Source organism: Primulina eburnea, chromosome 18, assembly GCF_022965805.1.
Source record: "Primulina eburnea isolate SZY01 chromosome 18, ASM2296580v1, whole genome shotgun sequence".
Taxonomy (NCBI): Eukaryota; Viridiplantae; Streptophyta; class Magnoliopsida; order Lamiales; family Gesneriaceae; genus Primulina; species Primulina eburnea.
In genome coordinates, this window is record NC_133118.1 from 28139212 (window position 1) to 28211300 (window position 72089).

General features: G+C 35.4%; 6 protein-coding genes and 1 pseudogene across 6 annotated transcripts; 3 read left to right on the forward strand and 4 right to left on the reverse strand.

The window, feature by feature from the left end:
* The first annotated feature begins 2030 nt into the window (after positions 1–2030).
* On the forward strand, positions 2031–3365 carry LOC140820197 (uncharacterized). Its single transcript, XM_073180526.1, has 2 exons — positions 2031–2437; positions 3068–3365. The coding sequence occupies exon 1, from the start codon at positions 2069–2071 to the stop codon at positions 2411–2413; it is 345 nt and encodes a 114-aa protein (XP_073036627.1). The 5' UTR covers positions 2031–2068; the 3' UTR covers positions 2414–2437; positions 3068–3365.
* An 11277-nt stretch (positions 3366–14642) lies between these two features.
* On the reverse strand, positions 14643–18368 carry LOC140819932 (homeobox-leucine zipper protein HDG11-like). Its single transcript, XM_073180209.1, has 10 exons — positions 17674–18368; positions 17364–17481; positions 17070–17258; positions 16506–16976; positions 16306–16407; positions 16012–16224; positions 15742–15922; positions 15381–15649; positions 15219–15308; positions 14643–15116 (listed from the first exon to the last, which is right to left on the reverse strand). The coding sequence occupies exons 1-10, from the start codon at positions 17784–17786 to the stop codon at positions 14709–14711; spliced, it is 2154 nt and encodes a 717-aa protein (XP_073036310.1). The 5' UTR covers positions 17787–18368; the 3' UTR covers positions 14643–14708.
* Positions 18369–36618: 18250 nt separating this feature from the next.
* Positions 36619–42394, reverse strand: LOC140819233 (probable cyclic nucleotide-gated ion channel 20, chloroplastic; annotated as a pseudogene).
* A 2687-nt stretch (positions 42395–45081) lies between these two features.
* LOC140820114 (glutamate decarboxylase-like) lies at positions 45082–47839 on the forward strand. The gene is made up of 6 exons (XM_073180434.1): positions 45082–45314; positions 45411–45615; positions 46102–46302; positions 46388–46856; positions 47058–47110; positions 47247–47839. The coding sequence occupies exons 1-6, from the start codon at positions 45094–45096 to the stop codon at positions 47718–47720; spliced, it is 1623 nt and encodes a 540-aa protein (XP_073036535.1). The 5' UTR covers positions 45082–45093; the 3' UTR covers positions 47721–47839.
* A 777-nt stretch (positions 47840–48616) lies between these two features.
* Positions 48617–52814, forward strand: LOC140819817 (DNA polymerase epsilon subunit B). The gene is made up of 13 exons (XM_073180049.1): positions 48617–48850; positions 48948–49128; positions 49500–49653; positions 49772–49903; positions 50258–50335; positions 51042–51146; positions 51239–51319; positions 51427–51557; positions 51637–51731; positions 51824–51923; positions 52129–52243; positions 52342–52452; positions 52543–52814. The coding sequence occupies exons 1-13, from the start codon at positions 48688–48690 to the stop codon at positions 52681–52683; spliced, it is 1587 nt and encodes a 528-aa protein (XP_073036150.1). The 5' UTR covers positions 48617–48687; the 3' UTR covers positions 52684–52814.
* Positions 52815–53877: 1063 nt separating this feature from the next.
* On the reverse strand, positions 53878–61852 carry LOC140819816 (uncharacterized). Its single transcript, XM_073180048.1, is given in 8 exon segments — positions 53878–54612; positions 54805–54948; positions 55446–55724; positions 55799–55906; positions 57447–57726; positions 58532–59876; positions 60569–61694; positions 61696–61852. Coding segments are annotated over 8 exon segments (3567 nt in total). The 5' UTR covers positions 61792–61852; the 3' UTR covers positions 53878–54423.
* A 5801-nt stretch (positions 61853–67653) lies between these two features.
* On the reverse strand, positions 67654–68100 carry LOC140819234 (uncharacterized). The gene has a single exon (XM_073179245.1). The coding sequence runs from the start codon at positions 68098–68100 to the stop codon at positions 67654–67656; it is 447 nt and encodes a 148-aa protein (XP_073035346.1).
* Between the last annotated feature and the right edge of the window lie 3989 nt (positions 68101–72089).

A 72089-nucleotide genomic window follows, 5' to 3' on the forward strand; every position in this document is an offset into this window, starting at 1 on the left:
TTGAGAAATTGTTTTTTTTTTTTACAAAAAAAATATTAAACGAGATGAATATTCCATCCAAATTCATCTTCTAAGGAAAGATAAACACTTGGTGAGCTTACGTTGCATATTCGAATATCCAGTATTCTATTACATATTATGAGTATCTCATGTACCAAATAAAATATTTGCAATCTCAAATTACGTACTTATCAAATAAAAACAAATACTTTAAAATTTTTATGCTTAGTTAAGAATCTGTTTTTTCTTTTACAGAAAAAATATTAAATGATATGAATATGTCATCCGAAGCTTATTCCATGGAAATATCAATACTTGGTGAACTTACGTTGCCTATTCGAATACCTAGTATTTTAATACATATTGTGAGCATCTCATTTATGAAATCAAGTCTTTGCAAACTCAAATTAGGTAATTCTCAAGTAAAACTAAGTACTTTAAAATTTTCATGCTTAGTTGAGAATTTGTTTTTTTTTTTTATTTTTAAATGAGATAAATATGTCATCCAAATGTATCTTCCATAAAAATACCAACATTTGGTGAACTTACGTTGCTTACTCGAATATCCAGTATTTTAATACATATTGTGAGTATCTCATTTACGAAATCAAGTATTTACAAACTCAAATTAAAATACTTCTCATTTAGGGAGTAAAATAAAGTATTGGTAGACTCGAATTAGATATTTTTGCACTAATTAAGGTATCAAATTTTAACTTCCCAAATGACCCATCAAAAGTCACTCAATATTACTTGAAACTATATTTTTTATATCCCAAAATAATCAAAATTGAGTCTTAAAAGGGTAAATCAAGTATATGTGAAATCAAATTAGGTACTAATTGTACCAATTTAGGTAGCACGTTTTTTATTCATAAATCTCATCATCAAAAAATATTCAATATTATCTTCAAATTATATATTTTGACATACTCAATCGAATTTGAGTATTTAAAAGGTAAAATCAAGTGTTTATGAACTCGAATTATGTATTATTTGTATTAATTTAGGTATCACATTTTTGCTTCACGAAAATCATCATTGGTGTCACTTAATATTAACTTCAAATTATATTTTGGCATCCTCAAATAATTGGATATGAGTATTTACGCGTTAAAATCGTGTATTTATATACTCTAATTAGATACTATGTGTACCAATTTAAGTATCACACTTTAACTTCACAAATGACACAATCAAAATTCATGTAATATTACTTGAAACTTAAGTACTTTCACATTTGAATTATTCAAATAGCCAAATCAAATATTTGGAACACGAAAATAGGTATTTTATCGATCAAAATAAGTAATTTTTCTAATTCAACAATGAGTGAGAAACTGTGTTTTTTCAAAAATTAGATGACATGAATAAGTCATCTTAATGTAATTTCAATGAAAATACCAACAACTATTGAATTTATTATGTAGCTTGAATATCCAGTATTTTCTTACATATTGGAGTATTCAAAGAGTAAAATCAAACATTTGGAACTCCAAAATAGGTATTTTGTTGGTCAAAATAAATACTTAATCTTATTTCATGATGAATGATGACCTATGTTTTTTTTAAAAAAAATAAAATGACATGAATAAATCATCCTAATGCATTTTTCATGAAAAGATCAACAATGCTGAATTTATGGTGCATGCTCGAAAATATAGTATTTTCTTATATATTCGGAGTATTTAAAGAGCGAAATCAAGTATCTGAAACCCCATAATAGGTACTTTGTATGTCAAAATAAGTATTGACTTTTATTCCATGATAATTGAGAAACATATTTTGTTAAAATTATATTTTAAATGGAGAAAAATGATATAATTTTTGTGGATAAAATAATATATTTATTTAAATAATAAAGGGTAAAAATGTAAAGTTTGTTTTATGGGTAGTTAAAACTAAATGTATAGATGTGTCAGGTATTGTTTTTTAAAAAAATTTAGTTAGATACTGAATTTTAATTGAAACATTGATAGATGCATTTTTTTGAAATTCACCGAAAAAACATTATCAAATATTATCTAAATTAAGATTTTTTTATGCAAATCCCAATCAATCTGCAAGAATGTCGGAGGCATACGAGAGGGTTCGGGCCGGGAGGCTGGCCTTCAAAGGCGGCGAACTTGCCACCCGAGACAAAGCCATAGACAAGAAGAAAAAGAAGAAGAACAACAAGAAGAGCCTGCTCGACGATTTAGTACCGGAAGAGGACCCGAGTTTGAGTGTCGTGGATCCAAGTCCGGGTACGGGGGAGGTGTACACCATCGACGCGGCGAAGAAGATGAAGTACGATGAATTGTTCCCTGTCGAATGTAAGAAATTTGGGTACGACCCTAATGCCAAATCCAAGTCCGTTGAGGAAGCCCTCGATGATCGCGTGAAGAAGAAGGCCGACCGCTATTGTAAATAAGTGGAAATATTCTCCCTGTGATAGGTGATGTGAAATTACTTTAGGGCTTTCTGATTTTCATGAATTTAATAGTTGTTGCCCGTTTTTCATGGTTTCTTCTGGTAAAGATTGCTCTTTTTTGTTAGGGTTACAGTTGGGCTGATTGATAGTGAACATTTTCCCCGTGAATATGTAAATTTGAGTTACTCGTGTTTGATTTCAGTTTCTTGCTGTTGAAATATTTTCCTTTGTGGTTTACGTTTGCTTTAGTTTTGGGACATCACTGATAATTGAGTTGCATTTCTTGTTTGATTGACGTCTTGCGACAAAAAAGAGGTGTGTTTTTGTTTTTTGCTTGGCAATCGTAGTCTGATCTTGTGTCTAGAGGATGGAAAATAAGTTGATCAAATTATATAAAATAATTATGTGAAATGGAATTTATGGGGATTGAAAATGTCATGGATCCTTTTGTTATTTGTTTGAGATGTTGAGGTTTACAATGTGTTCAAGCGGACGACTGTTTATCATTTTATCTTGATACAGATTTCAGTTATGTACTTTCGATTTTTTCTTTAGCAAGCCATTCAAGACTTTTGAGAATCGATGATTAGATTTTGTGTGCTGATTTGTAACTCTGGCTTCTGGGGCTGAAATTCTCCTTATTGCTTCTTACAGGGGCGAATAAATGAGCAAAGAGTGTTTTGAGGGTGCTCAGACTGATGATCTCAAAGGCTGCGAACTCAAAGCTTGTATTTCCTTGTATGTCCTAGGGGTTATAACCTTTAGTTTTACTTCTGAATTATTTCTTGGAGGTTTGGTTAGTTTTATGAGGTACATCTGGTGCTGTTAGATCGAAAACTGCAGGGTTTACTTGAAGTGATTCATTTTACTGCATTGCAACTTGCAAGACACTTGTATGAAATTGGGGTCAATTGGCTACAGATTTTTATAAAGTAGAACTTATAACGCTTAATCCCTGTGGAATTTTTCAAGACTTCTTTCAATAGGGCTAACACATTTTAAAGTTTCAGGAAGTGTCTTCCAACAAAATATACTATAACTTATTGTTGCACTTTTGTTGGATTTAAATTTGATCAAACTCCCACATATACTCTTACTCTTCACATCTCTGTTCTCGTGCGCAACTGTTGCCTGTACTTATGCACGGGAAAGGCCCATTTTCATGTATCATGGAAGTTGATTCAGGGTTTCTATTTGGAAATTGATATTATTTTCAATTGAAGGTTGACAACCATCTTTTCCTCGTCCTGCTCTCCCTCAATCGACTATCATAGTGTGGGATGAACTTAAAAATTACAGCACAAGTGACTGACTCAGTTATACCAATTTTATGACATTAATGTTTTTTAAAAACCTTGAGATCTGAATCCGACTCTATATTTCTATCCTTGCCCGTGATCCCATCAGAACAAGTTATTGTGTGTACAATGAGTCTGAGTCTGAGTTTGTATACCTCAAGGATATAAACCAGACTATGCGTTACAGGATTTTTTACCTGACTTTTATCCTTCTTGTTATGGCTTATTTCCTATTTACGAGGAAATGAATTTTTGACTAATTAAAATATCAGTGATAATATAATTTTCAAATCTCAGAGATGAGCCATGGCTGCTACAAATGATTGATTAGCTTTTTTATGCATGATAGTTGTGAGTAGTATTAAAGAAAAAAGAAAATGAGGGTGCTGAGTATTGACTTCAAAAACATGTCTCAGAGATGAAAATTTTCACAGATTCGATCATCTTCATTGTTAGTGCATGAACAATGTAGGAACTGGCTACACAAAGACCTTGCCTCTACGCTTGAAAACAGAAAGACCATGAAGAGACATATATTAACCATCAGTCCATCACTAAAAGTGTCAATAATCGTTGACAGTTCTCGATGCACTTGATCCATATTCATCCTGTCCTTCGGAAATTCAGCTGAACATGTTACCCAATTGAAGCATATGGATCAAGCATGTCTGATTGTTAGATCGATTACTCATTCCTCCATCTCGTGTTTGTCATTCATATTGCTTCTACATGCAAAGCTGTGTTGTCCAAAATCTCCATAAGCTCTTTTTGTAAGTGTAGACTCAAATTCTCTTGAAATGAACTGTCTGCGGGCCTTTTCCAGTGAAATATCCTGCGAGATGACCCCAAAACTGTAAATATCTCCCAGAAACGGCACCAGCTCCGCCATGTCATACTCTGCAATGCATTTGATTTGAATATTTCAACTCAGCAGAGATAGTAATTCACTAATTTGTGCTCTCTTTGTCGCCTTTTACTTCCCCTCTCTTGGTTTTTTTAAATAAAGCAGACTCGACGTTGCCTCTCATTTACATGTTCTGTTCGATATCTGTTTCACCCAGTTCTTGAGATGCAGAACGACAAAATTATCCAACATTAGCCTCAGTTACGGCCTTATCTCAGGCTCTCTCTACTTTCCTCACCAGTAGAATGCCATCAGTACAAAATGTTACATGTAATTGAATCTAACTCAAAAGTCTGATAAATATTCTTTGCAGCTATTCGAAGCCAGTTCAGTCGTTTAAACATTGAAAAATTCCAAATATGGAAGGTTTCAGCTAACTCTATCTCTATGTATTCCCTCATTTTGTTTGATATTAACAGAATCTTGGTCAAGCCATCTGGCTAAACAGAATGGGACAAGTGTTCCAAATTTCATCAACTATTCTATCTGCTACACCTGATTTTTGCTGTACAGTCATAAAATCTAGCTAGTCCAAATACATGGTGTCTTATATATGTTGTTTCAAGAATTATTATTTGTTCCAGTAATGTGCATCATTGTACATCAAACGGGATCCTAGATATTGAGGAATCTTCTGGTAAAAAAAACACCGAAACGATGTTTATACGTCGCTAACAAACATCAAAGCTGAGGCATAGAAATTTTTTCTTGGAAAGGGGGATGTTGGTTAGCTTGTGGATCAGGAAGTACATGAACCATCTTGAGCAAAATACAAAAAATGACAAGTGAAATTTTATTCATGCAAAGTTTGGACCCCTACCCCCAAGCTATGTATTGACCAAATAGACTAATGGGTTGTATTCATAAATGTTGTTTTCACGAGAGACATGTTTCAATTCATGTTTGGTCTACAAAGTATGAACACTGAAAACTCTTTGTACGTGAATACGTGATGTCCTTGTTTGTGGTCATTAGTTCCCTTTATTCCTATTTAAGGCCCCACTCAAGACTAGTCAGTGTCTCTAACTATATATAAGCTATATACAATACAAAATTTGTAATGGTAAATTACTTAAAAAATTAAGTATTTGGATGTATAGACGGTTTCTTGTGAGACAGTCTCGCGGATATTTATCTGTGAAATGAGTCAAGCCCTACCTATATTCACAATAAAAAGTAATACTCTTAGCATAAAAAATAATATTTTTTCATGGATGATCCAAATAAGAGATCTGTTGCACGAAATACGACCTGTGAGACCGTCTCACACAAGTTTTTGCCTTGGATGTAAGAAGAGATTTGATCTCAGAAATGGTTTGATGTATGTATTTAAAATGACCTATATTTGAAATATATCACAATTACTATTAAAAATTGCTTTAACTTGATATAAATTGAATTTGAAATCTACGTAAATCGCGTTTGGATTGGACGATTTGAATTTGAGAAAGGATTTAAAATTACTCCATATCGGAACTTATTTGAAAATCCCAAGGATTTTGGTTCAAGGAAGAACTTGAAATCACTCTATATTAAGATATTTTTGAAAATCGTCAATATTTACAAAAATAAATAATTGAAATTTAAAATTCATTTTCAAGTGGATTTATCAAAAAAAACCAATTACAGATATCTGTTTCACAAAATTGACTCGTGCGACGATTTCATATGAGCTTTTGTGTTAAGGTTTTATTAATGATTTGAAATCTTTTAACTTCGCGCTCAACCTTGAATTAATCCATCCGAACAAGTCAAGGAATCCATCAATGCAAACACAACTATGTTCGATAATTACATGCATGCAGTGTGTGTGTGTGTGATTATCAGCCAATATTAGGCGCACACTTATTACTTATATTTAAACTTTCAAATGTGTATTTTTTAAATCAATTTCAACAAAACAAGAAACCTAATTCGGAGAGCCATAGCCTCACCTGGCTTGTGTAATTACTTAATAATGGGATCTGTTTTAGTGTAATTATTCAGAATGAAACTTGAAACTAATTACTATAATATTTTGTTCAAATGAATTAAATAGCAATGTTGGAAGAAGTTAATTAGTGATCTTTAATACAAATATTTATAATAAATAAAAACAAAAAGTAAAAAAAATTTAAAAAATAAATTAGAGCTCTGCGCCAAATTCGGCGCAGAAGAAACGGTGCGACTTTATTTCGCCAAAAAGTAGTAGACAAAAACTTGTGTGAGACGGTTTTATGGGTCGTATTTTGTGAGACAGATATCTTATTTGGGTCATCCATGAAAAATTATTACTTTTTATGCTAAGGGTGTGTTTGGTTGAGTGGATTAAATAAGGATAGATTAATAGTCAAATATTTATCGTTAAAAAAATTTTAAGTTGTTTTAATAATCATTTTGACCCGGTTTAAGATCCAATTTTATAGATAACTATTTGATTAATAAAATTGGATCTTAAATCGGGTCAAAATGATTATTAAAATATCTTAAAATTTTAACGATAAATATTTGACTATTAATCTATCCTTATCTAATCCATTCAACCAAACACACCCTAAGAGTATTACTTTTTAGGTAAAAACTTGTGTGAGACGGTCTTACGGGTTGTATTTGTGAGACGGATCTCTTATTTGGGTCATCCATGAAAAAGTATTATTTTTTAAGCTCAGAGTATTACTTTTTATTATGAATATTGGTAGAGTTGACCCGTCTCACAGATTAAGATCCGTGAGACGGTCTCACATGAGACTCACTCTACTTTTTATTGTAAATATCGGTAGGGTTGACTCATCTCACAGATAAAGATTCGTGAGATCGTCTCACAAGACCTGCTCAAAATAGCAAAATAAAATACTGATTTATTTCTATTGGTACAGGGTTGGAGATGCTCTAAACATCATCCCAAAAAAAAAAAAAAAACTAATTTGTCTCTTCTAATATCTGCCACTTCTCTCGGTTCGCCCCAAATTGAATACATTAATAAATCAAATTATTGTTGCACACTTGCATGTTGATTAATATGCTACTAATTAAGATAAATAAAATTCAACCACCATAAATTTTATTCCATCGTTAATCAATAAATTCTTGGAATTATGATAATTCAATTTCTTTTCAAAAAGGCAAAAACTTGTGTGAGACGGTCTCAGAGTCGTATTTTGTTAAACGAATATCTTATTTGGGTCATCCATGAAAAAATATTATTTTTATACTGAGAATATTATTTTTTATTGTGAATATCGCTAGAATTGACCCGTCTCACATATAAAAATTCGTGAGACCGTCTCACAAAACTCTTAAAAAAATGAATTTGGGCATAGAAATTTCCATTACTTGTTTAATATATACATCCAATAAATTAATGCTAACAAAATATGAGCTGTGGGTTCTTGTTGGTTAGGGTGCATCCACTTATTCCACAAGTGTATCCCCCAACTCAAAGAAAGAAGAAATAAAATAATAAACATAAAAAAAATTATTTTTCTTTAATTGTGTTGATTTTAATAAGATATAATGTGCTCCTAAGGTTTAATAATTATATTCAAGCTATTATGTTAAAAATAATTACAAGACAAGTATTGTTTAAGTGATTATACAAAATATTTCACCCGTATATTATTTCACTATATTCAACTATTTGGATCTCGCGTGGTAGGCGATTCACATGTGAAAATAAAACGATCGATCGACTATGATCTTTTTTTCGAGCAAGCTAACCAGATCAAATTATAATTAATTTAACACAAAAGAAACTGATAATTTGCCAAAAAAGTTAAAATTAAAGAAAAAATTTGTGTGAGACAGTCTCACGAGTCGTATTTTGTGATATGAATATCTTATTTGGGTCATCCACGAAAAATTATTACCTTTTATACTAAGATTATTACTTTTTATCGTGGATATCGGTAGAGTTTACCCGTCTCACAGATAAAGATTCGTGAGATCGCCTCACAATAGACTTACTCTAAAATTAATAGAGTAAAAAGTGGGAAAATATAGATTGATTGATTGATTTAGCATCGACTAACAAATGAGTCATGACCATTATCTTCAAAATCACAATCAAAAGCTGATTGAAAATGACAAATTGGACTAATCTGAAAAGGGTACTTTCCATTAATTTCAATCCAACTTGATTTTGTCACTAATCACATTTAATTGAGTTCATTAAACTAATTTGAGGATACCATGCCTTGGTGTACTTACTTGTAGATAAAGCAATGAAAATAAACCACAAATATTTTGTCCTCATTGTTGAAAAAATAGCTAAATGTTTTCTTAGAATTTGTAGAAATTATCTCTAAAGTTGAAGTTTTGGGATTCAAGCTAGATATTATTGTCTAGGGATGGAAAAAGGAAAAAATACTGAATTTTTGATATACCGAGATTATTGTACAGAAAAATAACGAATTTACGGTATATATCGAATATTTTGGTACGGTACGGTATTGATACTGAATTTTTGGGTACTGTAACGGTGTGAAAAAAATATGAAAATTTCTGTATATATTGGAATATCGAAATACCAGAACAATGTATAAAAATTTAAAATATGTAATATTTTTAAACAATAAATTTAAAATTTTTAAAAATGATTTTTTAAATATAAAATAATATATATCGATATTGTATTGAAATCTCGATACACCGTACTCGTAATGTTCATCGAGCAGAGCTATATTGATATCTTAGATCGTGAATATCAATGGTGCACAAATGTTACTACCCCCACAAACTCTTATCAGAATTATCAACCGAACTTGTCATCTTCTGAATCTCTTAGAGTCAAAAATTAGAATAGATCGATCATCGAAACCTGATGATTATCGATAAAAGAGAAAATTGTAGTTTTAGCTTTGTAAATTAATTTGTTTTGAGTTTTAGTTTTTTAATTTATAAAAATTTGGTTTTCATTCAATAAATTTTTTTTTTTGACTATTTTTCATCGACCAAACTCATCAAATATTGTTTATTTGATACATATGCTCTTTTACGTGATGAAAAATATTAAATCTACCTGAGGAAAAACAAAAGTGAACGGCAAGTTTTTCGTTCTCGTTTTGAAATATTGGATGTTGTTCTTCTTTATTTTTCCTTTATTTTAACTTGTAATGATTTTATTTTGTATAACATATGCTTTATTTCTGTCATGCGAATCATATAAGAGATTATTTGTGTCAAATTAGTAAATCTGATAAGTTAAACAATCGTCGGTTAAAAAAAATTCAAGTTATCGGATGAAAATCAAACTTTGATAAGTTACATAACTAAAGCTCGAAACATACCAACTTACAGAATCAAATTTACAATTTTCTCTCCGCAAAGATTATATCATTAAAATCAAAATGTTGCAAGCACAACAGTTGACACATGAAACATAAAGAGTTATGTCGAAAATGACGAGTTTGACTAAAACGGCAAAGTGGGCGTTTCTTACGGACAAACGTTAATTTCAATCCATTTGGATTTGGTCACACTTCACATTTTGTTAATTTCTATCCATTTGGACTTGGTTTCACATCTTTGTTTTCGTAACTGAAATTAGCCAAAATTCTCGTACGATTCGTACAACTATTGTTCAAAGGATCCGATCTAAATTTCAAAATTTATATTAATTTCGGCTTGAATATTGACAATTTTGAAAATTACCCGACAATTTGATCCATTTACGACCTTAGTTTATGTCTTTTATCGAATTCATGTCTGATACCCCATGGATGAGCCCATCAAGATCTGGCTCAAACTCTCGGCCCATATCTAAGGCCCACAGGTAGCCAACAGGTGAAGGGCTCATGACAAGCCCGTGTATTCTCCTATAAATACCAGGTTTGAGCGTATGATATTTCATTCATTATATTGTTTTCAGCAGCACACTTAGCTGATCCCCCCATATATCCTCAGTCTCTGACTTGAGTATCGGAGAGACTACGCCAGGACAACCCTCCTGGCCCCCTCTAACGATCTTATTTGTGATTTCAGGCTCAGGGTAATTTCAGAACCTGCGTGTGGACTAATGACACTTGCTGGAATCGGACCCTAAATTTCCCGTGAGTATCAATGTCGATTTCAACTTTCGAATCTCTAGCTTAGCAGCTAACTAGATCATCCGGGAAATAAAATATAGATTAACTCGTTCGATTCGATTAAATTGCTACATGTTCAAGCAAGAACGCGTTTAGCTAGTGCATGAAGTGATATCAACAATTCCATTTATTATTTTATCGTTGTCACTAAAATATTTTTTAATATTGATTCCGAGTTAATCATACTTCTTTTCTTTGATTCTTTTCTTTTTAGCTATAAAAATAATGTTTAAATTTCATGGATTATTGATTATATATAATAAATAAATAATTATATGACATCGAAATTTGGAATATATTTTTAAATTAACCAAATTGTCAACAGAAGACTGACATATTTATAAATTGTGTCTTAAAAAAATATACGAGACTTTGTATTTTCTTCAAGTGGTTATCGATTGTTTTGTCAAATTAAACAGACTTTGTATTTTCCTGAAGTGGTCAGCGATTTTTTGGTCAAATATAACCAAAAATTAGAAATAATTTTTTAAAAAATAATTATCATTTATTTTTTTGGACATAATTTTTTTTTAAAAAAAATAAACATAAATAAAATTCTCAAACAAAAAATTCATTTAGGAATTCTCAATTATTTTTATAAATTATAATGTCAAAGTTCAATAATTTCAGTATAAAACATTAGTTAGTGTAAAATCATACCGAGTGAAATGATGGACATAATTTTATTCATATATCTAAATGTCAATGGTTAAGAAGAGAAATTTCTAGCTTGAAATTGTTGCTCTCATGAGTAGAATGATAAAAAAATATTGGGATGCTTGAGTCGACGGACTCATGAGAGTCACCTCGAGTACCATATATTTGTCTTGTTTATAAGTATTTATGAATCTAAATATATCAAATAGTATAGATAAAATACATCATAACTATAAATTATATATATAGTCACTTATTCATATGTAGTTTTCAATCTGTATGATTATAATATAACGACAGTTCTTTCAATTAACAAATATATTTTTTATTCAAATATAATTTGAAGGGATTGTTGATCATAAACGTACATGAAATTAATATATTGTGTGTATCAGAAGTTAGTATCGTGTTCTGGTATTGTCAACTCGACCACACAATATGCAGCGGAAATTAATTATTGACACACAAGTATAACTAGAATAAATAGAGACCAGATTTAAATTATGCATAAGTATCCGCCGAATCATGGCAAAAATTCACTAAAAAAATATGTAATCGTTTACACCAAAATAATACTCGTGAGAATAACAAAACCAAATTCATTGACACTTCAAGGAATTAAAATGTATCGAACTAAACCAATATTAAAGACTAGATGCATAACCGAAGTTGCTTAAAATTAAATAAAATAACACTCTTCGATCAATACTCCGTGTCATTGTTGTTCTTCAATTTTCTTCAACACCAATTAGCAACACGCTGATTATGTGAATCAATAACAAACTCTTCAACACAGAAATTATCTTCAACTTTGAACGTCGTGTACGTTCAAAGAAAAACTCCAGCAACTGCGTAAAAATCCAAATCCTCTCAAAGTCATATCGTTCTTCTCTTAATCTTCCATACATATAGATTTTCTTATCTTGACATAATTATCTTTCCATAAGAACAAAATCCTATAACCATGGAAACAAGAGTTTATTAGTAATAAGACTCTATTCAAATCTAAGATATTATATTTTAGAGATAAATACCAAAAACAAATCGTAGTGGATAAAATACTAAGATTAGATTAGGTAAACCAAGTTTAGGAATAAATCTTATTATTAGATCAAGTCAAATTAATCTAGAAATGCAAAACTCTTATTTTTCAAGTTAAATAAAAGATAAAAATTAATTAGGAATAAAATATTCCATTCATAATTTTTAGTGGAAAAATAATAAAGCAGCGAATTTTACCAAAACCAAAACAAAAAACACAATGTATTTAAATGAAGTACATATAAACAAACGATTGTTAATTAAATTCTCTTAATTAACCCAATTATCATAATAATGTTAAAATAAAACTAATAATCTTGTTATTAAGTTAAATATCAATTGTGATTTTGCTAAATTTTTTAATCTTTGTGGATTTTGTTTAGCTTTCTCAATTTCGTTTTGGCAAAAACTCGTGTGAGACGGTCTCACGGGTCGTATTTGTGAGACGGATCTCTTATTTGGGTCACCCATGAAAAAGTATTACTTTTTATGCTAAGAGTATTATCTTTTATTGTAAATATGGTTAGGTTGACACCGTCTCACAGATCACATGAGAGTCACTCTTTGGTTTTAGAATACTTATTATGCATAGTTAATTTTATATCAGCATAGATCATTTGTAAATTAATACAGATTATTAATAATTTCATGTGAAATAAAATTTGGAAATAATATTACTCAAATATATTTGTGTAGGATAAAATAACATAAAAAATTTTATGAGACAATCAGTTTTGTAAGACATGTGTCCTATTTAGATTACTCACGAAATTTTTTCAATTTTTATACCAGAAGAATTATTTCTTATTGCAAATATGACAAGGTTAATCTGTCTTGCGGATAAATATTCGTGTGACAATATCAAAAAAGATCTATTAATAAAATAATACGTGATACTCAGCTAAAATATCATATGTAAAATTTTTAATATCTAACAAAATACTAATAAATTATCACTATAATTCATATTTATTATAAGAATTATCTCATAAATTTAATTTAAAAATATAAAGTAATTTTCATTAATTATAATTTTTCATTAATTTCTCTTTCTATGTATAAAGTTGAAATAAATCATGCTAATCAAATTATATTACAAATAAAATATTAGAAAAATTTGCAAAAATGCATATAGAATCTATATACTCTCAATGTCTATTTTTATTGGAAAAAAATCATAAAAATTGACATTTATGAAGCTAAATAAATATAGAAATTTACAATTTGACGTGATATATTTATATGTAAGTAGATATACACACTATCACTTTCAAGCACCCAACCTAAGATGTGACCTGAATCTTTCACTTGAAATATGGCCTCAAGGCAAGGGTCGAGAAAACTCGACCTCCTATATTTTGCAAAATATTTAAAAGTTTATCTTCCGAACAAAATATATATTACTTTTACTTGAATTTGATTTTAAATCCGAGAAACTAGAAATCCGAAAAGATTTTTAAAAATCGAGGCTTGAGTTCGACTCATTTATAGTACTTAATTTATTGTTATAAAAATAACAATATTTTAAATCCAAGAAACTATAATCCGAAAAGATTTTGAAAAGTCGAGTCTCTAGTTCGACTCATTTATAGTACTTAATTTATTGTTACAAAAATAACAAAATATTTAAAAGTTTTATCTTCCTAACAAAATATATAATACTTTTACTTGAATTCGATTTTAAATCCGGAGAAACTATAAATCTGAAAAGATTCCAAAAAGTCGAGGCTCGAGTTCGACTAATTCATAGTACTTAATTTATTGTTATAAAAATAACAATGAAGACATCCAAGTTTCTCTTTTATTAATTACCCCACTGCCATGACTTCAAACTCATGAAACTTCACTCAGAATCAAAATAAGATAGTAGATAAAAAGAAAACTCTTGGCTAATTCATTCCACATGAACTTCAATTCAGTTGACGAACAAAAGTCAATACCCGAACCATACGACGTTCTTGCTGTGTATAGCAGGGACGTCGCGAATGGTGCGTTCTTGACTACTCGTTCGAGTAAAATAATAAAGGGTTGCTAACAGAATTAAAGTACAAATCCCTCCCAAAACAAAAGAAGAAAAAAAATCGACAGTAAAATGTTGTGAACTGTAATGAGTCTTTTGGCAAGAGCATCAGCAACAGCAGCAGCTGATAAGTCAGCTTCAGATATTGAAGATAGGACTGAGGTGCATTCAAATTCTCCAAATAACCAAAAGATAGTAGTTCCCTCCTCCATTCAATATCATCACGATGGTCTGGGGGCTGTAAATGTTTTCTTTTTCCTGTTCCGTAACGGTATTTATAGATGGTATACAAAGACTAGAAGGACATGTAGTATCAAGAAGTTGTGCAATTCAAGGCGGCTTTAATTTGGTGGACAGTGTTGCTGATAAGGTTATTAACGGTGGTCACTGACTCGGGGCTCATTCGGGCTGATGGGAAGCTGCTCACGAGTATCTGAAACACAACGGTAATGAGTGAACCTGAGGACCTGCCACCAGTGCCAGGATTCGAGCTGGTTGAAGCACCATCACCGCCAACTCCTCTGGTTTGGAGGTGGTCAGGCTGGCCATCGGGTGAAATAGTGAAACCAGAAGGCAGTAAAGGGATATATGAAGGGTCTTCGCCGCTCATTGCTATGTTGATGGCTGGAAGGTCGACAGGACAGTACACAACAAGTGCACCTGATGAGTCTATGCAGCTTTCTTGGAGTATCAGCATGTTGTTTTGGCTCGTGTTGAAGGCCTAATTTTCAAGAATTCAGGATTGTTCAATACAACAACTTAGAGTGGTTTGAGCTCAAACTAACTACGAATCAAACAAAGTCGATGGTGGAAAAGAATTTACCCGGAGAACCGATATGCAATTCCCAGGATGACAGCCATTTGCAATGTGAGCAACTTCTTGAACTGGATTTTGATTTGATAGGACATCCCACTGAAACATTAACAAAATGTAAGAAGTGAAATTTGAACATTAAACTCTGATCTATAAAGATCAGAAAACTACCTGCGGTCGATTTCTTTCATCCCTGAAAAAATTGAACACATTCTGTGGAGGTATAGGGAGCCAAATAGTGGCGGCTGCACTAAGTACCAGGCCATTTGGCTGGCCAGGATCGGTGCTCTTATGAAGTGTCGCTCGGACCTCAAACTCATTCAACCCCGTATTTGTGGTCCATTGTTGGCCATTAGCAGGGTTTATACTTGAACAAAAATTGTTTACCATTCTCTGGGCAAGTTTCATCATGCTTCTTTTGCCTTCAGCCAATGGAATCACTATCACAGAGGACATTTGTAAAGATCAGAATTGGTTACTATAACATATATCACTTCAAATACAAGAACGGAGGAACTTTAGAAGGATTTACCCCCTCCAAGATCACGAGTCGAATTTTCAGTAACCATCACGCAAGCAAATCTTTCGCATATCCTTTGAAGATTCGAAAGCCATCTTTCAGCTCCAAAGGCTAGTCCACTGTGAATGAGTTCCCTATATAGCCTATGAATGGGAGCTTTATCTTCAATTTCCCAATGTTCCACCCAAGTCACCTGTTATTGAAAGCACACAAATTTCTTATAAACAAAATTCGCACCACATTATGACATACCAAAAACACGTATTAAGTACACTCAACGACCTTTGAATAACCATTAGGCAAGTCTTGTATGAGGCATCCAGAAGGAAGCTTGTGAACTTTACATAAAGAAGAAAATTGGCTGCCTTGATTAGTAATATCAGAGGAAACATCGACAATTGCCCACGAGCCTTGTTCAATCTGCTGACAGAATCGGAGTAAATAGATTTGCCTAGTCGGCACCAAGGCCGAAAGAACCTGCAATTCTGCATACATCTAGCACAAGCAGAAGAAATTTGAGAAGAAAAATGAATTAAGTTTACAAGTTAATCCAGTTGGGATTAAATTTTTTTGTACCAATTGCAATGTGCCGCTTCGGCCTCCAAGCATTCCAGATGATATTACTTCAATGGTTCTTGCCCTTGAGACAATTGTAGGGAACAATTCCACCCACTTATTCTGGCATTTTAGAGCAAAATGGTCACAAGATTACTCAAAAAGATTTTATCTTGTTGAATAATATTATGGGGAAAACGAAAAAAATGTAATAAACTAACCGCATCCATGAACATGTCGGCCAATGCCAAACCGTTCATTATCACGACACCTGAATCTCGCGATGCTTCGATCCGAATGTTGGGATTTTTCAAGTGACTATTAGATCTCGGGAAAATACTATCATATGTTTCCACGTTAAGAATTTCCCTGCCATCAGCGGTGGGCTTCATCCAGATTGGCTCATTGGCTTGCAAGAGCTTAATTAATTCATCCATTGCATTGACCGCAATATCAGCCATGAGGGATTTATCCATATCCGAGATGCTCATCGGAGGGAAAGCAAGATTAGGAATCACGCTTGAAGAACTTCCGGGAAGAAGATCAAGATCAAGAGAAGGGCCAGGAATCCCATGACTTCCGAAACTCGCCATCGATAAATCCAACGAAGATACATGAATAGGCTGCACCGGTGGCAGTTGTGAAATAGGCCTCCCTATGTATTTTGCTGCAATGCTAGAAACTCTGTCGAGCTACGAAAATCAAGTAAGGCATCAAAATTTCAAAAACTCGGCCGAAACATAATCAATCCAATCAATAATCAAAGAATGGTGAATCAGAAGAACCTCTTCTTTCAGATGAGCATTTTCAATTCGCAGTTTTTGGTCGTCGAAGTATGAGTCCTCGGAAACAGGAGGACCTCCACAAGAGGGGCAGATTACATTTCTCAGGGCCTCTCTGATTGCTATATTTTCACATCTAATCTTATCGTTTTCTGCTCTAAGTGCACAGTTATCTGCTCTTTCATGTTGTGCCTAAAGCAAAAGTACAAAGTACATTTCAAGAAAACATTACATCATAGAATAAAAAGAAAAAACTCAGCCTTTATCCACTGTAAAAAGAATGAATGGAAGTGAAACCTTCATCTGAGTTCTCCTGTTCTGGAACCAAAATTTGATCTGCCGAGGATGCAAATTCAACTCTCTGCTCAAGTGATTTCTTGTCTTCTCATCTGGGTGGGGACACTCCTTGAACATTCTGAACGCACACAATCACGCAAAAAAACCGCAATAAAATCAAACCCAGTTCCAAAAAACTTTTATGTGCAAGGAGGAGAGAAAAGAAACAATTCTTTTGGGCCCCAGATAAGAAATTTTTATCAATTTTATAGTTATCATAGTCTTTGTGCATGGAGTTCTGTTGCGGATGTATAATGAAAAAACGGCGTACGATTCAAGCCTCTGAATTTGGTGTGCTGTGTGGCGATGGTAGCGCTTCTTCCTCCTGTGAGGATCGGAGCCATCGCCGCCGCTGGAGCCTTCGCCGCCGCCGCTGAACTCCATGAAAAAATTCGTCTCTTACCACACGCAAAGCCTCAAAAGCAGCAAAAGCTTCGATGTATATCAGCACAAGTACATACACCGATTTCAAGAATCTCCACCAGATTACAAGCAATTCCCATATTACACCGTAATAACTACGCTGCGGATAACAACATTAACTCCAATACCAACAAGATTCCTGCCACCCAAGAAATCAATCCACAACAATAAAAGAAGAAGAAAAATATCTGGGATTTGATTTTGGAAACGACACCAAGTCTATGGGAGTGGATTTTTCCCATCAGCATTGGTCAAGGCACGAGCAAAGCTCCCATTTTTGGAAGTTTGGCCTGTGTAACGGTCCAGAAACAGAATCAATCACACCCACAGAACACACAAATACACACACGCTTATATACATATATGTGGAAGAAGATTAAAGATAACACAGTCAGGGTGGCATTTTCAGTTTGGTGCAGATGAGAAGGACGATGTATACTGTTACTAATATGTAAACGAAGAGCGAGTTTAGGAGAAGGAGAAGGAGAAGATTGGTAAAAGAGCCATGGAAGAAAATCAAGCAGGAGAGATGAATTCAGACTTCATAGCCAACGCCCCATAATAATAATAATACGAACCGTATTAATTGTAACAGTAGGCTACCTACGCTATACTGCTACGTCCACACACTTTTACTACAACATATACATACATATATATATATATATATACTGTTCATACACTCTGTGTGTGAGAGAGTCGAGATTTTGTATGACAGAGAAAAGTAAAGAGTGTATCGGGAACATACATTATGTGGAATCTTTCTACAATTTTCTACGTAAAAAATATATTTTCTCCAGTTTTTGATTTTTGCGATTATTTATAATTTAAATTTTTTTGGGTTTTAGAATATTAGATAGTTCTTTTTTATGGTTTTATGTCTGACTGAGTTTGATGGAAGATATGTCTCATAAAATTTATATGTGAGACAATCTTATCAGGATTTTTGTGTCGTGTTTGAACGAAACGTATGATATTGTGCACAACATCACCGTCTGATCAAATAGATAGCCCTGTGGCGCACACACATTATCCAACGCATATATATTGTAGATGATCCAAATCTTAAAAAAATTAAGTTATGTTTAGACTGAAGTATTTGATTTGATAAAATCGATATCCATCACATACGATAGTCATAATTAAAATGTATTAACTAACTTAATATATAATAAATTTTAAATTTACTTCAACTTTCTCAAATTTCAAATAATTCACAATCAAGAAATATAATTCCATCAAAAAACAAGTTTTAACTTCTATTAATTCCGAGCAATCAAAGCCGATTCAGAGTCATCTCTTGTATAATATAGTAAAAATTATAATGCCATTTTATTTATATTTTGTGGACATATATCTCGAGTAAACACAAAACTTCGATTTGATTCGACAAAATAATGAAATATTTTTTAAATATTTTCGCGAATGTTCGTAATTATTGATGTATTTTATAAGTTCTTTGTAATTCAACAGATAAATATTATCGATTTAATAACAATAAAAATATAGATATATATTTTTAAAAATGTGGATATAATTTTTCAAAAAAAATTTAATAATTGATTTTTTTTTAAAAGAATTAGTTAGTATATAATTTTAAACAAACAACTTTGTATGGGTTAGTGAAAAGTGGGTGAGAGAGAGATAAAAAGGAAGTAATTAATAGAGAGGGAGAAATATGGTAGGGGCTATTCAATGTTTCTTCGTGTTATACGCTATCATCACTCTGGTAAATGTGTAAAAAAATAAAATAAAATAATTTTTTTAAGAAAATAATTTTGACAAATATTTTTAATTTTATAAATAAATATTTTTAGGCAAAATAATATGTTATAAAATAAGATTTTAATAGTAACCAACATTCATTTATTATTAATTTTTTTTAATAAAAAATTGTTCTTTGACTCTCAAATTTCAATTCACATTCTTTATATTTTCTTTGTAATTTCTTCTTTTTCAAACACTTTCCAAATATTGTTGTGAAAAAGTCAAATTTCAAAATGATATTAGAGAAAAGTATTTTCATTTTGAACCGTGAATCATTTTCAGAAAATTAATAAGAAATATTTTTTTTATTTTAATGATATGATAGGTTAAATAAAAAATTATTATATTCTATTCGCCAAAATCTTTTTCAAAATAATTGTTTCTCATTTAAATTACACGACTGTGATCGGAGTCGTGGTTTGAAGATTCATTCGACTTGGTTGTTTTGTTTACGTAAATTAAGAAAATCAATGAAAAACAAATTTTGCAAAAAAAAAAAAAAACTTTATTTTTATCTTTTTTAATTTATTCAAAAAATATTACATGTTTTCAGTTAACAAATATCTATATGTTTTACAAAAAATAATGCTAAATATAAAAAATAAACTATATATTTGAGATTATTGAAAAAAATCTTAAATAATTGAGATGGAGAAATATAACATAAAAATATGACAATAATTTTATCTGATAAAAATCTGATATATTTAAATACAATTTTTAAAATGAAATACGAATTTTTTAAATATATATAATATTTTATTTATGATAATAAAAATAACTTTATATCATTATTTTAGGAAAAATAATATAATGTAAAAATAAATATTATTTTAGGAAATCTACATATTGTGACCAAGACACTTATTTACAGTCACAAGTACTTAATTAACAATTTTTTTATATACTTCATATTAATCATACATGTTTATGTGAACATCGATAAAGTTTAATTCATTTATTAGATGTGATGAAATATAAAAAGATTATACAATACAATAAATGAATGTCATCTCATTAATATTTACATAAACGTACATGATAAGCGTATATAGATAAGGCGATTGCTGCCCGCGGCGCGGCGGAGCAAATACCAAATGACGATTTTGTCCTCCCCATTGATTCTTGTGGGTTTTTTTTTATGTGTGTGTGTTTTTCATGTGTTTGTTCAAATTCCACACGTTGCTTCATATTACCATTTCCTAATAAATTAATGGTAACTTAGTGATCAAACTTTTAAATATGTTTAAGACTGAAATACATTTTATAATATATATCATTTTGATAATTAATTTTTATATATTGATAATTACATCTTGATAGAAAAACTTCAACAGTAGTGGCTTCAAAAATCATGTTTTTTTTTTAAAAAAAATATTGGTGATTTATGAAGGACAAGCCACATGAATCCAATCCAACAACAATAAAAGAAGATGGGGTTAGAGAAATTAATTCTTACATGGATTTGTGTAATAATAAATTATTTTAGAATATTTTATTTGTTGTAGTAAATTTCAAGGTATCAATAGAGGAGGAACATCATAAATATTTTTATTTGGAATGATGGGATTTTTGTGGTAGTATTAGTGCCTATAAATCTTCTTTAAAAATAAAGAATTATGGGCATGCATTTGATTGAAATGTTAATAATTGAATATTAATGATTATATGGAAATTAAATTTTTGATTGAGTGTGTAAATGAAATTTAAAGCATTTGAAATATTATGTTTCAAAGATACAATCATAAAAAAATAATAATTAATTTCTCCAAATTTAAAACCTATTGAAACTTCATAGGAATTTTAGTCATAATAACCATTTATACCCACCCTAGCCTAGCCATATAGAGATAATTACACAACTATATTAATTTTTCTTGCTTCAATGTACAATTGTAAAGGCCTTAGGGTTCATGCAATCATAAAAAAAATAACGGCAAAAAATTATGTGAGACGGTCTCATGGATCGTCTTTTGTGAGACAGATATCTTATTTGAGTCATCCATGAAAAAAGTATTACCTTTTATGCTGAAAGATTACTTTTTATTGTGAATATCGGTATGGTTGACCCGTCTCATAGATAAATATTCGTGAGACCGCCTCATAAGAGAGCTACTCAAAAATAATTTTTTTTTTTTCCAATTTTGTTGTTGTTGGGAAAATAGGTTGAGTTTTATTTTTTCTAATTAATTTTTTTACAATTTCTTGTTATTTGACAAGAAATCCCCTATGAGAAATGTTTACATAACTTTAAAGTTTAAATTATAGGATTCTAAGATAATCTATTAGATTACCCCTAGTGAGAACCTCCCCAAGTTAGCTCCCAATATGCATCTCATTGGGTAGGAGTAATATTCAAACTTTAGTTTAAACCGAAAAATTGTAAATTCAAATGGAATAAATCAAAAGTAGAATCGAAACAAAATCGAAATTTTTAATGCGAATATAAATTTTAAAACTAAATTTTGAATTATATTTGTCAAAAACGAAATGAAAAAAATAAAAATTTAATAATTTATTTATATTTTTATTTAAATTATGTATTTTATGAGATTGATATTTAGTTAATTAAGAATATTATTATTATATTTTAATGTTTTACTAAAACATGAACTAAAAATAATCTATTATATTTTCAATTATATTCTAAACACTAATTCAAATAATTGTCAGTATCGAAATAACCGAACCATTTTGTTAGACAATCAAACGGAACCAAACCGAAAAATAACGATTCAAATATCAGAATGAACTACTCTGAACCGGAAAGAGTTATTTTTTGGTGGTTTTTGGGCTTTTCACATGAAATTACATGAATTTACGACACCTACATAATTTTTTTAAAAAAAATTTATTAATAATATATATATATATTTTTAAAAAAGATATTAAAATAAAACCATAAGAAAGATGAAGATTAGACAAATCTATGCTGGTTTATTAAAACAAAAAACTTAGGGAGAGAAAATAGACCGACACCTCCACATGAATGCCAAAATAAGAGACGGATCTCACTTGTCAAGCTTTATATGATCACTCTTATGATACCGTATGATCACAAAAAAATAAAATATTATTTTTCATTCTAGATATGCATCCAATCGAACTATTTCACATATATAAATTCGTGAAAACCGGAATTAATAATAAAATATCTTGTCGGAGAATGCTGGCAAAAGGATAATGCATCGACAGAGCCCAAAAACAAATAGCATTCGGTTGGTTGGAAGTATGAGCGTGATCCGAAGCCAAAATCCCACAAATTTCATTGAACAATAACAGCTTAATTACTTCTGCTCGTGCTCCACTCATTTAGTTTCTCACTTGAATATATATAATACTATATATTATTACCATTCAAGTACATTATTATGGACACAAACCTTAATTCTCATGCCAACCATTGTCCAGATATTACATCCCCTCACCTGTTACTGTTGAGACCCCAAAAACTCCATTAAATTGAACCTTTAATAACAATAATGCACCCAGCTTCATTGTAATGAACACAGCTTGCATCTTAACTCTGTAGCATATACATTTGTACAACAAAATAATGACAAGTTCCAGCCTTAGAAAAGAAACCAATTTCAAAGAACCTGATGTGTTATATACATATATAGCACGTACACGCCGTATGTCGATCGAATTTTTACGTGTATCATCTGCGTTATAGTGTTTCAAGAAAATGGGCAGGTATAATATTGGATCTTATGATGTAATTGACCTATGGAATGTATATAAATACTCTAGTACATAGAAAGATGAGATATGGATGCCTGCCCGTGTTCATGTGTGTGTATACTAGCTAGAACAGATGGATGTTGGTTTCAAGAGTTTAATTATTTGGTTGGGCTGATGGAGGAGCAGGGGCGGATTTAGTGTAGGGCGAACAGGGGCCACGGCCCCCCCAAAAAATTTAAAAAAAAAATTTAGTATATATTAAATTTTTTTAAACTAAATATATAAATGGATATATATATAAATGGCCCCCCCAAAACGAATGATACGTCCATGTATCTCAGTGGCTAAAGCCACTTATAATGTTTCATCCGCCCGATTTCGAAACCTGGGAGCGCTTATTTTTTCTGGCTTAGCGACGGTTGTGATGAAAACCGTCGCAACATTTGCGACGGTTTCTTAAAACCGTTGCCATATAGCGACGGTTTTTAAAACACCGTCGCAACTTTCGCGACAGTTTCTTATAACCGTCGCCATATGGCGACGGGTTTTGAAAAAACCGTCGCAAAATAAACTTAGCGGCCCCCCCTGTCCCTAAATCCTAGATCCGCCCCTGTGGAGGAGTCGACATGGCTAAGACGCCGTTTATCTTCCTATACCTCCATGCAACTTGTATTCGTCTGGCTGCAAGCAGGGGCGGAGCCAGGATTCATGAGTATCTGGAGCTGGCTCCATCCTGTATTAGACAGTAATAGGTTCGATTAAAATCGAACCAAATTTTCTAAAATCGAATTAACTGAACTTTTTTTCGACAAACTTTATTATGAATATCTAACAAATCAAATCGAAAAATCAATTATTTCGGTAAGTAAGAAAATTAAAAGAAATTTTATAATTTTTTTTAAATAATCGCGTTTTAAATAAAAAAAATCCAATATAACTTGAAATTTTTTATTTTCTTTCTTCATTGAGTTTGTAATTGATGTTTGCTCGTTATTTGTTTATATGTACTCTTTTGGTTTAAAAATAACTTGACAGTTTTTATTTTCTTCATTCTCTGAGTTATTTAACTAGAAATATTCAATATTCCCAAAAATTTACAACAAAAAATTATTTTTCAAATTTCATACTTATAATTCAGTTTTCGGTTATTATAAATAGAAAATTCACAAAACAAGCCCAACAATAATTGCTTATCAATAATCATCATACATTTCAACCAACTGATTATTATTCTAAAAATATGCAACAATAGATTTTTATGGTGAAAATTTAAACTCCAAAATTCATATATATATCATAAGACAATATTATTGCAACTCAAATTGTAATGCCTGAAGTAATATCACAAGTTGTTGATTTAGTAATGTGAGATTACTAAATACTTAATATTTTTTTAAGAGAGAAATATGACATATGTTGGTCATATGAAGTCCAAATAAGTTGATATTTGGATATAACGTAGAAAACTCAAAGATATAGAAGTTTCATGTTTTGAGTTTTGGAAAATTTGATCGTTTAACTGGTCCAAAGAGATGTACTGATGTTAAAATGTTAAATATAATATAATATTTTAAAAAACAAGAAAAAAAATTGAATCGGTGGAATTCAATCAAATTGAATTCCACCGAACTGTTCCAAATAAAGGAACAGATATATCAACGTAGCGAGAGAAAGAAGAACAGAGGGTTTTGAGACTCTCTTTTCGATCGTGCGATTTATCGGTTTATCCAATCGACGAACCGACTGCAGTTTTGGGATCGTTGACACGAGGTCTTCGATTAGAGGTATAAATTTCATATTTTTGGTGATGTTTGAAATTCGTCGGTTTCTGGAATAAATCCGATAAATTGTTAAATCATACTGAAATTGAAGATTGTTGAGTAGTGTATGATTTTAACGAAGTAGAGAAGATTATAGTGGTGTTATTTTGAATTATTCCTAAATTATTTTAATTAGGAATTTTTAAACGTTGGGTTGAGATTGGAGAGTTGTTTGTCAGTTGTTATTAATTCTGATTATATATTCGGAGTCTACGAAGTATAGGCTACACGTTGATATAAAGTTTTCGCAATTTGACGGATGTTGTAAAATAGCCTATTAATTGGTGTTAAATTAATTAGGGTGTATTTGATGGTAGTATTGTGAATTAAATACACCGGAATATTAAATTGTTGAAAAATACAAATTTATAATCGAGTTTTATATTTTGTTGAATTAATTGTTGTTGGGCTATTTGATGTTATATATTGAGGCTGTTATGACTGTGTTGATATGGTGACAATGATCTGATAATTGTTGTTGAATTATTTAGATACATCACAAGCCTCGGGATCAAAGAAATAGCCAGATTTTATATATACTCGATTATCAGGTACGTGTTGACGTACGAGCGTATGTTGTTATTGTTTAGTATTGATGAATACTATTGTGTTGAACGATGATAAATCACCTGAATTGGGTGATTTGATATTATATTTGTTGTTTATTATTGTTGATATTGTTGACTATCGTTGTTGGGAGATGTCTCGTTGATGTTGTCAAGTTGATGTTGTTCGTTCAACGATATTGCTGTCGCCGGAGTTGGGGTGCGACGTATCGTTGATGTTATTCGTTCGACGATATTGCTGTCGCCGGTGTTGGGGTGCGACGTATCGTCGATGTTGTTGTTCGTTCGACGATTTGCTATCGCCGGTGTTGGGGTGCGACGTATCGTCGATGCTGTTGTTCGTTCGACGATATTGCTGTCGCCGGTGTTGGGGTGCGACGTATCGTCGATGTTGTTGCGTTGTGATGTTGTTGGCTGATTGTCCAGAAACGGCAAAGAGGGTATTTCTATTATGATTTCAGTTATATTTTATGTTGTTAATATAAATGTTATGTATTACGATGATGATTGTTGTATATGCTCACCCTTTGAGGGCTGTTTCTGTTGGGCAGGTTACAGGACTATGCGTGAGACATGATAGTGGTGAAGGACTAGGTGTGTCTAGTCAAACAGTCCTGTAGTTGATAGTAGATAGAGACAGTATAGCTTATTGTCTTATTTGAGTTGTATGTGTGTATTTATTATACTGTTTCTGCTGCATTGACGTCATTAGTGTGGTGATTGCACTATTTTGTCGTATATGCATTATATTATTACGTCGTCGAAAAGAAATTTTTTTATGCATATGACGTCACATGTTGCATGATTACGTGGCGAGGTTTGGGGCGCCACATTTGGGCTGTTATGACTGTGTTGATACGGTGACAATGATCTGATAATTGTTCTTGAATTATTTAGATACATCACAAGCCTCGGGATCAAAGAAATAGCCAGATTTTATATATACTCGATTATCAGGTACGTGTTGACGTACGAGCGTATGTTGTTATTGTTTAGTATTGATGAATACTATTGTGTTGAACGATGATAAATCACCGGAATTGGGTGATTTGATATTATATTTGTTGTTTATTATTGTTGATATTGTTGACTATCGTTGTTGGGAGATGTCTCGTTGATGTTGTCACGTTGATGTTGTTCGTTCAACGATATTGCTGTCGCCGGAGTTGGGGTGCGACGTATCGTTGATGTTATTCATTCGACGATATTTGTAGTGACCCGTTCCAGAATCACCTACTAATCAAGAACTAAGCATGCAATTAACTTAATTAATAATAATCAGAGATAACAGCGGAATTATGGCCAACGACAATAGTTATACAACCCAATCGAAAACAGAACAACTCAAAATATATTCGGTACAACCATATCGAAATAGAATAGTACTGAAAACTAAACCAACCAGCTACTCACTGTCCTCCTCCTGCTCTTCCTGAGCCATCCAACCTGAGGCCTGCCCCGAGGGAATGGGGTGTCCAAGATAAACAAAACCGAGGACGTGAGCGATAAGAACGCCCAGTACAAAAGCATGAGTATACAAGCCTATATGAAATGCACATGCTATGATATGATACCAGGGTAGTCAAGAAACAGGAGTAACAAAGGATCTCAAAATGCTCAGTCTAGAGGCGCCAAGTGGATAGTGCCGCGCGGTACTCCTCTGGGTCACTGCATCCACTACAAGAACAGACGTGGACCTAAGATGTCCCGGATCACCGAAGCCCTCCGGACCCGTCGGCCACTGTGTACTCTCGGTGTCCATGCGTCCACAAGACAAGACAGGGCTGAGCGGCCCCACAAGATATAGCTTATCTCGAAAGAGATACAGCTCAACAGTAAAGGCTATCTCGAAGGAGATACGGCTCAACATGAAATGCAACATGCATCATAAAACGTGACATAATAACATGCATCATATGACATATATCAATGCACCACATAATCATGCAACACATATAAGGATGTATACTCGACCAGGATATCTCGGATAGTACTTTCGTACCTCTATCACAGCAAGCCTAGCCTTACGCAACACCGCTAATCAGGTCTAGAACAAGCCTACGCATCAAAAGCATACCCAATGAACAATACTACCATGCTCGACTAGCAAAACCAGTACTACCAAAAGTTTAGGGTTTACCTTCGTCCGTCGACAGCCCTTTGATGTCGATTGCCTCGTAACTCAGGCGTCGCTACGCTACCAATCCTGACAGCTCTTGGCTATCGCTCGACCGACAACTAACCCTAGAAACCTTCCAAACCTCTCAAATATGAGACACAACTCAAGAATTTGCAATGCAAAATGAGGAAATCCGAGCACTATTTATAGGCTATGTTCGGATCCACCGAACCCACTTCGGAACGTCCGAACTCCTACGTGTCCATCGGCTCTTGACACCTCATGATCGGATCCACCGAACCTACACTTCGGATCATCCGAACTTGCATGTAAACTGACGTGTCGATCAACTCTTGACACCTCATGATCGGATCCACCGAACCCACTTCAGATCGTCCGAACTCTTCGGTGCTACCGAACCATCTTCGGTCCGTCCGATCATGACCACGGTCAAAATTACACATTAAACCTTCTTAATCACCATTAATCCGTTAATTACCCAATTTGGAATTCGGGCTACTACATTCTCCCCCCCTTAAAAGATTTCGTCCTCGAAATCAGGCTTAGAGGATGAACAAAACGAAATAACAACATCGTTATTACATCTCAATTGTTGTTGAATACAACTGATATTTCGATTACAACTGAAAACACAAACATATACAAAGCATAACTCAAAAGAGCTCTGGATGCTCCGAACGCATACGACTCTCTAGCTCCCAAGTGGCTTCTTCAGTGCCTCTGCGCTGCCACTGAACTAAGACAAGAGGAATGATCTTATTCCGCAACACCTTGTCTTTGCGATCGAGGATCCGCACTGGTCGTTCCACGTAAGACAAATCTGAATTTAGTTGAACTTCAGAGGGATGCAAAATGTGAGACTCATCTGCTACGTATCGTCTCAACAAAGATACGTGGAACACATCATGAATACTTGATAGGTACGGCGGCAATGCAAGTCTGTAAGCCAAATCTCCCACGCTTTCCAATATTTCAAATGGACCAATAAATCTCGGAGACAGCTTACCCTTGAGACCAAATCTCAAAATCCTGCGAAAAGGCGAAACTCGGAGAAACACTTTCTCACCTGGCTGAAAATAAAGAGGTCGCCGCTTGGTGTTCGCATAACTAGCCTGTCGATCCTGAGCGATCTTAATCCGTTTCTTGATTATTGCAACCTTATCAATAGCCTGCTGGACTAACTCCGGTCCCTCAACATGTCGTTCCCCAACTTCATCCCAAAATAATGGAGTACGACAACGTCGCCCATACAACGCCTCAAATGGTGCCATACCAATACTACGATGATAGCTGTTGTTGTACGCGAACTCAATCAAAGGCAAATGATCCTGCCAAGCGGTTCCGAAATCCATCACACAAGCTCGCATCATATCCTCAAGTGTACGGATAGTCCTCTCCGTCTGACCGTCGGTCTCTGGATGATAAGCTGTACTCAAACTTAGTGAAGTGCCCAATGCTGACTGGAAACTACCCCAAAATCGTGAGGTAAAACGAGGATCTCTGTCACTAACAATACTGACTGGCACTCCATGCAGACGTAAAATCTCTTGAATATACAAGCGAGCCATACGATCGAAAGTGAAATCACGGTTATATGGCAGAAAATGAGCAGACTTGGTGAGTCGATCCACCACTACCCAAATAGCATCACTGTTCCTCGAAGACAATGGCAAGTGCGTAATGAAATCCATCGCGATATGCTCCCACTTCCATTCGGGAATAGGTAAGTTCAGCAATAATCCTCCCGGTCGACGGTGCTCTGCCTTAACCTGCTGACAAACAAGACACTTGGAAACAAACTGATAAACGCTGCGCTTCATCCCTTTCCACCAAAATCGTGTCCTCAAATCTTTATACATCTTGTTGCTTCCCGGATGGACACTCAACTTGCTTCGATGAGCCTGAGCCAAGATTTCTTCCCTCAAAGTATCATCCTCTGGTACTACAACCCGATTAGACAAACACAGAAGACCATTAGACTGATAATGGAAATTGCTATCTCCACCAACCAATCGGGCTAATCTCTGAGTCTGGAGATCAGACATCTGTGCATCTCGAATCCGAGCGAACAAAGCTGGCTCAGATAAAATGGTAGCAACACGAATGCTCTCCATACCTTTCCGATGTTTGAAATTAAATCCCAATGAACAACAATCCTGGATAGTACTAATCATAGCACTGGTCTGAAGTGCAGAGGCTCTCACCTTGCGACTAAGAGCATCGGCTGTGAGATTCGCAGAACCTGGATGGTATTTGATCTCGCAGTCATAATCTTTAAGTAGATCCATCCAACGACGTTGTCTCATGTTCAACTCAGCCTGAGTGAACAGATACTTCAGACTCTTATGATCAGTAAAAATTTCAAACTTAACCCCGTACAAGTAATGACGCCAGATCTTCAGCGCGAACACAATAGCAGCTAATTCTAGATCATGAATAGGATACTTTTCCTCGTGAGGTTTTAACTGCCTGGATGCGTAAGCGATCACATGATCATTCTGCGTCAACACACACCCTAAGCCTTGAAAAGAGGCATCGGTGTAAACACTGAAACCATCAGATCCTGACGGTAACGCCAAAACAGGTGCAGAAGTCAGAAGTCGACGAAGCTCTCTGAAACTATCTTCGCACTCAGATGACCACTCAAATGGAACATCCTTCCGAGTAAGTTGCGTCAATGGTCTAGCTACCTGAGAGAAATTCACGATGAAGCGACGATAATACCCTGCCAGACCTAGAAAACTACGGATCTCAGCCACCGTCGTAGGACGTGACCAATTCAGCACTGCCTCAATCTTGCTAGGATCCACAGAAATTCCTTCCTTGGAAATCACATGACCAAGGAATACTACACGATCCATCCAGAACTCGCACTTACTCAGCTTAGCATACAATTGCTTCTCGCGAAGAATCTGCAACACAATCTTCAAGTGCTGAATATGCTCTTCCACACTGTGAGAATAAATCAATATATCGTCGATAAAAACCACAACAAACTGATCTAGAAAATCCCGAAAGACTCGATTCATCAGATCCATGAACACTGCTGGCGCATTCGTCAATCCAAATGGCATAACTAGAAACTCGTAATGCCCATATCGAGTACGAAATGCAGTCTTGGAAATATCATCATCTCTAACTCTCATCTGATGATAACCCGATCGCAAGTCAATCTTGGAGTAAACAGAGGTACCCTGAAGCTGATCGAACAAATCATCGATACGAGGTAATGGATACTTGTTTTTGATCGTCACACGATTCAGCTGGCGATAATCAATGCACAATCGCATAGATCCATCTTTCTTCTTGACAAACAATACTGGAGCTCCCCAAGGTGAAACACTCGGGCGAATATAACCTTTATCAAGAAGATCCTGCAATTGCTGCTTCAATTCTCTCATCTCTGACGGAGCAAGACGATAGGGGGCACGAGAAATCGGTGCAGTCCCTGGCATTAACTCAATGCCAAATTCCACCTCTCTAACCGGAGGAAAACCAGGAATCTCATCTGGAAAAACATCAGGAAATTCACAAACCACTGGAATATCATCTATACCAACACTACCTGTGGAGGAATCAATCGCATAGATGAGGTAGCCTTCCCCGCCCGCCTCTAAAGCACGACAGGCTTTCAGAGCAGATACCACTGGCATCGGAGGTCGCGCTCCCTCACCATAGAAAAACCAACTAGAGCTCTCAGTCGTACGAAACTGAACAAGCTTCTGGTAACAATCCACGGTAGCTCGGTAGGTAGTCAATAGGTCTATACCTAGAATACAATCAAAATCTTCCATCTCCAGGATCATAAGATTCGCAGTCAATTCGTTACCCTCAAAATCTAAGGGACAACCCATCACTAGACGCTTCGCTAACACCGAATGACCCATCGGGGTAGAAACGGAAAGAATGACGTCTAGAGAAACATATGGTAACTTATGACGCTTAACAAATCGTGCAGAAATGAATGAATGTGATGCTCCGGTATCAATAAGAACAAAAGCAGGAATACCGCATAAACGAAAAGTACCTGCTATGACTCTCTCTGTCTCATCTGCAGCCTGATCCTGGTTCAGCGCAAAAACCTGACCTTGGGCACGAGGTCGAAGATTTGAACTACCCACTGCCTGACCCTGCCTCCTCTGCTGAACAGTCGTCTGAGATCCGGAACCAGATCCTGCTCCACCTCGCAACTGAGGACAATTCTTCTTGATATGACCCATCTCTCCGCACTGAAAACAAGCTCCCGCGGCTGATCGGCATTGTTCCGATGGATGGTTCTTCCCACAATGCACACAAGAAACCTTCTTCTTACCAAAGCGGAAAACACCGCTAGACCGTGATCCAGATCCAGAAGAAGAAGAACTAGATTTCTTGAAAGACTGAGATCGAGGGCTCAAAGTACTCGGAGGTCTAGAAGAAAGAATAGCCCTACCACGCTGGAGACTGATCTCTGCCTGGCGACACCGGTTCACTAACCCATCATAAGAAGTAGGATTATCACAGACAGTGACTCGATCAAAAATCTCCTGGTTAAGACCCTGGAGAAAATGGTCATACTTGGCCTCAGAACTGCCACTGATATGAGGGGCAAAGGGTAACAACTCGAAGAACTTCTGCTGATATTCATCAACAGACATACTCCTCTGCTTAAGATTCAGGAGCTCAATCGTCTTTGCCTGGCGAAGGGCTGGAGGAAAATACAGCTGCATGAAAGCTGCACGGAACTCGGCCCAGGTCACCCTACCCTGAGACTGGACTATCGGCGCAGAAGTCGATCGCCACCACTTGCGCGCACGGCCCTCGAGAAGAAAACTAAGAGTCTCCATCCTCTGCTCCTCGGTGCACTGGAATGCACGGAAACAACTCTCCATGCGCTCTAACCAATCCTCAGCATCATCGGGAGTCTCACCGCCGACTAAAGGCTTAGGCCCCATCTGAATGAAACGGTGCAAATCAAAACGCCTAGGACCATCCCGACGATGACGATGTTCACGATGACGCCTACGATCGTCCTGGTCACCCCAACGACCTACACTTCCCTGACTACTCTCATCACCAAAGTGGTCAGCCATCGCTACAAGATAGAATGGGGAAAAATGGTAAAATGGTCAACGAAAATCCCAAAACAGAATCTATATCCCAAAATCGTAAGCATGCTCTGATACCATAAATGTAGTGACCCGTTCCAGAATCACCTACTAATCAAGAAATAAGCATGCAATTAACTTAATTAATAATAATCAGAGATAACAGCGGAATTATGGCCAACGACAATAGTTATACAACCCAATCGAAAACAGAACAACTCAAAATATATTCGGTACAACCATATCGAAATAGAATAGTACTGAAAACTAAACCAACCAGCTACTCACTGTCCTCCTCCTGCTCTTCCTGAGCCATCCAACCTGAGGCCTGCCCCGAGGGAATGGGGTGTCCAAGATAAACAAAACCGAGGACGTGAGCGATAAGAACGCCCAGTACAAAAGCATGAGTATACAAGCCTATATGAAATGCACATGCTATGATATGATACCAGGGTAGTCAAGAAACAGGAGTAACAAAGGATCTCAAAATGCTCAGTCTAGAGGCGCCAAGTGGATAGTGCCGCGCGGTACTCCTCTGGGTCACTGCATCCACTACAAGAACAGACGTGGACCTAAGATGTCCCGGATCACCGAAGCCCTCCGGACCCGTCGGCCACTGTGTACTCTCGGTGTCCATGCGTCCACAAGACAAGACAGGGCTGAGCGGCCCCACAAGATATAGCTTATCTCGAAAGAGATACAGCTCAACAGTAAAGGCTATCTCGAAGGAGATACGGCTCAACATGAAATGCAACATGCATCATAAAACGTGACATAATAACATGCATCATATGACATATATCAATGCACCACATAATCATGCAACACATATAAGGATGTATACTCGACCAGGATATCTCGGATAGTACTTTCGTACCTCTATCACAGCAAGCCTAGCCTTACGCAACACCGCTAATCAGGTCTAGAACAAGCCTACGCATCAAAAGCATACCCAATGAACAATACTACCATGCTCGACTAGCAAAACCAGTACTACCAAAAGTTTAGGGTTTACCTTCGTCCGTCGACAGCCCTTTGATGTCGATTGCCTCGTAACTCAGGCGTCGCTACGCTACCAATCCTGACAGCTCTTGGCTATCGCTCGACCGACAACTAACCCTAGAAACCTTCCAAACCTCTCAAATATGAGACACAACTCAAGAATTTGCAATGCAAAATGAGGAAATCCGAGCACTATTTATAGGCTATGTTCGGATCCACCGAACCCACTTCGGAACGTCCGAACTCCTACGTGTCCATCGGCTCTTGACACCTCATGATCGGATCCACCGAACCTACACTTCGGATCATCCGAACTTGCATGTAAACTGACGTGTCGATCAACTCTTGACACCTCATGATCGGATCCACCGAACCCACTTCAGATCGTCCGAACTCTTCGGTGCTACCGAACCATCTTCGGTCCGTCCGATCATGACCACGGTCAAAATTACACATTAAACCTTCTTAATCACCATTAATCCGTTAATTACCCAATTTGGAATTCGGGCTACTACAATATTGCTGTCGCCGGTGTTGGGGTGCGACGTATCGTCGATGTTGTTGTTCGTTCGACGATATTGCTGTCGCCGGTGTTGGGGTGCGACGTATTGTCGATGCTGTTGTTCGTTCGACGATATTGCTGTCGCCGGTGTTGGGGTGCGACGTATCGTCGATGTTGTTGCATTGTGATGTTGTTGGCTGATTGTCCAGAAACGTCAAAGAGGGTATTTCTATTATGATTTCAGTTATATTTTATGTTGTTAATATAAATGTTATGTATTACGATGATGATTGTTGTATATGCTCACCCTTTGAGGGCTGTTTCTGTTGGGCAGGTTACAGGACTATGCGTGAGACATGATAGTGGTGAAGGACTAGGTGTGTCTAGTCAAACAGTCCTGTAGTTGATAGTAGATAGAGACAGTATAGCTTATTGTCTTATTTGAGTTGTATGTGTGTATTTATTATACTGTTTCTGCTGCATTGACGTCATTAGTGTGGTGATTGCACTATTTTGTCGTATATGCATTATATTATTACGTCGTCGAAAAGAAATTTTTTTATGCATATGACGTCACATGTTGCATGATTACGTGGCGAGGTTTGGGGCGCCACACAAATAATCACAACTAAATATTTAACATAATTTTAGAGTCGTCGAATTTTTATCTCAAAGTCGCATAATTTCAGAACATACGACAATAAACCAACCAATATATATTAATGAATTATGATTTATGAGAGTTGTTTTAATTTTAGTTCTTAAACATAAGACTAAAAAAATGAAAAATTAAAATTGATAAATTTGTTCTAGTTTTAATATGGAGCTGATTCACACCTGGGAGGGAGGGCCGAGTAACGAGGGGTTCTTGATTCACACCTGGGAGGGAGGGCCGAGTAACGAGGGGTTCTTGATTGTGTTTAACATGAAAGCACAAAAAAAAAAACCCCAAGATTGTATGTATCATATTAGGTGTTGTGTGCATGTGATCATAATTTGCAACCAAATATATTAATTAAACACAAAAATAAACTTTGATTAATGAAATAAGACATAATAAATCATGCACAAGTGCGGTGCATTAAGACAAAAAAGTCACTAAAAAAACTTGTTAGTTTACAAAATCAATAATAGTGAATTGAATAAAAACTAATTCACTTAGCAAATATGGGAATAAAGTGCATCCAAAACAATTAAACCAAATATATAATCAAACTATGGATGCAACGTCTGTGAGTCAAAATCATCTTTGATAAACAACATACTAATCAACACGATAACTACGTGTTGTGCTGGAATGTCCTCAACACTCCACGACAATACAATAATAGTCCGATAATAAAGTCTTCGATCTTCTTTAGTCTTTTTCTCCTGCGGCGCCTATCTCACTTGATTCATCCTCATGCGCAGCATCTATGTACTCTTATTTATAGATTTACTGTCTTATAATTTATTTCTTGTATAAAATCCTACACAAATATGGAAACAAGTTTTATAAAGAAATAAACTCTTTTAATCAGTCATATCATATCTATAGATCTTATCACTAATCTTATCATATATGTAAATAATCTAGAACATCTTATTAGTCAAAAAGATAAAAATTCATATTTTAATATCACAATATTATTAACATAGAAATATTAATTAAGGAATAAAATATTTCTTTCGATGTCTCTCTTTTTTTCTTTCTGGACAAAACATACAAAAATTGTATTATTTTCCTCATATGCATTATCTCTATTTGTATAATAACCCCCTTGAGTTGTATAGATATCTTTTCCTGAATTCAAACTTGTTAGTTCAGTGTTGTCAAATAGGTGTGGTAACACGTAAATCAGAACACTCAGAAATTTCATTAAAATAACAAGATAACTAACCAAACAGGACTAAAAACTCCGAGATAAAACCATCGAAGAAAAATCAAACAAACTACGAAGTGTCTCCAACAGTATCTCCATCATGATCATCATTAAGAACAACATTAGACTCGTCCATTTTTGCATCGTCATCTTCTACTCCCTCTTTTTGTTCAGCAAAAGAATGGATTCTTACTTCCAACAACAACTCATACTCAGCCACTTGAGTTTATAAAATGCAATAACATCTCTTGCGATCTAAATTTTTTCTCGGCCAAAAATATATTTGGACTTGAATATAGGAGGTAGAGAGCATTACATACTCAGATGGTTTTTCCATAGAAAAAGATTTAGCTTCGGTTGGTTTGTTTACAGATGATTAAGCACTCATGTTGCCAACATTCTGGGCATAAGAGGTAGAAAACGGAAGATCTATTTTCATGTTTCCTATGAAATACATAGGTGATATTTTCAGTTGGCCACCTACATCAAAAAGTTCTTAATCTACATCCTTAACAAATCCTTGGGACTCTAAAATCCCATAGACCAAGGAGGGAAAAGAGAGCTTGGTGGATTTGAATCCTCCATCTGCAAACTGCAGAACTATTTTGAATACCATCATTCCAAAACTGGAAGTAGTACTACAAGTACCAATCAGGTAGAGAACTATTCCATGTGGTTTAACAACAACTGTAGTGTTGGTGGAGGGGGTCCAGTTTCTGATTGCGGTCTAGTGAAAAAAATAATTTCTCAAGGGAACATACTTTCTTGACGAACTTAAAGAGATGGCACATTATTTCTATTTGAAGGTTTTCTAGTAGGTTTTCCATTAGCATTTCTTCATTTACCCCACGACGTCAGCCCAATTGAAACGTTTTGCTTCTTGGACTTGCCTGCATGAAAAATACACCACACTCTAATCAACTCGATGCTGCTACTTGTTTCGATAGAAGGTTCACAAAGATGATCATAATTTAAAAATAAATGGGAAAATGAGATGATGAAAGCAATGTAACATGATAAATAAATATGTCACCGTTTTAGCTCTCCTAGCAGGCCGATGACTCATCCATTGCTCAACATCAATGGAAGTCGCTCAGATGATCTTACATGCAGCCAAGTGCCTGGGTCAATCCTGCATATTTCCAATCAACAGAGCAAAAATCATGAGGCCCACTTATAAGTGCAAGATTTGCACTTAATTTATATTAGAATCCATTTTGAATTATGCTTGTTTCGAACAGAATTATGCGTTTTGGTTTGTTTATGTTGTCATTTCAGGAATGGAGAAAATAGCGGACACGAACCCAAGTAAAGTCAAGAAAACATAGTGCCATGAATCCCTCGGACAGAACCTCGCGCGCGCCCGTGCGAGATCACGCGCAGCCGTGCGCGATGATATGCAAGAAGATCGACAGAAAGGTGCGCGCTGGCCGCGCCACTTCACGCGCAACCGCGCGCACATGTACATGGGCGGGAGACCAGAAGCGTGCGCGTGACTGCACGACATCTCGCGCACCCGCGCGCATGGAAGCAGCAGAAAACCCGAGAGGAACGCGCACCAATACAGGCGAGTGACCAGACACTTACGCGCGGCCGCACGACTTTATGCGCGACCGCACGCACACATGCACGGGCCAGCGAGCAGAAGCAGCCGCGCCAGAACTCGTGCAATCGCGCGCGCGGCGTCCAGAAAATCTATATAAAGCCGCATCCTAGGTCAGAAAAGAGAGATCTGTCATTTTGAGAAAGAACTCCACGAGAGATTCAGTCGTCCAGGGAGAAAAAGACACGAGGGAACAAAAACAAATACGAAGAACGACGGATCTGGGGACAGAGACGACACCTCGGATTTGTTATCTGATTCTTTCATCTTTATTTTCTATTGTGTCGATGTCTAAATATTCAAACATGTTTTACTTTTATTTAGAATTTGTCATGAACTAATTTTCTAGTCTTGAGAATGACGTAACTTTGTGGATACGATGATCTGACGTAGTTTTTTATTTAATTGAATTCCGTTTTTGTTTAATTGTGTTATCTGTATTCATTTCACTGCAATTTACTGGCCATAAATTGTTTGTTGTTTGATTAATTCTATAACTCGGGAGAGGGACTAGGATTATAGATCATTAGATACGCATCGTTGAATGTTTATAGCGTTCGGAAGGCGTATAACTTTAGCGAGGCTTAGGTAAGAACATCGTTTGTATTTATCAATTAAACTTAGATTTTATTAAGAATAATTGAATCGAAGTTTGATTGATACAATTTATTCGTCACTTGGGAAAGGGAGAATAAAATAATTAAGTGTTCTTGGCCATTAAATAATTGAAATTCATGAATGTAAATTTAACTATGAATAATTATCGTGGAAATTTGGTGAAATCATTTCTCTAGATATTTTCTCTCATTATTATTTCTCAACTCAGTGATTAGATTAATTCTTTGTTTTCAATTAGTTCGATTAAACAAACAAAATCTCTTTGGATTTTTCTAAATAAAGTCTTGACTATTTTAATTAAAAGAACTGATATACATTTTTATACACACTCCTCGTGGGATCGACACTTGCACTCAAAATTACATTTTACTATAACTTGACGTCGTGCGCTTGCGAGCATTTAAGAAAACACGCTACACCCACCCCTATGATGCTCATGGTGAAATAAACTTCCCACAAGAAATGACTAAGAACCTGCCAGGGTACTAATTTTCATTGTTAACACAATAACATTATAATGTCAGTAGAATATTCAACTTTTCCAACAATACAAAAAAAAGAAATGTCAAAACTTATCATGTGTTTTACGAAACTATCAAAAAATAAAATGATTGTATGGCAATACTATGCTTGGAATCCCCAAAACAAAGAGTACATGTACCTCGTGATCACACTTTGTTCAGTGGTTCTAATAAATTCCATGATCGAAACTGCCTTGCTCGAAACAAGCAATTAGATGGCATTGTTCTTCCACAGCTGCCATGTCAAATTGCTCTTGAAATCCTCAGTCATTTCCATGTTTGCAATCAATGAACTCCATGCACCTTGTCATGTTTGTGTTGCGAAAAGCATCTCTAATGCATTGGTTCACTCTCTATTTTGTACTTCAGGTAGAAATCAACATCTACATTTTTTTTAAAACAAAAACTAGTTTTGCTACAAGAACATTCAGACGAAAATTTGAAGAATATGAAGAATGACGGAAAAAATACAAGTGATGCAGGACACAACCTGTAGACCAAAGAGATACCATCATGAGCCCACCAAATGGCTAGCCAACATATAAATGAGAAGATTCATGACAAAGTTTGCCAATGCAGACTCAAAAACAAATTCAGTAGGAGATTGATCAGTTAGCAAAGATAAAATTCTGTACACCCTTGGTACATATTGAACAAGCATGGATGCACATAAAAGATTTTTCGCGAAGTTGGCTCTAGATGATCCCATGGAATCTTATAGGATGAATAGTATGATGATCTACCGAAAGCAAATAACCCAATATCAAACATGTATGACACATTTGGACCATAAAATAAACTCGAGAAAAAGAACTAGATCATATGCTTAAAGTTGTGATATGAATTCATTAAAGACCCTCAACTCAAAAAATGTTACAAATCAGACAATCAGTGGTAAATACTAAATTTTGGCTACAAGTTTAGCATGTCTCAACAATCACAATATCATGACAAAAAAAATAAAAAACTTGTTAGAAGACAAATTCAGTAGAAGAGCAAGGAAAATGGACACTTGCCTATGGAAGGGGAAGTGCAACAAAGAAATCAATTATAAAATATCCAAAAATATAGTTCCCAGGGTCATCAACCAATTCTACAGCTTCCATAACTCTAGATTCAAGTGCAACATATGCCAACCTGCAAAATGAAGATGTATCTTCACTTGTAAAACATGTACATCAAAAGAGATAAGCAAGAGAAATAATTTTGTGAGTCTTCGCATGCTTTTGACAACAAAAAAAATACCCTACAACGAGATAAATGAAACTATTTTTATCAACCGTAGACAAAAATAATTTAGTTGGTTTAACAATGTAATGCCCAAGATTTTATATCGTATTAAATTACGATTATTAATTTTTAATCGAGACGATTATGAAAGGGCTAATCGAGACACAAATTAAAAGTTGTATGAGAAGTTGTTGGTGCGAGAGCCGAAGGTCTCGCGCATGTGCGCGAAGAGTAGGTGCGCATATGCGCGAGTAGGGCAGAAGCCATGGTGCGGAACAGAACATTAGGCGCACATGCGCGACTGTATGCGCGCACATGCGCGAGGGGTCCAGAGAGGTTGGCGCACATGCGCGACTTGGATTCGCGCACATGCGCGAGACAACCCGAGAGTTGGAAATTTTGAACAAAGGCCTCGCGCATATGCGCCAAGATGTGTCGCGCATATGCGCGAGGCCTCCGTGAAGCTACGCGCCGAGACAGAATGTCTCGTGCATATGCGCGAGACGTGTGCTACAAAGATTGAGACACTCGTCCTTGTGCATGTTACGTGTATATATATACATATATATATACATATATATATATATACATATATATATATACATATATATATAGATATACATATATATATACATATATATATATACATATATATATATATATATGTATATATATGTATATCTATATATATATGTATATATATATATATATAGTCTTTGTCAGAACTGCGAAGACTCTAGACTATATATATATATATATATATATATATATATATATATATATATATATATATATATATATATATAAGCTCATCGATACACCGTAAGTCTAGAGTCTTCGCAGTTCTGACAAAGACTATATATATATATATATATATATATATATATATATATATATATATATATATATATATATATATATATATAGTCTTTGTCAGAACTGCGAAGACTCTAGACTTACGGTGTATCGATGAGCTTAGATGTAGATCGACGTCTATTGTAGACATTCGATACAACATACCAAAGTCTAAATTAGATCGGGATCCCTAGGTTAGAATTAAGTTGAGATAAGAGAATAAGTTATTGACTTAAATACACATTCGTATTTGTTCATGTAGTCAGATTGGATACATGTTTTAATGATTATTTATGCTTTTATATATGTTTTATATGATTGCATTGATACATTGTTTATACTGGGATATTTATATCTCACCGGAGTTATGCGGCTGTTGTCTTGTTTGTATGTGTGCATGACAACAGGTGAGACAGATTCAGGGTCACAGAGGTGAAGAAAGATCGAGTTAGAGTGGTGATTTCGGACTGGGATATAGATAGGTTTCATTACTTGATTGTAGTAGTTGAACCCTAGTTTTGAAACTAGATGCATGTTATACATGATTTGTATTAGTATACTGGTTTGTATAATAGAGTGATTCCATTACCTTCCGCATTTTAAAAAAAAAAATTTAGACCATGTTTATTCTAATTGATTAAATTAGTCCCAATGACGATTAAGAAGATGATTAGCGTCCGGGTCACCACAAACAATATCATGTAATAAAATACAAGGCTCCTTAACGATACCGAGTACAGGTACCTGAAGGAGAATACGAATCATGTAAATGAAATCAGTTAGGCTCCTCAAGACCACAATGGTTGCTGTCATGAGCCAATTCAAAACAATGCACTTGTTACCTTGACAAAAGTATTGACACTTTAATTGGCTGTTTACTGTAGTCCTTATAGCACCTTTTACCCCACAATCATTGAATAATTATAACACGGAATTTGAATGATAACATAATCATTTGATTACAAGAACTGTTTTATCGTACAAGTAAACCTGACTATCAAAGTGATTATTGATCAGATAAGAAAAATGCAAAAAGATCTAAACATTGAACATATTATAAGGAGATTAGCTGGCATAAGAACTATATTTTGTTGGCATCATAAATTTCAATGTTTCTTGACTGCTTCTGGTGCACTTTAAGAGATAGTTGGCAGTTTAACAAGAAACGTTCTGAAAACTTGAATATGTGAAAATTTAAAGTGTGTGAGTAAATGACACAGTTTTTGTGGATATTCAGAGATAAAAATCCTATATTACCCTTTCTTCCACTAAAAAACTTGTCTTTACAACGTCTTATAACAACTCGCTTCATTTAGGACTTATCACATTACCTAAACTGAAATTTTTAACGATCACTTTACAAGGTTTGAATTTTAATAATCCTCATTTCACCAAACAACACAATACACAACAAAGGCCCAACGGTCAGCTTTGTAACAACTTGATTTGGTTGAGGTTGCACATATTGATCATTGAAGATCTGACGTGATATGATAAGCGTGTGCTTTTGTTGAGCTGACTGAAATGTAGACGGTTAAATGTGCTCAATTGATATGAAAATATGCCGACGGTAGGATTTTTCAATTTAGCGGCTATGAACACTTTTTTTTTCAAAATTTTGGTAGTTTTTACTTTGAATGGTCTACATATATATATATCTGAAAAGCTCCAATGATTGGATTTGTTTTTCAACGATCATTTGTACTGTTTTCCGATAATATGAACTAGTCATTTCAATCGCCGTATGTATCATTAAATGCTCTTTAATGTTCTGCTTGATTACACTTTAATCAATGCTATTCATAAATCAGATAAACCGTAGACCAATTAGATAATTTTCTCTCACTACGGGGATTGGTATGATATTTTGCATTTTTTTCTATTTTCAGCATTCGTTTGAGCGTCTTGAATTGCAATATCCTCCTTGAAATGCTCAAAATTGTCCATTTGTAGTGTGGTTGGAATGTGACGATTTGAACCTTTGCACTTCTTTAAATTTTTGGACATGTCGTACAACTAGAGTTTAACAAATTCAACAGTTTAACTTCTTGACATAACATTTTTAACTCTTGAACGACTTGAAATTCCTGATTTGATCAAGTGGTCTGAAAAACCTGTTATACAAACAAAATAGCGACTGAATCCTAAAGGAGCTTGACAGTGTTTATTTTGTCTATCACCAAAATTTAAAGGTAACAGAAATATTATAACAATTTATATATAAACTAAACTTTTAGGACTACAATTATGTATTTAATCACTTAAATCTGCAATAAATAATTTTTTTATATTATTAAATTGTTCACAAATTTAATAAGTAATATTATATAAACTAAAAATCAAATATAATTCTTTTACATTCAAAAAACTCATATTAAATCAATAAAAATTAACACATAATGTTTTTATGTAAATTTAATTGGATCAGTTTGGTTTAGTTTTTCTTAAAACTTGAACGAAACCAAAATTTTCAGTTTGATTGATTTAAACTCATTCCAACCGCAATTGACTGAAACTCGATCCATTTATTTTATTTTACAGCATTGTTCAGTTTTTAACTCGAGTCACCAGGTACAATAACCCGATTTCTCTCTATATAATACATATATGGCAAAAGGGTGAGGCGGTTTATTGCCCAATATTAATCTTTTAGATATGATAAAATATATCAAAGATTATAAATTCGACATGATTAGGTATCTTGTGAGATGGTATCATGAATCTTTATATGTGAGACAGGTCAGCCCTACCGATATTCACAATAAAAAATAATACTGTAACGTCCGAAAAACCAACATACGTAAACCACATGCATGCAAATTGTTTTATTTAATTGATTTTAAATGCTAGCATGATATTTATTATATGATTAAATGTATCATTGCATGATTAAATGATAATATGACATGATTACATGAAATTTAAAATTTTGCCTGAATATTCGATAATAGGCAGATGAAAGGAGACCAGAGACGACCAAGACACTAATATGTATTTTTCACTAAATAATGACAAGGCTTACTAATATGATTTTAAAATGATTTAATTTTCTTAAAAATGTTAGAGTTCGAATTATTTTACGAGCCGAGCTCGATTTTTCTCGAGAAGCCGGTTTAAGGCAAACAAGGAGTTTTAAAATATCAAAAATATTATTTTTGGGAAACTAATTTTATAAAATTTTATATTTTAATTAAATAAGAGTTATTGGGCATAATTTAATTAAATTAAGTAGGCCCAATTACCCTTAAACTTACAAGTCCCAAAACCAAAGCCCATTAACATATTGTTTAAATTTAATAATATGTTACCCCGGCTTTCAAAATCCCATAATTTTACTTTCAATCAGCCGAAATACACCTCACACACACTACAATAATTTCGATATTTTTGGGGAAGAAGAAGATTTGTTTTCTTCGTCATCCGGTCATCCAACATCACACCTTCTTAACATAAAAACTAATACTCTTATCATAAAAAGTAGTATTTTTTCATGGATGACCCAAATAAGATATTTGTATCACAAAATACGACCCGTGAGACCGTCTCAAACAATTTTTTGCCATTCAATATATAAGCGACACATCAACAATAAACACAATGATAAAAAAAAACGTTCTCCGAATATTCTTAAACTTGCTCAATGCTCCTTTTGTATTTGAAAACGCAATTTAGAAAATTGAAGTTTAATTAAAAAATGGTGGTTGATGGACATATGGCGTTATTACATAAATATAAATTAATTAAAAAGAGATAATAATTAATAATTAAATAATTAAAGCACAAAGAGTGAGACTCGAACAAGACGTGGCACGCGTGGCCTAATAGCCACGTTAGGCCCGTTAATAAATGGGCCTTAAAATATATGAAATGGGCCACGCCACCTTTTTTATAGGGCGGGCCCACTTACACGAGGACAGTTTCGACCACCTGCCCCGCACTACGTGTCACCTTTCAACTTCCACGAGAAACGGAGGATCCGCGGATTTGTATGTATACATGCACACGCAGCACATGTATTTTCTCCATAGTTCGATTCAATCATCTTCATATTTCTTCAATCTTTTCGAATTTTCGACCATAACCCGCAGTAAAGATTCGATAATCGCGCCCACAGTCGGCGTCCTAGGAGGAGTTTCTGGGAAAAAAATGGTGGTGACAACAACGATATCGAGCTCGGATGAACACATTCACTGCACCTTTGGTTCGAGATATGCACGCAGTTCTCTCCCCAGGTAAGGATATTATTTTGATCGAGGGTAACATTTGTTTCTACTTGTTTTGGGATGCTATACGATACGAGTGAGCTGAAGGGTTCGTGGGTTTTGCAGGTTCAAGATGCCGGCGGATTCGATGCCGAAGGATGTGGCGTACCAGATAGTGAACGACGAGTTGTTGCTCGATGGGAACCCTCGTCTGAATCTGGCCTCGTTCGTGACAACGTGGATGGAGGAGGAGTGCGATAAGCTGATCATGGGTTCCATCAATAAGAATTATGTCGACATGGATGAGTACCCTGTCACCACCGAACTTCAGGTCTCTCTATGTTTCTTTTTCTCCAGTCTCTTTGTGTATTTCATCTGAAATCCCATTCTTTACCAAGTATACTTGATAATTGCCTGGAAAGAACCTGTTTTATCTGGTGTTACTAGCAGTACTAATTGTTCTAGTTTCGTGAGGAATGGATTCGATGCGCAAAGATTTCATTTCCGGTGTCCATGAGTTATATGTTCTTCAATTTTTGGTATTGTTGTAAGTTGATTTACGATATTAATCCAGTTATTTTTATATATAATTTTTTATCGAAGTGTTAAAATGACAGAGAAATGAGAGATGTTTCATGGGAAAATGAAATGATCGATAGTTTGACAAAAAATTTAGGACAAAAACGTGATTTTCTCTATTCAATACTATCTTGTTTCAGAAATCTGGGGTTTTTTTTTTTAAATTTGATTTTGGAACATTCTGAAGAACTATTTGTGCCTATTAAGTTGGTGAATGATTTAATTGTGGATTTGGCAGAATCGGTGTGTAAATATGATAGCCCATCTCTTCAATGCACCTGTTGGTGAGAACGAAACAGCAATTGGTGTTGGCACGGTCGGATCATCGGAAGCTATAATGCTTGCAGGTCTTGCTTTTAAAAGGAAATGGCAAGCAAAGAGAAAGGCAGAGGGCAAGCCTTACGATAAGCCAAATATTGTCACCGGCGCTAATGTGCAGGTTTGTTTTGTCAGTTTCTTAGCCATTGGTGAGCTTCTGTTGATTTCCCACGGCTTAAGATTCCGATGCAATTTATGTTTCTTAGGTTTGTTGGGAGAAATTTGCAAGGTACTTTGAGGTAGAACTAAAAGAGGTGAAGCTAAGGGAAGGTTACTATGTAATGGATCCTGCTAAAGCAGTGGAAATGGTGGATGAGAATACTATTTGCGTTGCTGCCATTCTTGGTTCTACTCTGACAGGGGAGTATGAGGATGTCAAGCTCCTCAATGAACTTCTGACAGAAAAGAACAAGGAAACTGGATGGGACACCCCTATTCATGTTGATGCGGCTAGTGGAGGATTTATTGCCCCTTTTCTTCACCCTGAACTGGAATGGGATTTCCGTTTGCCGCTGGTGAAGAGTATCAATGTCAGCGGTCACAAGTATGGGCTCGTTTATGCGGGTATCGGGTGGGTAGTGTGGAGGAGTAAGGACGACTTGCCAGAGGAGCTTGTCTTCCATATCAACTACCTTGGATCGGACCAACCTACATTCACCTTAAATTTCTCGAAAGGTAATCCCCATTTTTTCGATTAAGTTTTTCTTGCCTGTTTGCTTAGTATCTATATCTCTCCACTCTTGTGGGGTAGTTGTTTACAAAGACAGTGTGCTCGTTTAACACTTGACTAGAAAGTTCTGTGAACTTGTAAAAGTACATATAATTCATGTCGTCTTGAAAAAATGCGGTATTTACCTGCATCATTTAATTTTTCAGGATCTTCCCAGATCATTGCACAGTATTATCAGTTCATAAGACTTGGATTTGAGGTATTTCCTAATTCCTATAACTGCACAAGAAACTGTGAATGCTTGAACTTACTTTACCTGTCAATACTGGGAATGACAATAGCATGGTGTGGGCTGTCGATTTATCTCATTTACTGCTACTGTTTTTGTGCTGAAGGGCTATAAAAGCGTCATGCAAAATTGCATGGAAAACGCAAGGCTACTTAAAGAGGGACTCGTCAAGACAGGGCAATTCGAGATCATATCGAAAGACGCTGGTGTTCCCTTGGTTGCATTTTCTCTCAAGGACAGCAGCAAGTTCACAGTTTTCCATATAGCCGAGGCCCTTAGGAAATTCGGGTGGATAGTTCCTGCTTACACCATGCCTGCTGATGCCGAGCACGTTGCTGTTCTTCGAGTAGTGATTCGAGAGGACTTCAGCCACAGCTTGGCACAGAGATTGGTCTCCGACTTCGAAAAAGTGATCAAGGAGTTGGATGAGCTGCCGCCCCGCGCCTCCGTCAAAACGGCACATGTAACCGTAGACAAAGCGAATGGGCCACAGGTGAAAAAGAACATTGTGGAGAGCCAGAGAGAAATCTGCAGCCACTGGAAGAAGATTGCAGACAAGAAAACTAGTAGTGTCTGCTAAGTATATGAGTGAGTTCTATATATTTGGAGTGTATATTTTTTAACGTGTGATTTCCCATTATATAATAATAATAATAATAATAATAATAATAATAATAATAATATATGATGATTGTACTAGAGTCGATAGTTATTTTTTTGCCTTTATTATATATGAAATACTCATTATTTTTAATCCGATTTTCCCAAAAAATTATATAATCCTCTGTATTTTTAAAATATATTTCTCTTAAAAAATTGTAAATTCAGGCAATATTATTGATATGATATATACTATATATTAACGATACAAAGTAGTTCTTTTATGATATAATCTCATAGATTTATTATCGTGAGATGTGTTCACCATATTCGTATTTAAAATGAAAATTAATATTTTTAGCATAAAATGTAATAATTTTTACATGAATCGGATCGGATTAGAGATCCGACAAACAAAATTAACACTTGACACTATCTCGCAGAAGTTTTTTTTTTTTTTTTGCACGCTAAATATTCATCGAAAGGGTTTAAATCAACGTGCTTCTACGGCCGGTTCCATATCATCGATTTTCGAAACGACATTAATTTTATATGATATGTTATCAAATTATCATTTTTCGATATCACGTTGATATAATGCCAAAGGACTAAAGGAGAAAACATAGAACATCTTTGTTGAATTATTGGATTGAATCTGTGCAAGTTAGAAAATAAAAAATAAAAAATTCAAGTCATTATATCAAAATTGTAGAAATTAGAAATTAAATCCATTGGGTGGCCACAAAATTCAAGAAGAAATGGAGTAAGCCCATATGTGTTGTCGGGCCATAGCCCAAAGAAAGTAATAATACAGAAAGCCCATTAAATCAGCCCAAGTAAAACCCCTTCATTTCCCGCCAACTCCATTCTCAGAACCAGAACTCCACAGATCGACAAATCCCGCCATTGTTTGATTCGGAAGAAACCACAGAGTTCGTAGAAGCAAAATGAACAGCGTATTGAGAAACAAATTGCAGAGGAAATTCAAGATGAGAGGTTATACCATCAAATTCGAAGCTTTATCCGAGTTTCAGCGTTTCCTTAGCCACTTTCCCGGTGCCGAAGACGAAGCACTCGATATCCTCCTTGAAGAGATTCACCACCGCCCCCGTAACAAATCAAATCTTTCGAATTTTGTAATTTTGTCTTCTTCTTTTTTGTATTTTTATGTCAGGGAGTAATATTGTGACGATTGTTTTTGGTTTAGTGAAATCTTCGATACTGGATAAGGAGCCTGTGCAAAAAGTAGTGAGTCTATTGCTGGAAGCGGATGCTGCGGAGGGTCTGACGGGTAGTGGTTGTGGATCAGCTGGACATACTTTGGGTATCCTCGATGCGTTTGATTTCCCGAAATTTCGATATGACCCAATCAAGAAATTATTTCATCAGTACGTTGAGCTAATCTTGTATGAATCCAGTAGTGTTGTTTTGATTGTGGTTTATAGCAAAGTTTCCTTAAAGCGAGAAGCTTTATGTAGGAGCTACTGATAGCATATGGTATTCTCAGGAAATGTGTTGGCTTTGTTGGTTCAAGTGAGAGTTCCGTTGTTTAGCATGAGGATTAGGTTATCTAATGGCCTGTTTTCTTGAAATAAGACCTGCAAGGGTGTGAAGAGACTTTGGAACATAATAAATACTGTACTAACATTGGCACTTTTGTTTTATTTTATTTGTTAATTAGTGTAACAACTTTCTGTTGTGGCTTGCATATTTTTGGTTATTATTGTAAATTGGCATTTTTTTTTTCCATTTCGTGTAGATATAGAGGGAAGCCTCCAATTCATGGTGATGCTTCAGCAAAGGCCACATTGTATAAGGATCGATTTCTCTTGCTGTTACAGAAGCTTTCTCGTGACCCCCATTTTTGCACTCCTGTTTTTGATAGCGGTATTTCTGATTATGGTAGCTGCCAGGTGCTTATTTTCTCCCACCACCAATGTGCAAATATTTGCTTATTATACTATGAACAAACACAATTGTTTATGACCGCGAGCTTTATCCATTTTTACTAGAAATTGTCTTCCCTTTCAGATATCTACGATTCAGTCTCTGGTTGGGCGGACAGGAAAGAAATGGGTGATGGGTTTGATATCACAACTTGAGGATGGTCATTTCTACTTGGAAGACTTAACTGCTGCTGTGGAAGTTGATATATCTGATGCAATATCCTTTGTTATCACAGACCACCATGCATCTGAAATCTGTGATCCATGTTTTAATGTGCCTATAATTTGATATCAGGACTTACCACATTCTAATTTCTACCATATTCGATTAATTTTCTGATTTTTATTGACTCCACGCTCTGTTTCACATAGCCGTCACTATCTCATTCTTAAATTCCTGAAACAAATTTAGCGCATGCTAAACTGAATAATTAAGAATAATACCGTAGTCATTGTTTAACTGTGCATAATGTTATGAGAATCCTTATGTCACGTGATGTGTGGGTGAGGTGTTGATTTCACATTTAACATATAAAACATGACTTCTTTCACTTTCTTTAATATGAACCACAGAGTAACAACAGGGTTCTTTTCAGAAAACACAATAGTCTTGGCAGAAGGCGAGATGCGCTTGGATGGTATCTTCAAGGTTTTTCTTGTTCTGTTTTTAGACGATTCGACTTGACAAGGACTGTAAAGTAGAACTTTGAACTTTATAGGTTGTGTTGATGGTTGTGTACAATGTGAGTGCTGAAGTAGGACTTTAATGAGAATGTAATGCTAGATGTGCCTGGAAATAAAGATACTTCTACTGGCCTTATCGATCATTTAATTTCTTTAGAACTATAACTGTATCTTAGGCCATTTTATTTCTCATCCATCTATTCATATTTTTGTTGTCAAATAGGTTTTTCGATGTTGGCAAGAGTGTTTTCTACTCAATTTGGTCATACTTGTGTTGCCAATTTTTTTTCAACTGCGAGCTACGTTGTTAGAAAACGGGGAATCCCAGCGATTTGCTACGAGTTTGAGTCATTATATATTGTCTTTTAAGATTTTGTTGGTGTAGGGAGTAATCATGAGATTCTGTATCTGAAATAGTCAAATAGCCACCAGTGGCTCCTTTGTCAGATCTTAAACATAGGTGAACAGTGAGAACATAAGAATATAGGAGAGGTGAAGAAATATGGACTGAGATTTGTTAGCAGCCTTGTTCTGAGCAGTGAGCTACAAACACATATGATCCTTATCCTAAACTTGGGGCGTTGAATTCAAGCAAAAATTTCCTTGTTGAATATGAGATTTAAAGTCTTGTTCAGATAAGCATAATTTACCTTTTGCAAATTATTGTGCAGGTAAAAACTTGTGGGTTTCCTCCACTAGAAGACAGAGAAAAGTCAGTTACAATGTTTTCAGGAATTGATTTTTTTGGTGCTGGTTCACTTACAAAAGAAGAAACTGTATCCTTCCACTCTTTTCGCTGCTGATTGAAAAATCATTTTGCTTCTCATGTTTACAAAATGGTAGCTCACATCCCTAACTCGTGCTACAGATAAGGCTGGCAGAGCTGGAAAAGGAGGCTGTGAATGACATGTTCGTTATACTTTCCGATGTTTGGCTGGACAATGAGGATGTAATCTTCTCTGACTGTTTTCTCTGATTATTCTATTTACTTTGTTGAATCCCTTTCTATTTGTTAATGTAATTACTAATTGCTTCATTGTCTTATCTTTGGAGAAGACCATGGAAAATCTTAAGACCATCTTCGGCGGTTATGAAAATGAACATGTTGTCCCATCGCTGTTTGTGTTCATGGGAAACTTCTGTTCTCGTCCATGTAACCTTTCTTTTAATTCATATTCAAACCTCAGGTGAGGAACTCTCTTTTATATCCTAATTGTTGTTACAGTTAGGTGGAGTGTGAGATTAATAAAAGATGGACATTTACAGATCACAGTTCGGGAAGCTAGGAAAAATGATCGCAGACCATCAGCGTTTAAAAGAACACAGTGGATTTCTTTTTATTCCTGGTCCTGATGATGTAGGTGGGTTGACTAATTAAATTAGGATTTTTCATGAAATGATTGCATACATATATGCATCATATCTGTAAGAAACACACTCTGCTGATTTTCAGGACCTTCTAATGTTCTGCCCAGATGTTCATTGCCTAAGTACATAACCGAGGAGCTTCAGAACTACATACCAAACGCTGCATTCTTGAGTAATCCTTGCAGGTTTTTATCTGATTACTTCCCAATATAACTTAGACGTTTGAGTCAAATTTGAGTAGAGCTTTCCACGTCATTTGATTATTGTTATTGCAATCTGAATACTTCCTGCCAAATCACATGATTACTGGGATACTCTTATGCTTTACTTCTCAGTTTCTTTTTCTTGTTTCTCCCAAACTGAGAATCAGGACCTTTTTGTTGAAACCAGGATCAAATTTTACACGCAAGAGATTGTCTTTTTTCGTCAAGATCTGCTTTATAGAATGCGCAGATCATGTCTGATGGCACCCTCAAATGAAGAAACGAGTGATCCTTTTGAGCATGTGAGTCTGATAACATTCATAACCCATTTTGGATGACGGCTCATCATTCATGTAATCCTAGAATATCAATTTACTGATCATTGTGTATTTTTCTGCAGCTTGTCGCTACCATTACACACCAAAGCCATCTCTGTCCTCTGCCTTTGAGCATACAGCCGATTATTTGGAATTTCGATTACTGTCTTCATCTCTACCCAACTCCACATACAGTAATATGCTTTTGTTGATAAATATATATAATGTTGAAAATGTAAACTGATCTATATCTGTTGAAGTTCGGGTTTTGTTTTGTTGAACAGATAGTATTGGGAGATAGAAGTGACCAAAAAGCATTCAATTACACAGGAATTACATGCTTTAATCCTGGTTCCTTCTCAAACGATAACACTTTTGCGGCTTATCGACCTTGCTCTCGAGAGGTTGAATTATCTGCGCTCTGACTACAATAATGGAAGATCTGGTCCGAAGTTCTGGATTTCACTCAATTGATGATATTCTGGTGTGCTTGCCTTGGGTTGGATTTTTTGTTGTACAGTTTAAAAATTTTGAACCTTTAATGTTAAAGCTCTTTTTTTTTTACTCATTCTTATTCAAATTCAATTTTCTTTTGGTCTCTCTCCATTTAATCCACATCAAATAATTTCACCAAGAACACACATACATACATACAGCCATGAAGACACATTTACCCACCTCATAACTTTACACGGCAACTCAATTATTCATGGCACAATTCATTCACCAGAGTTTAGAAAAAAAGTTGTTTAAGAAACAATTATTTCAAATAAAAATTAAATTTTATTATATGTAATAGACATGTATGTACTGATGTACACGACCCTACTTTATGCTAGTTTATTTAAAATGACACAACAATCTCATGAAAAGTTGTCTCATTCAGTCTCAGTTATATGGTGGTTTCTGGGGCTACCTTTTTTTTTTGTGATCAACTCCATTCAATAATAAGATAATATCACTATAAAGAATATCTTTTTTATTCAAAAAAAAAAACACCCTGAAAAAATTAATATCCTTTTTTATTACAACACAAACCGGAGGTTTAGAATTCGAGGAGCCAGCTAATCTAACAGGAGGTGAGACTACTGGGCTATAGGCCCGGTCTCGAAAATTTAGTATTCAAACACAAATAAAGTGAAGTAATATTACAGTGTCCGCACATAACCACAGTACAGGCGATATACAAGAGTATAGTACCCTAGACTTCTCATTTTAAATTGTCCTATTCCAGCAAAACAAGTGATCTTGATTACAGTTATTCATGGGAGATAACATTTTAAATTAATGTTAATTTGTTATCCCGTTGGTCCATCGTGACACCAAATAGTATAAAAATTAGAAAATAATAACCACAATATTGTCAATGATTTCATGCTCAATCATATTTGACGAAAAATGACAAATTTCATTCTGAGTACATGTTTTTCGATGTTTACGAAAATTGTCATAGACGACCAAAATCGAACTAAATGGACCAGATCATGGTTCATGCGAAGCATTGCCATGACAGACCAGCAGGACCGGTCTTACATGTTTAACTCATTTTGACAGCTCTAGCTAACATAACGCCTACTTCATATAGTAGTTTAACAAAAGTTGAAACACAAAATAATAAGTGAAATGCAATTAAAAGTTAGCTAAACGAAAAATGAAGGTTGGCATCCACCAGGCGAAACTCAGCCACTCCGGCTCACAGAATGCCTCACAGCACAATTTCAAAGATCACTTGTACAAATAAAGACTCAAAATAACACCAGACACTAATTTTTTTGAGCAATCTCTCGATAAATACAACAGATTTTTCTCTGAGATTTACCATGCTAATACAATTCCTAGATCACACATCATTTACAACAAGAGTGCAAGACTTTTCTTTCCACCAAAGAAGATGGAAAAATTAATCCAACCCATAAATACTGCTTGGCGGGCTACAACATTTGAGTCGTGATGAAGGAGAAGACAAGTTGGCTGTGGGATAAAGGAAGATCAACAAGCAGTTAAAAAAATCAAACCTAATGATTGAGCAGGCACTTGAAATTTACAACCCCGTTGATTCAATGAGCAAGCCGGGTGGTAGAGGGAGATTTACTCCAATCCTGTGAATGGACACGCACTCAAAGGCGACCTTCATAGGTGATAATGCATCCCAGAAATTCATTTTGTTAAGAAGATATTGGTTCATATGGATATTGTAACCATGGATGTTTCAACGCCTCCATTGCAGAAGGCCGCTTCTTTGGGTTTGTTTCAAGCAGATGAGCAACAAAGTCGATGAAGCCTTGATCTCCCATTGGCAACCGATGTCTCAAGGATGACTTTTTGGGTATCAAATACTCTAGTTTGTTAGTGTCCTGAAAATGATTAAAGCGATTAAATGATGAATGAGTACAACAGCAATACAAATCATTCATGCATTCATCAATACATACTTTGGGAACCCTAAAATACGCATCCTTTCCAACTCTGTTCGTCAGTTTATTAGCATACGATAACAAGTTTTGTGTGCGCGTGAAATATAATGACATGGCGTAAAGTGAGTTTACCTGGTTTCTTTCATAAAGCATGTGATTTTTTGTGAAATATTTGAATGTATCTCGTCCCTTTGCAAGCAACTCTTGGTCGAACGGGCCTATGATTCCAATTACTCGAGCAAGTAGAGTGCCAGCAGAATCATTTTGAAAAAGCACCTACATGAATAAAATTATAACTCTATTTTAGAGTTCCAAAGAAGAAATGTCAAAATCATAATAATAAAATAATAACAGCAAAATCATGGAAGTGTTCTAATAGCGAGATACTTGATAGCAGACACGAAATGAAGCAGTACGCAAATGGATGAATTTATACACATGAAGGCAATTTAGAGCCTATTAGGTTTCCCAACTTTCAGCCTAAGACAAGCCTGCCTTGAACTAAGATTCCGAATAGTACAACTAAAACAATAACTGAAGGAAATCAGAAACTAGTTAAAGCAACAAGAATTTTCCTATTACAAGGGTAAGATCGCAAGATTTCAAAATGTATTCCAAATACAAATAGTGTCAAAATCAAGAAAAGACAAATAAGCATAAACCTAGATCTAAGAAAAGAAATAACAAGATTCATAGTTTAGCACGGGAAAAGAAAGCTGGAAATTACCAAGTTGATCGCACATTAAAAATGAACTAAGAATAGAAAAGCTTACATTTCCTGTGCAAAGTTCAGCCAAGATACAACCAAGGGACCAAATATCAATCTTTTTATCATATGGAAGCCCCAAAATGACCTCCGGAGCACGGTAGGACCTAGATTGAACATAAGAACAAAGGTGATCTGTCTCAAAACAACTACTTCCAAGATCAATAACCTTCACCTCACATCTACTGTAACTTTTAACCAATATATTCTCAGGCTTCAGGTCACAATGTATGAGGCCAAGACTGTGCAAGAATTGAAGTGCTTCCAAGCATTGAATAGTTATTGACTGCACAAATCCAGGCTGTAAAAGTTAGAGAGGAATACATAAAAAAGATACGAGAACATAAGTGTCACACAAACCTGCAGTCTTGGCATTGTAAAGTAGACTTCTCCTCCAGATTCTCTGTTGAATTTGTGAAACTCATACAGGTTTGCTTTAAGCAGTTCACATACAATCAATAAATGCTCCTGCATATAGAACAATGATCAATAAAAGCTAGATGAGCATACAAAACATAAATAGCATTCATTAAACCACGAATAATTACATTCATACAATTACAGACATGCAAAACATGAATAATTACAAACGTACAATTACAAACATGAATAATTACACACATACAAAACAGAAACACACTTTATTGGCAGCACAGACATGTATTAGGTGTATACATAGGCATATGATACTCTGTTTACTCATCAAGAAGATAGGCTTTTATGTATTGTAACCAAATATACTAAACATGCCGCTTAAAGTTGTTTAGAAATAATAAGCTATATATTAAACTGTTTGTCATATTTTGATTATCATCTATGTGTTGAGCTGCTGAAGACAACCCTGTCAGCCCCTAATTCAAAATCATTTCTCTATTGTTAATGGCATTTATAAAACAATGAAGCAGGCACTCTGAAGCCTGCAGTGGCCTCATCGATGCAGTTGCACGTCTTGTTTCAGCTAATCCTATTTTAGCCCATTTCTAGAGTAGTTCATACCAGATATGACATTGCTTGTTGTGTGTAAAAAATCTGGTTTTATGGTTGCATAGTTTCTAGAAGCACAAGGCAACCTAAGGTTCACAAGTATCCTAGAGCCTAGGAGCAAGGCACAAAGCAAGGAAAGCGCTTTCTTGAAGCGAAGCACCCTATATAACAATCTGCTAGAATCTAAACATGTATTTACAAGAACAACAAAACAAAATACATTATTATATAAGTTCATTATACTGCATTCATCGTGGATTTACTATCTCCACACCGGAGTTGTGCTTATAAATGGCTTTGAGCCCTTAAAGTGCTCGCCAACACTTGGGCTTTATGGTTAAGATGCCCGCTTTGTTAAAGGACTGTACCTTACCCTGTGTCGAGGTGCAAAGGCAGAGCCTCAAAGAGCCTTGCAATGAGTCTTAGTCTAGATGCACGCCTTGTGGTCTTTTAATAATATGTTATGTTGATCTGAGGCTATTTGACAATCAAATGGGGTTATGGTTGAGTATAACAGCTGTAAGGACGGTAAAGCGACATGTGCTTATTGCACTTGTCACAACAAGCCACTTCTATCAAGTTCATGTTAAAACTAGATGAGTGTGCTCGAGAAGAGAAAAAAATTAGGAAAAAAATTCGATTGCATGTACTACTCTTTCGCTCGTATTAATGCCAACCAAGGGCTATTTTGGCTAATTATGCATGGTTGTACCAATGCCACACAAAATACGTGTTCTGCCAAGCACGACATAACCTTTCTACGTGAATATTTTGGACATTTACATCTTGCAGTGAGAAATAATTACTTTGAAATCAAGAAGGCTAGAGAAAATAAGGAAATCTAGCCACGCCATGGGGTAACAGACAGAGAAAGTATGTTCAAAACTCAAATCTTAGATCCAAGCTCTAAAAATTAACAGTTATGGATACTTGGTAAAAAAAACTATTAAAGAATAACATATTGACAATTCAAGACTTAAAAAGTGTTGTGTTCGCCAAAGAGATGAAGGAAATGCTAACTTACTCGATAATAGAAATAGTCATACAACCGAAGAAGATGATACTTGTCAGCAGGATCATGTTTGTTCACATACTTGAGAAGCTTGATTTCATCCAGGCTCTGATCGAAAAAATCCTTGTTGTTCTTTATGATCTTGACACAAACATCCATGCCTGTGTGAAGGTCATGTGCCTGAATGGCTTTGCTGAATGCAGCTGATCCAAGATACTCGGTAACATGATAGCGCCCAGCGATGACGGAATTTAAAACAACATTAAAGTTTTTGTCCTCCTCAAAGCCAGTTCTGAACAAAAAGCAGAACAAATAAGGAAACACATTCCAAAAATTATGGATGTAAAAATGAGAGACTTGAATAAGTGGAATTCCACCATTAGACGGAGTAAAGAGATGAATACAATCATAGTGGAAACTAAATTCCTACAAAGATTAAAAGGCAAAGTGCAAGGATGCCATTTAACAGAAGAAAGCTACTTAAATCGAATATCTAACAAGCTACAATTTGCAGCATGATCAACTAGGCTAATTAGGACATAGAAATGTGTGCAGTTCCTGGTGATAAACATAAGCTGTACTCGATCTTGTGGTACATTTTCAGAGTTATTAACTTTGTAGACTGTTGATAATTATGCTACATTTGCACAACACTTCGTTCAAAACCAGCGCTGCATATATTCCCGGTTCCCCCAATCATAAACAGTCATAAAGCTACGTTGTCTAGAAAGTAGAAACAAGGTTAAATATAGTCAACAGTGTGCTTCACACTCAACTCATGATACATTGCGCCACCATACCAGAGATTGAAACCAATTTCCCAGTTTTTTATGAAATTGCTAAACTAAAACTAGACACGAAGCTTATGAATAAACATTACTGTGTCAATGTTTGATGTAACCTGTGATATAATCATCAGAAACTAAAAAGTTATAAAGCTATTGAACTGCTATTTAATTTTCAGTTTACAACACTCTTTAGGGGGTGCAAAGACTAGCATAGCAAACTGCGGTAAGAGTTCGTATACAAACCTTAATTCTAAATAAAGAAGACTATTGATCATATTATACGATCAACAGTAAAAAAAGTTTGCATGCCTGTTTTTCCTGTGAACAATCTTCAAATTGAAGGTTTCAAACTCCTCCTCTTGCGCTTTGATCTGCTTCACTTGATCTTGCACAGCAGCAGCTTCCTCATCCTCCAACAATGCCGAAGGATCTTCTTCTCTTCCATCTTCTATGAAATCATCCTTTTCTTTCTTGGCAAGTTCATTTTCAATATAACCATACTTTGAAAGAGAAGGACTAGAATTTGCTGATTCCCCAGTATACGAATTTGTTTCATCCTTTGAACTCTTACACGGAGAAGTGTCGCGGCTTTTGCGTCTTCTTGATAAAAGTATGTCACCATTAGCCATTACAGACTCTCTACCCACATCATTGGCTGCAGTGTCCTTGTTTGACAACAAAGATTTACCAGAGCTTGCTTGCACCAACTTCCCATCTCTAGGAGGAGGAAAAGAAAAGCCCCCATCCATGTGGATTTTTGCCTGTATACATGCATTCCTGTCATCAGACTTAACATAATCGTCAGAACTATCTTTCATTGTTCTATGCATCTGTTTCTTGAATCCTTCACCAGTGTTCTTATCTGATTCGTGCAGTGAGTGTCTAGATCCATTGAAACCACCACTGTGATCGTGAAAGTACTCTATGTCCCCTTCACTACTACCTCCAACCAAACTGTCCCGCACTTCACTGCCTATGTCTGCAGCATCACTGTTGACTCCAACACCAATAGACCTGACTGAACCATGTTGATCATCATCCAAGCAGACATCATCTAGATTTGTCCTTCCACAATCATTCATGACCTTTCCATCTCTTAGCATTCTTAGTTCATTATTCTGAGCTACAAAGCCCTGCCAGACAGGCTCTGAGCGCATTAAACTTAGCTCCACCTCATCCATCAACTGCCCATCATATCGACCAATCAAGCCATTCTCATTATTTTTGTGGTACATCTCCTTCTTTGTCAAACCAAGAGGATCATCAGACGATATAGCTGGATCGACATTTTTTGAAAGGGAATACTGCTCTCCAGAGAAGTAAGAATCCTCATCAGCAAATGACTGATCATCTTCATCATCCTTCGCCTGCTCCCTTTCTTGAAGGTCCAGAACACTTCCCTGACCTGCAGCCTTTTCGTTGTCGCTCGGGTAATCAATTTCATGAGCCAGAAACCAGGCCTCATCTTCAATAGGTTGCCTCATATAGCCATCGTCGTCGTCGTCTTCATACTCATCAGAGTCCCAGTACTCGTTAGGATAGTCAATGCATTCATTCAATCCATCACCAATAGTGGCAAAACCAGAAACAAGGTCAGAAGCATCCTCAGTAATGCCTTGACTCACAGAGAGCCAACTCCCTCCTGTCCTTTTCCCTATAAAACAATACAAGACATTCATATCAAGGTCTCTTGGTTTCATGGAAGAGACAGAAAGAAATGCATTATCAATGATAATAAGGTGGGATTGTGGGAATGGAAAGAGTGTTGAACAGTTCTAATTATAAATTGATTTGGGGAGCAAAAATTGAAAAGGAGAAGGAGAGAAGGGCCTTTCAACAAGGGTAGACAACAGTGCACTCATGAGGAAATTACCTAATTTAGAATGCTCAACATCTACTTATACAAGTTCTCCCTCTCCAGATATAGTAGAGAGCTCGTTCCTAACCATAAGAAAGCGTGTCTCACAACAAGTAGCATCAAGATTGTGATCAAGAAATTTTTGGTGTGCATTGTTCAAAACAGACAAATCTTAATTCTTACACAATTTGACATATTGAAAGTTCTTGGACTGACCTATTGGGGTGCATTTTTTAAATGAGCAAGTGATATACAAGTACACATCACAGATTCAGCACATTCAAAAAGTCTTCAATCCAATAATAAGTTCAGAAATGGCTAACCCCGCTTCTGATACAGGGGTGAATTACACGACAATACTTTTCATTTGTTTGCATTTAAGTTAATGGGGTAAATGATGGGCAGGATTGAAAAACTCATAGCGTGTGCTATCAGTAACAACGAGAAGAGAAAATACTTCACTAAATATTGAAGTTTTCAGTGTATACCTGAAGGATTGACATCTTGGCCTAGAGGCACATCAAGAAATGATCCTATGAGATAAGCGTTTCCGGCATTTAAAATCTTTGCATCACTATCATCACGCTCATACTTCTCCTCCCAATGAATATTGAAAGACTTGTCTTCTGACTTAAGTCTTACTGGTGCCAGCCTTGGCAACTCTTCCTTCCGGTTCTCGGATGCAAGACAAAATTCTAATTCATCAAAAAATTTTGGCTCACCCTGAGTCTTCCCAAAGTACAGAGCTCTTCCCACCTCATCCCCTTGCTCCTTTATAGCTGTTCTGGAGTCGTTCGGTTCTACTTTCCTTTTCTCCTCCTTTTTATCAACAATGGAGATGGGACAATCATAACTAGTTGAAGTACCTTCCCTGGAGAAGGGAAAAACAGTTTTGACGGGAAAAGGCAGATGAACAGATACATCACTTTTGGACCAGGACTTATCCACAATGTCATTTTTAGAGCTTGTACCGCTAGGCTCTCTTTGTTGATCGACTTCCTTGAGTTCACTTTTCTCACTCCTCTTGTGCCTCGTTTCTACAATGGAATCACTAACACTACCAGGCCAAGACATTCCCTTCTCAGTAGCAAAGCAATTTTCCCCAGATTTGGAATTAACACTACAAATCTCAGGACCCTCAGCTGAGTTTAGCAATGCCTTCCCAGTAACCTGAAATCCCAGAAAATTATTTTCATTGGCACTGTCACCTTCATTTTGACATGAAGGCAATGGACCGTTGTTTGTCCTATAATTCCAAGAATACAAATCAAGCACGGCATCATCAGCATTTTTGGAGAAGGTAAAATTCTTATCACCGATTCCAACAAACTCACTGGCCTTACTCCGTTCCCCAACACTGCCACAACTTTTCCACTTGACCTCAGACGCATTTTTCCTTGTTCCACACTCAACCTCTTTCACAATTATCTCGTCAGAAGCCTCAGCACTACTCAAAATCTTCGAATCATCCAAACCTTCTCCACCATGTCGATAACTTAACGCCTTCCGATCCTCTTCAACTACTTTTGCTGCATTCGCTTCTTCTCCTGAACTACCAGCTGACTCATTATCATTAAGAGTAAGTTTCTGAAGAATCCCGTTTAAATCGGGTCTAGTTACTCAACTCACTGCGTAAAGCAGCCTCTGCCTTTCCAAATTTGTTCCTTCGCAGAAATTCTAGTATCCCATCAATGGGATTAGAATCAGCCATTTATACAAACACAATTAGCTCAATCCAACCACCACTTACAAGAGATACCACTCACTTAACCCTGGAAATTTAAAACCAAAAGAAAGGAAATTTAATATGTTAACCAGATTTAAACTACTTTTCAAACCCATAATCAAAGGTTACACCCACAAATGAGAAATTCAATCGAGAAAGGTTACACCCACAAATGAGAAATTCAATCGAGTAAACTTTCTTTAACTTCAACACTCTAATTAAAAGAAACCCGCATTACCCACTATAACAGATACCATGATAAAGAAAAAAATCAAACTACAAGTATCAAAATACTGAAACAAGAGCTAAGGAAAAGATGTAGAAACGGCATTTCATGGGACCTAACACAGAAAAGTAGATTTACATTAACCAACACTAGAGGAAAAAAACCCTTTTCTTTGGGATTCAACATAAAAACCAAACGGAGATTTAATTGAGATCTGCACTTTAACGAACCCTAATAAGCACTAATAATTCTTCATAATATACAAACGAACTATAAACGCTAAACGATAGCCACAACAAATCAAAAGGGTAAGAAAACATGAAACGCAACAATACGATAAGAGTAATCTTGGAGCAAAAACGAAGCTTACAGATCGAAGAATATTCTTCCCGAGAAGCCAAACACGGTGCTATTGAATCCATTCGCCCAACCTGAAGAATTGGTCTGACAAAACATCGATCACTTGTTCACTTTTCCAAATGCAAACAATAGTAGAATAAGTTCCTGAAAAAAGAGAAGAATTTATTCACTTTTTCTCCCTTTTTCTTTCAATCTTGGACATTTAATTTGAATGTTTGATGGGGTTTGGCTCATGTTTTGGTATGAAGTTGGGCATTTCTGAATTGGGTTTGTGACAAAGAGGAACCCTTGTTTGGTCTGAATTTAATTGTTTAAGATTTTTTTTTTTTTGGCCTACAAAAATTTGTGGGGGTTTGGATGCAAACAAAATCTGTACTATAAATTCCAAAAACAAAATTTAATATTATTATCAAATTTAATATGATACTTAATTGATATAAAATAAGAGAATGAATTATCATATAAATCAAATTATTTATTTAATAAATATTGAATTAACTTATCCAAAAATTTGAATAAAACATATAAATTCAAGGAAAATGTAGTTTTGATATGTATGTTTGCCTCTTTGCTGATATCAGTCTTCTATGTTATTAAATTTGACAAAAACCTGTGTGAGACGGTTTCTATGAGACGGATATCTTATTATGGTCATCCAAGAAAAAATATTACTTTTTATGCTAAGAGTTTTATTTTTTATTGTGAATATCGGTATGGTTGATCCGTCTTACAGATAAAGATTTGTGAGACCGTCTCACAAGAGATCTACTCATTAAATTTTAATTTTTTTTATAATATTTGATTTTAATTTTTTGTAATTTTATTATTTTTTCATATCATACTGATTTATGTAATGTCATATTATCACTAGTACTAAAAAATAATCGTAAAGAGACAAAAATAGATTGATTCTTTACTCCTATGCTACTTGATCCAATCTAGATCAAGCATTGGCCAACGGTGAGATGTTACAAGTTAAGAATAAATGAGTTAAAACGAATAGAATCTATGGTACAACTAGTTTGATATTCCACATGCTAGCCTTACATGGGACTCTTTATATTTAGTATATGATTTTAATCAACTCAAATAAAAAAAGAAAAAAAAAACCAATGGTTTATTAATATTTCATTTTTTTATGCAAAACTACAAAAAAACGCGACCGTTTTTATTTTATTATAAAAAAATATTTACAACTGCATAACGTCCATCGTTTTTCTTTCTTGACGCTTTTGAATGTTCCTCATAATTTTATCATTGAGGGTTTTCTAATGTTTAACCACAAAGTAGTATATGATATAATGTTTCACATTGATTAAAAATGAAAAGTTTAAAATAGTTTAAAAGATATTACAATGGAATCTTATATTAATTTGAGTAATCATTTTTGTAAAAAGAAGACGAATACGAAATAGTCCAATAAAAAGACTCATTTTACAATCGCGCATATTAATTTGAGTAATCATTTTTGTAAAAAGAAGACGAATACGAAATAGTCCAATAAAAAGACTCATTTTACAATCGCGCAGATAAAACATGGATATGAAATGTGACAATATATGTATTCCTTGCATGATATGGATACAAGTGCATGAAAACAAGTTGTGCTAAAAGAATTCAAGTATCCACATTGTTTGTCATGAAAGATAACTAACATTCAATGTAACACCTCAAATTTGATGAATATTTCTATCGTATCAAGACGAGTCATTACAACATGTTTATGTCTTAACTCACACACATCCTAATAAACTTCCTATGGAGTCACCCATTACAGAATCCTCCCAAGCCAAGCACGATTAACTTTGGTCACTTCTCAACTGCGCAGTCTCATACCTGAACAGCTTTGGAATATCTCATTCCGATATGAAATCAGTTCATTTATGTTCTCTTCGCCTAGAACTCCGTTAGGAGCCGCTCATTGTCTGTGCAACCTCATGATACTGACGATCACCCACGCCTTCTTTCGGCTCTGTTGTCACACTCAACATCCTCACTTCAGAATCTTGATCAAATGCGGGCTTGAGATCTAGCCTCAATCTGATAAATATTTCTAACAAATATATACATATTTAATAATAAATTTGAATAATTTCAACTTAATTTGTGTAAATTTACAAAATTCTTTAGTCCTCAAAATTTTAATATAATACTTTAATCACTAAATTTTTCCTTAAAAAGACTTAGAAATTAGACCATATCATAAATTTTTTACTATAAAGTTAACGACAGAAACTAATATAATCGTATTATATCTTTTAAGTTTAGGAACTAAAATCTAGAATAATTACACCAGGTCAGCGAATCATTTTACATGAATTGTTATGTTAGTTTTTTTAATAAAAAATTTAATTTTACATAGTACATTACATAAGTAATTTCTAATGATAAATAATTTAAAATCTTGCTCTGTGTTATTTTTCTAAAATAAAGTTAATTTCTATAAAAACTATTACAAATTTTTGTATATACAATGTACAATAATAAAATATTAATTTTTAGCTTGTCATATTTCAATGTAACATTTTTATGGACTCTCAACTTAAAAAACAATGTGATATATATGAGAAATTCTCGTGCTAACGTAATAACCTACAAACTATATTAACCGAACCTATTACCACTAGTCAAGTACTCATACATACTCCGTCAATTCGAATACCTCATTGAGAAAAATAATATGATACGTTGTCTTGATCAAGGTGCTTTTCAAAGCTTTATTCGCAGAACGATTTTTTCGGATAAAACTAGCTAACAATCCACATACCTGCTCCTTATAAATCCAGTCCTGCAGATTTATCGTATCGGTTAAGTGTTCGGACTCGGCTTCGAATATGGCATGAGAGCTTCATCGATCTGATATTTCTCAGTTTAGTCCGGCCATGGCTTTTCATGCAAAGCAGGCACTCATGGTTAGCTCCATATATACTTGTAGGAGTAGTGCCGAATAACCACATTGGATATATAATTAAAAAATTTGATAATTACGACAAGCAAATGGACTTAAATGTGAGACGAAAGTACGAGGATGTTCTTTCCAATGAATTGCCATCAGTACGTATAGGATGTAATTAGCTACATTTCTGTATTTACGGATACTTCTAAAGCATTAAGTGAAATTTTCTTTTCTTTGTAATTAATACTCACCAGGAGATGGCGATAGTAATAATGCAAGGCCCCATGAATAGATTCAAGTTGGTGGAATATGTGGATGATTTTCTGTAGGCGGAGTTTCCCATAACACAGGGTGGTCAGTTTTTTTTTTTTTTTTCCGAAAAAAAAATCAACTTGAATATCTATATGTTAAATTTTATCAAATTTATAAAAATATTAAATTATCTTAGTAATGGTTAAGTAATTGTAGATTTCTTAAAATTATATACCTAAAAGAGCCAACATATGATATTTATCTGACTTATAGAAAGCCTACAATAGAGTGCCTAGAGAATCAATTTGGTGGGTGCTTAAAAGGAAGCGTACGCCCCAATGCTATGTATGAAGGTGTCGCAACTAATGTAAGTTTATTGGAGGGATGTCATGTGAATTTCATGTAGCAATATGACTTGATCAAAGATCGGATTGAAGCCCTTACATCTTTGGTTTGGTTTTGGATGAGTTGACAAGACGTATTCATGATGAAGTATCTTGGTGTATGTTGTTTACAGATTATATTGTTCTGATAAACAAAACTGAAGAAGACATAAATAAAAAAATTAGATAGATTGCGTGAAACTCTTGAGAGGAAAAAGTTTTAGAATAGTCAATCAAAAATAAAATAATTTTTTTGTAACTTTGGTACTAAATCTAGATGAATGTATAGCCCAATTGAGATTGAAGATCGAAAAGTCTCATATTGTGAAGTTTTTCGTAATTTAGGATCTATTATCTAAAAGACCGGAGACATAAGATAGGATATGTTATGCCCCAGGGACGGGGTTGGTCGACACCGGCGTTGTTCTCAAATTTACATTCGAAAAAAACAAGCCTCAGAAGTACAAAAATTCAGAAACCAGTATTTTTATTCATAATACTGAATGTTTCTTTGTCTGTTACAAACTCAAATAACAAATGTTTTACAGCGGAAATGTAAAACCAGACATAACAATGTTTAACAGATACATCGGAAAACATGAATTAGAACTGAAACTAACAGTCTTCTTCACCAGCCCCAGAACTGAGTCTTCTCTTCTTCATCTAACTTTTCTTCTTCATTCTTATCTGAGATGGATTTGGTGGGTGAGTGATATGGTTGTCACTCAATAAGTGGGGGCGAGAATAACTCTCAGTTTTCAAAATCATTTTTCAACAGAAACAATAATACAAATAATATACAGAAACTCTTAATTTCAGAACAGGAATCAGTATTCAGGAATAACAGGTTTCAAAACATAAAATTTTTAACAAGTAAGCACTAAGCACGTTTGTGAATTTCATGACTAAACTGCTATCAGTCTCCTGTATGTTCTCTCCTCTAAGAGGTGAGGCCAGTAATCAGGAATAAGGAATGTTTCAGAATATATATTTCTACCATTAGCTCACTAGGTTTCAGTACTTCAAAAATCAGATATTAGAAATAAAAAAAATACATATGCTTTGCTTCAAAATAGAGATTATCAAACTGATTTCAAGATATCTATACATAAGCTCACTTACTGCTCGCAAAAGGCACTCTCTTAGCTCGAATTTCAAGTGATAATTTAAGATTTGTGTTACACCAATTCAGAGATTTGAGGGTGTTATTTATAGGTAACATTCTGACTTTTAGCCTCTCAATTAATGGTCATAATCTGCCATTAACAACCTTTATTCGATGTTAAATGCTTTAGTTACAAGTCATAAGCAGAATAAGTAGCTGTCTGCTGGAATCTCGCGCTACTGAACTCTTCTCCTACTGGATTCTATCTGCTGGAAAAATACCAGCTTCTGAAATATTAGTTGCTGCTGGAATTGTTGGCTTCTGCTGAAATTTTTGCATTGATGATGAATATTGCTAGCTGCTGCTGGAAATTCGGGTTCTCACATCCCTCTCTCCTTATGAGAAGTTTCGTCTCGAAACATGTCTATACATGATCCTCAAAGAGATAAGGTTATTGTTCTCGCATCTTTTCTTCCAACTCCCAAGTAGCTTCTTTTTCGGTGTGATTGGACCATTGTACTTTGACATATGGAATAGTTCGTCGCCCCAGTACTTGTTCTTTGTTATCCACAATTCGAATCAGAATTTCTTCATACTTCAGTTCTTTATTTAGATTGTATTGCTTTCAACCAACTAGTGGTCCAGCTTCAAGAATATGACTTGGATCGAAAATATATCTTTTTAACTGCGAAACGTGGAAAACATTGTGGATCCTTGACATATCGGGGGGAAGTACTAATATGTAAGCAAGTGTTCCCACTTTCTCTAAAATTTCAAAAGGTCCAACATATCTGAGATTCGGTTTTCCAGCTTTATTGAATTGGATTACACCTTTCATGGGTGACACTTTCACATATGTTTTTTCTCCAACTTCAAATTTCATGCGTCTTTTTTTCTGGTGAGCCCAGCTTTTCTGTCGATCTTGTGCAGTTTTTAGTCTCTTCTTGATCATAGCAACTTTATCCACTGTTTCTTGGATCAGTTGAGGTCCAACGATGGCTTTTTCCCCTACTTCATCCCAATATAATTGTGATCGACACTTTCGTCCATACAGAGTTTCGTATGGCGCCATTCCAATACTGCTGTGATAACTATTATTGCATACGAACTCGATCAAGGGCAGATATTCACTCCAATTACCACTGAAGTCTAGAGCACATGCTCTCAGCATATCTTCTAGAGCTTGAATTGTCCTCTCTGTTTGGCCTTCGGTCTAAGGATGATAGGCCGTACTGAGAGTGACCTTAATTCTCATGGCTTGTTGAAAGCTTTTCCAAAAACGAGATGTAAACCTAAGATCTCTGTATGATAGTATGCTAGCTGGAACTCCATGTAATCGTACGATATCATTCATGTACAATGTGGATAGCTTGTCCAAATTATATTTCATGAGGACATGTAAGAAATGCGCAGATTTTGTGAGTCTATCTACGATTACCCACGTACCATCATGACTTTGTCTAGACTTTGGTAATCCAAAAACAAAGTCCATGGATATATGTTCCCATTTTCATTCTGGAATCTCTATAGGTTGAAGAAGTCCTCAGGTCTTTGGTGCTCTGCTTTGACTTGTTGGGACACAAGACATTTGGAAACAAATATCGCAACATCCTTTTTCATTCCACTCCACCATAAATTCTTCTTCTGGTCTCTGTACATCTTGGTACTGCCAGAATGTACTTAAAATTTTGACTTGTGTGCTTCAAACATGACTTTTTTTCGAATGTTGTCGATGTCTGGTACGCACAATCGTCTTTTCATCCACAAGATTCCTTTGTTATCCATCTCGAAATCTGGTGATTTCCCTTCTTTAGCTTGCTCTTTCATTTTCATCAAAGCGGAATCTCTATCTTGACTTATCTTGATTGTCTCTCGAAGGCATGGTTGTGCTGAAAGTGTTGTCAGGATCACCTTACTTGTATTCTTTCGACTTAAAGCATCTGCTACCTTATTGGCTTTGCCTGGGTGGTAGCTTATCGTCAAGTCGTAATCTTTCAAGAGTTCAATCCACCGTCTCTGCCTTATGTTTAACTCTTTCTGTGTGAACAAGTACTTGAGGCTTTGATGATCGGTTAATATTTCACACTTACACCATATAGATAGTGTCTCCAAATCTTTAGAGAAAATATCACTGCTGCTAGCTCGAGGTCATGTGTTCGTAATTCTATTCATACGGCTTCAACTGTCTCGACGCTTATGCAATCACCCTTCCCTCTTGCATGAGTACACATCCTAAACCTCCTTTAGATGCATCATTGTAGATGGTAAAGTCTTTGCCTTCCATAGGTAATACCAACACTGGCGTAGAGGTAAGCTTCTTCTTCAAAGTGTCAAAGCTTTTCTCACAATCTTCACTCCATTGAAATTTAGAGTTCTTTTGTGTGAGCTTGGTGAGAGGTATGACTATTGAAGAGAATCCTTCAACAAATTTTCGGTAATAGTCCGCTAATCCCAAGAAGCTTCGAATTTCTGTCACAGTCTTTTGGTCTAGGCCAATCTAAGATTGCTTCTACTTTCTTAGGGTCCACAGCTACTCCTGCTGCTGATATTATGTGTCACAAGAATGTGACACTATTTAGCCATAATTCACATTTCTTGAACTTGACGTACAGTTCCTTTTCTCTCAGCGTATGGAGAGTGAGACAAAGATGTTCTTTGTGGTCTTCCTCATTTGAAGAATATACTAGAATATCGTCGATGAATACTACAACAAAATTGTCAAGAAACGGTTTGAACACATTGTTTATGAGATCCATGAATACTGCCGAAGCATTTGTTAACCCGAACGGCATTACCATGAAGTGTCCATACCTTGTTCTGAAGGATGTCTTCATCATTTGCTTTGATCTTTAATTGGTGGTAGCTTGACCTTAAGTCAAGTTTGGAAAAGACTGTAGCTCCCTTGAGTTGGTCAAACAGGTCATCTATCCTCGGAAGTGGGTATTTTATTCTTGATTATGAATTCAGTTCCCTATAATCAATACACAATCTTATGCTTCCGTTCTTTTTCTTTACAAATAGAACAGGAGCTCCCCACGAGATGCGCTCGATCGGATTTGCTTCTTATTCAACAATTCTTGAAGTTGTTCTTTGAGCTCTTTCAACTCTGCTGGAGCCATGAGGTATGGTGCTTTTGAGATTGGTGTAGCATTGGGTACTAAATTAATCTCAAATTCCACTTCGCGGTCGGGGATTTCTTCAGGAAAGACATCCAGAAACTCTTGTACTACCGGAATCTCTTATAGTGCAAGTGTGGTTTCTTCCTTTACCTCGCTTAACATAGCTAGGTAAACTTCTTCTCCACTTTTCATGGCTTTCCAAGTTTGAGAAGCAAAAAGAAGAGTCTTTCGTTCTTTTGTTTTACCATGAAATAAAATTTTCTCTTGGTGCGGAGCTTGGATGGTTACTGTCTTTCCATGACAGTCTACTAAAGCATGATTCTTGGCTAACCAATCCATTCCAAGAATTACATCGAATTCCACCATGTTTAGTTTGATTAGGTTTGCCTTGAAACTCTGATTTTCTATGAGGACACTAATATCTCGATATAGATTGCGAGTTTCTAAAATCCGATTTGCAGGAGTTGCTACTCTATATGGTTCTTCTAAGTTATCAAGCTTAGTTCCTAACTTCTTGGCAAATCTCTTAGACATGAATGAATGCGTAGCACCACAATCAAATAACACATAAGCAGGTATATTATTGATTAGAATGGTACCAGCTACGACATCATTTGAGTTGTCAGCATCTTCTTGAGTGATAGCATAGACTCGAGCATTTTTCTTGTTTTTCTTAGGCTTTTTTTGACTTGTTCCACCTGCTGGACCATTCCTTGGATCTGGAAAAGGGCATTGAGCGATGTGGTGGTCCGTCTTTCCACAACGGAAACAAGCTCCAGAATTCCTACGGCATTCACCAGTGTGAGTGAAACCACAAGTTTGGCATTAGACTCCGTCTTTGTTTGATTGAGAAGAAATGGTTCCTTTGGCTGGAGCACTGGTGAATTGATTGCTTGAAAACCTAGGCTTCTTGAATTGTTGGCCCGGTTGGTACTGACTTGACTAAGGACGTTTGCGTTTCTTCTCACCTTCACGCCTCTTGATGTCATTCTCAGCCCTGATGGCAGCTCCCATAAATTCATCAAACTATTGGGCTCGATAACGGCAAGGGCAGATTGAATGCGAATATTCAATCCCTTCTTGAAGCGATGTATCTTCAAGGCCTCGTCTCCCATGATGGTTGGGGATTAAGTTCCCAATGAGTGGAGCTTGGACGAATACTCCACCACTGTTATGTTTGGTTCTTGAAACAAACTTTCAAATTCTGACAGTTTATGCACTCGAATTGCTGTCGGGAAGTACTGCATCAGAAATGCCTCTCGGAACCTTTGCCAAGTGATAGGTCTTGTCCCTAACATAGCTGGTGAGACTCATTCCCACCATTTGACTGCTTTATCCACAAGGAAAGGTGTAATCACATCTACCTTGATCTCTTGTGGAACCTCAAGTAGTCGAAGATGATTCTCTACCTCATTCATCCAATTCTGCCCGACCTCGGGATCGGAGCTTCCATCGAAGTTTGGGACTCTTGCTCTTCGGAGAGACTCATAGTGCTGATTAGTCTCATTTTGAGCTGGAGGTGGTGGTAGTGGCTGGTTAGCATTAGGGTTGACAAACCCTTGTAGCGTAGTTGCCACAACCGTGGCTATGGCCATCAAATCCGCCTGACTGAGGCCAACTGTTGGTGGTGGTGGTTGTGCATCCTCATCGTCGTGGTTGTTATTGCGGTTTCCATAACGAGGGTTGCGATTGTTTCTCACTGGTCTTCTGTCCATTTCCTACAAATATGAAAGTTCTAAGGTTTTGACAGAATATGGACTAAACAAATGAAGCAAAATGATTGAGTAATTGCTCGAAAATTAAATATGATATCAATTGACAGAGATAAATTTTATTGATTTCCCACGAAAATGCAATTACAACTAAACATTGAAAATGCTAACAGAAATGCAAATGGAACAAGTGTTATTACAAAGAAACTATTATTGATGGTCTAATCTAT

Bases quoted from the DNA above. Each gene is read 5' to 3' on its own strand.
- LOC140819234 (XM_073179245.1), bottom strand. From the start codon at position 68,100: ATGGCGCCATACGAAACTCTGTATGGACGAAAGTGTCGATCACAATTA.
- LOC140819932 (XM_073180209.1), bottom strand. From the start codon at position 17,786: ATGGAGTTCAGCGGCGGCGGCGAAGGCTCCAGCGGCGGCGATGGCTCC. The intron at 16,225-16,305 runs GTACAAAAAAAT...TGCTTGTGCTAG, and splicing joins GAAGCGGCACATTGCAATTG to ATGTATGCAGAATTGCAGGT. The intron at 15,117-15,218 runs GTAAATTCTTTT...CTTGAAAATTAG, and splicing joins ATTGCATATCGGTTCTCCGG to GCCTTCAACACGAGCCAAAA.
- LOC140819817 (XM_073180049.1), top strand. From the start codon at position 48,688: ATGAACAGCGTATTGAGAAACAAATTGCAGAGGAAATTCAAGATGAGA. The intron at 49,654-49,771 runs GTGCTTATTTTC...CTTCCCTTTCAG, and splicing joins CTGATTATGGTAGCTGCCAG to ATATCTACGATTCAGTCTCT. The intron at 51,558-51,636 runs GTGAGGAACTCT...GGACATTTACAG, and splicing joins AATTCATATTCAAACCTCAG to ATCACAGTTCGGGAAGCTAG.
- LOC140820197 (XM_073180526.1), top strand. From the start codon at position 2,069: ATGTCGGAGGCATACGAGAGGGTTCGGGCCGGGAGGCTGGCCTTCAAA.
- LOC140820114 (XM_073180434.1), top strand. From the start codon at position 45,094: ATGTATTTTCTCCATAGTTCGATTCAATCATCTTCATATTTCTTCAAT. The intron at 46,857-47,057 runs GTAATCCCCATT...TTAATTTTTCAG, and splicing joins CACCTTAAATTTCTCGAAAG to GATCTTCCCAGATCATTGCA. The intron at 47,111-47,246 runs GTATTTCCTAAT...TTTGTGCTGAAG, and splicing joins TCATAAGACTTGGATTTGAG to GGCTATAAAAGCGTCATGCA.